Source organism: Pelophylax lessonae, assembly GCF_965119305.1.
Source record: "Pelophylax lessonae genome assembly, chromosome: 2".
Classification (NCBI taxonomy): domain Eukaryota; kingdom Metazoa; phylum Chordata; class Amphibia; order Anura; family Ranidae; genus Pelophylax; species Pelophylax lessonae.
Window position 1 is genome coordinate 49,850,946 of NC_138769.1, and position 72,089 is coordinate 49,923,034.

Consider the following 72,089-nt stretch of genomic DNA (forward strand, 5'->3'; position numbering starts at 1 on the left):
CACAGACTTCTGATGTTCTGATGTTTCAGTCAGACAAACAGTAGCTCAATGCAAGCTAGCTGAAAACCATTGCACCTTTAAAGCAATATTTAGCTTTTCTATTACAGAGGAATTCTTCCTATATTTTGGCTCCACACTAGATATCTGTCCGTCTGACATCCATCGCTCCCTTTATAATCTCACACTGGTTATTGATCGCTGTGTGTTAGGTCTGGAGGGTTTCTGTTGATCTAAGTTCCTCGGGTCCTATGTGAAATTTCTAATACGGCACAATAATCTCCCGCAGTCCTGAAACACAATTTCTCATTATAGGAGAGGATCGATTCCGGCTCTTTCTAGACGTGCAATGACAAGACATTTACAATGACTTTACTGCCAAAGAATTAAAAGCTTTAATGTTGGCTCATATTAGGCAATAAGGATTGTTATAAAGACTCCCAAATTTATCAGACTCATTTTTAAAATGTAATAAGTTTATCCAATATGGCAAAGGGGGAAAAGCTGCATCCTATAGAGCCCAGTCACCTTTCAGTGACAAAAACCAGGAAACTGTAATCTGATTTGCTGGGGTTGCTGTGGGTTAAAGCAATGGTGGCCCAGGGGCCAGATGTGGCCCTTTGCTTGTCCCCTTGCGGACAATCAGGGACTAGCACTGACACTGGTTAGGAGAGACACTAACTGACTCTAACTGACGCTATCTGACGTCACTAGTGACACTAATACAGAGATCAGTGATAATACTGTACACCAGGGGAGTCAAACTCAATTTCATTGCAGGCCTCAACAGTATTATGGTTGCCTTCAAAGTGCCGGTTGTCCCTTACATCAGATGTCAAGAGCCCCCCAACCTCCTTTACATTATAGTGCACCTCTCTTATCTTGTTCTTCTGCCGGGAAGAAGCTGGGAAAGGGACCTGGAACCAGAAAGTGCAGAGTCTGGAGGAGTGCTGGAGGTCCACTACCAGAGTCTGCTGAATGCTGAGACCAGGGGAGGTGGAGACAAGGGGGTGCTGCAGCTGCACAGAGAGGCATAGGATCTGTAGGAAGTTCTATCCTCCTCTCTGCCGACTCCTAAGATGGGGAGGAGGATGGCAGAGACAAGTCTCTCCGCGACTGCACAGAGAAGTGCAGGATCTTGCAGAGGAGTTCTGTCCTCCTCTCTGCTGCCAACTGCTGAGACAAGATGGAGCGAGACTAGGGGGGTGCCGTAGTTGCAAGAGAGGTGTGAGGGCCACATGAAATGGTCTGGCGGGCTGGATTCAGCCCACGGGCCTTGTGTTTGATGCCTGTGTTGTACACTGTCACTGTACTAATGGCACTGGCTGGGTGATAGGGATGATCAGGAGGGCAGTCAACGGGTTAACTGTGTGCCTAACAAGTGTATGTTTGCTTCTTTTGCTCACAGATCTGGCTGGCTTTTCTCCCTGTTTTTTGCTTGAACCGTAAGTGAGATCAGGGAGAAAAACCAGCCAGATCTGGCTATTTGCTAACACAAATGAAGATAGGACAATGGTTGCACACTGCAGTGAAGTCAAAATCTTGAAAGTTCTTTATTGTCACCATGCCAGACAAAAGTACAGGAACATAGTTAGTTGACGCGTTTCACACGAATCACTCATGCTTACTCTTAACATGTTATGAAAACGTGTGAAAACGTGTCACCTAACTATGTTCCTGTACTTTTGCCTGGCATGGTGATGTAGCACCCTCCTAGATAGGTGCTAGTTGGTGCAGATAGTTTGCTCCATCTGCTTATCAGAGGAGCCTGATCAGTAGCTAGGCCTGTTGCATGTGTCCATGTGTGATTCATCTGGCCTGAGGGAGTGTCCCCACTGTATCCAATAGGAGAGCCTGTTGGACAGTGGAGGAAACCCAGCCAGTGACACACAGGCTTTTATGACTATCCCAGTGGGTTGGCACAGCAGTGGTGCATCCTGGAATATGTTATAAAAGCCACGGCACATGTGACAGAGTGTCTTTGGGCGGGAAGCCAGGTCCCAGGAGGAGGGTGATGGCTGTTTCTCATGCTGTCTGTATGAAAGGTGGTCACAGGCGGTTGGCCTAGTGAGCCAGAAGTGTGGTTCTGAGCCAGGAGGTCCAGGATGCTGACAAGTGGAGCTGAAGCAGAGCAACCCAGGGAAAAACAGTGTCCGTGAGTACCGGGGAGCTTGCCAGGGGTCTTCTCCACTGGAGAGTCAGTGGACAAGGGGCTAGCATGCACGGTAAGTAAGAAAGGGGGTGCTATGTTAGGACCCTGAAGAGGAATCAATTCAGGAACATATCTTCTACTTCACTTCAGTGGCAAGGTGAAGCAGCGGACTTGCTGCACACACTACAGTCAGTTGTCCTCAAGATTTGTGCATAGTTCATAGTTGGAGTATCCCACTCATCCCTCCTACCATCCCAGTTCTAAATAAAACACAAAAAAACAAATCCCCTGGACTGTTCATTGTCTGAGCCAAGAACTTCCAAATGCTGTTTTGCCTGCTATCGGTTGCTAATGGTCAGGGCTTTTTTTCTCAGAGAAAAGGTACAGGAACCCCCCCCCCCTTTCAAGCCACCCCTTGTCTCCGCCCCCTACCAACCTCTGAGCACCATCCCTTGATTACTCCCTCTATCCACCTCCCAGTTCCACCAAGCATCATTTTGTACTAATTTTATGGAATTTTTTATTGATAAGCCATTAAATATATTCCCTGCATCCAGCAACAATACACCCACCTTTCAACAGTAGTTTTCCTCAGCAACAAAAGACCCCCCCCCCCCACAGCAAAGTACCCCCTAAGCAACAATGGATCCATCACAGCATTAATAGACCCCTCCAGCAACAATAGATCTTCTAGAAGCCAGCATCAATAGACCCTCCAGCAGCCAACAGTTGACTCCTCCCTCTATAGTAGATCCTTCCCAGCAACAAATGAACCCCAGCAACAATAGATCCTCAAGCACACCTCAACACCCCTTGCCATTTCATGCATTCAGTGCTAGAGGTGCCGGAACTGCGTTCCCCCGCGTTCCCGCTGAAAAAAAGCCCTGCTAATGGTAACCCAGGGGACCCACAAGGCGCTGGCTGAAGGATCTCTATGGCTCTAGGTAGATGCACAGACCTTGCTGCCCTCCAAAGGTAGGGGGAAACCCAATAGGAACACTGTAGAAAAAACAAATAGAGGGCACACCAACCTTGTGCATTACCCAAGTGGTGTTTGTTGGTGTAAAAAGTATACTTCTTTTCTTTTCACACAAATAAACACCACACTTGGGTAATGTGCATGGTTGGTGCGCCCTCTTTTCGTTTTTTCTACAGTTTAAGATGAAGAGGCAGCTCTGGCTGTGATACTTACCCTCTCCTTAGTATATCGTTTGTGGCACTAGATGTCCTTAGTCTTTCTAGGTTGATTGGCTATGAACCTTCTATGAGTGTAGAGCAGCCATTCTCAACCTGGGCTCAATGGAACCCTACAGTTCCTACAGAGATTCCTATCGGTTCCTTGAGCTTTGGCTGATTGACCCCTATCTGATGGTGCCTTTATATTTCTGTGGTCAACTCCACTTGGCAGAGCCAACAGGAGGACACCATTTAAATTTTGAAATGTTTGTAAGGGTGACATTCTTCCCACTGACTACCAATATGAGGGACATTCTTCCCACTGGCCATCAATGTAGGGGCATTCTTCCCAATTACTACCAATGTGAGGGACATTCTTCCCACTGGCCACCAATTTAACGGTGACATTCTTCCCACTGACTACCAATGTGAGGGACAATCCTCCCACTGGACACCAATGTAGGGGCATTCTTTCCACTGACTACCAATGTAAAGTTGACATTCTTCCCACTGACTACCAATGTAAGGGACATTCTTCCCACTGGTCACCAATGAAAGGGGCATTCTTCCCACTGACTACCAATGTAAGGGACATTCTTCGTACTGGCCACCAATGTAAGGGGCATTTTTCCCACTGACTACCATTGTAAGGGAAATTCTTCCCACTGGCCACCAATTTAAGGGGCATTTAAGGGGCATTCTTCCCACTGGCCACCAATGTAAGGGACATTCTTCCCACTGACTACCAATGTGAGGAACATTCTTCCCACTCTGCCACCAATGTAAGGGGGACATTCTTCCCGCTGATTACCAATGTGAGGGACATTCTTTCCACTGACCACCAATGTAAGGGGGGCATTCTTCCCACTGACTACCAATGTGAGGAACATTCTTCCCACTATGCCACTAATGTAAGAGGGACATTCTTCCCGCTGACTACCAATGTGAGGAACATTCTTCCCACTCTGCCACCAATGTAAGGGGGACATTCTTCCCGCTGATTACCAATGTGAGGGACATTCTTCCCACTGACCACCAATGTAAGGGGGGCATTCTTCCCGCTGACTACCAATGTGAGGAAAATTCTTCCCACTCTGCCACCAATGTAAGGGGGACATTCTTCCCGCTGACTACCAATATGAGGGACATTCTTCCCACTCTGCCACTAATGTAAGGGGGACATTCTTCCCGCTGACTACCAATATGAGGGACATTCTTCCCACTGGCCACCAATGTAAGGGGGACATTCTTCCCACTGACTACCAATGTGAGGAACATTCTTCCCACTCTGCCACCAATGTAAGGGGGACATTCTTCCCGCTGACTACCAATGTGAGGAACATTCTTCTCACTCTGCCACTAATGTAAGGGGGACATTCTTCCCGCTGACTACCAATATGAGGGACATTCTTCCCACTGGCCACCAATGTAAGGGGGACATTCTTCCCACTGACTACCAATGTGAGGAACATTCTTCCCACTCTGCCACCAATGTAAGGGGGGACATTCTTCCCGCTGACTACCAATATGAGGGACATTCTTCCCACTGGCCACCAATGTAAGGGGGACATTCTTCCCACTGACTACCAATGTGAGGAACATTCTTCCCACTCTGCCACCAATGTAAGGGGGACATTCTTCCCGCTGACTACCAATGTGAGGAACATTCTTCTCACTCTGCCACTAATGTAAGGGGGACATTCTTCCCGCTGACTACCAATATGAGGGACATTCTTCCCACTGGCCACCAATGTAAGGGGGACATTCTTCCCACTGACTACCAATATGAGGAACATTCTTCCCACTCTGCCACCAATGTAAGGGGGGACATTCTTCCCGCTGACTACCAATATGAGGGACATTCTTCCCACTGGCCACCAATGTAAGGGGGACATTCTTCCCACTGACTACCAATGTGAGGAACATTCTTCCCACTCTGCCACCAATGTAAGGGGGACATTCTTCCCGCTGACTACCAATGTGAGGGGCATTTTTTCCCACTGACCTCCAATAAAGTGGTCTTAGCAAGGGTTCCCTGAGACCTGAAAATGATTTTCGTTATGGTAAAAAGGTTGATAAAAGCTGGTGTAGACTCATTTACTAATGAGGTGTCACTATGGTGCTCTGCACTCAAATACAGTGATGCAGAGAGCAGCGCTAAAGTCATTACATCAGCACCGCTGTCTGCACTATTGAGTACCACCCACCTCCAGAGAAGGTGTAAAGAGAATTAGAACCCTGCACATCAGGTTACGAACCAGAAGACATTGTAAAAAGGTAAGTTCAAATTTAAAAAACAATATATTATTCAGTGGGTGCCCATCCTGGGCAGGAGGGGGGAAACAGGGAACCTTCCTACATTTAAAAATAAATAGGGATTTTGTACAAAAAATAAGATCTTTCGGCATACTAGGTTTAGGGCGTGCGCATGCACGCCTCCCAGGCCGATTATACACAGCGGGAGCCTGTTAGCAAGTCCCGGCCAATGATTCATGATCAGGTCTTGCCGATCAGCTGTGTACATTCACAGCCGAGAGCTCTGTGTTGACATTCAACACAGAGCTCTGTAGACAGCGAGCGATCTGTCAGTTTCTCATCCCTCAAAAGCAGAGATGAGATACTGAGAGATCATTAGTAAAAAGCTGCACACTGTACACACATTAAACATAGTTAGGCACCTATTTAACCCCTTGATCACCCTAGATTTGAACCCCTTCCAAGCCAGTGTCATTAGTACAGTGACAGTGTATATTAGCACTGATCACTGTATTAGCGTCACTGGTGATGTGAGTGGCAGTTAGTCAGTTCCTCCCCCCCCCCAGCGTTTGTTAGTGTCAGATTTCCCGCAGCACTATCTCAGTCCCATTATAAAATGTTAATCGCCGCCATAAATAGTTTAAAAAAAAAGTACATAAAATTCCAATATATATACACCGTAGTTTGTAGACGCTATAACTTTCATGCAAACCAATCATTATACACTTATTGGAAATTTTTTTTATTAAAAACATATAGCAGAATACATTTTGTATTCTGTATTTTTTTAACCACTTTACCACCGGAGGATTTTCCTGCTAAAAGACCAGGGGGTTTTTTGCGATTTTTTACTGCGTGACTTTAACGGACAATTGCGCGGTCGTGCGACTCTGTACCTAAACGAATTTCACGTCCTTTTTTTCCCACAAACAGAGCTTTCTTTTGGTGGTATTTGATCACCTGTGCGATTTTTTGATCACGCGCTATAAACAAAAAAAGAGCGTAATTTTTGCAAAAATAACAATATTTTTCACTTTTTTTTATATGAAATTCCCCCCCAAAAAAATTAAAAAATCAAAATTTTTTAACATTTTCGGCCAATTTGTTTTACGCTACCTATGTTTGGTAAAAAAAAAAAAATCGCAAAAAGCGTATTTTGATTGGTTTGCGCAAAAGTTATCGCGTTTACTAACAAAGGGAAATATTTTTGTCATTTTTGGTGTTTTTTTTTTAACGAGTAATGGCGGTGATCTGCGATTTTTTTTTCGGTACTGCGACAATGCGGCGGACAGATCGGACCCTTGACTGACATTTTTGACACTTTTGGGGGTACCAGTGACATTACTGCAGTAATCAGTGCTATATATATGCACTGTTACTGCAAAAATTACACTGGCAGGGAAGGGGTTAACTTTATTGGACAGGGAGGGGTTAAGTGTGTCCTAGGGGCGTGCTTCTAACTGTAGTGGGACATTCCTATTGGTGTAAAAAAAAAAATCAACGGTTCTACATAGTAGAACCGTCTGATCTTCATTTTTACACAGGGAGAACTGACAGGCGGATTGTTTACATAAGCCGCTCTGTCTTTCTCCCGCTGTACCGGCGATCGTAGTGTGACCGGCGGACATCGGGTCCAACGGTCACACGCCCGCACTCCTCCGTGAACGAGCCGAGGCGGGCGCGCGCCTCGGCGGGCGCGCGCTCGCCCGCTATTGGCTCTAGAAGGAGTGACAGGCAAGCGATGTAGACCTACGTCACTCTGCCTGGCCGGGGCTGACTGCCGCAGTAAATATACTGTGAGCAGTCGGCAACCGGTTAAATGTATGAAGAAATTAGATTAAAAAAAAATGTATTGGATATGTTTTATAGCAGAAAGTAGAAAATATTGTTTTTTTTCAAAATTTTTGGTCTTTTTTCATTTATATTGCAAAAAAAGAAATAACCCAGTGGTGATCAAATGCCACCAAACAAAAGCTCTATTTGCGTGAAAAAATTCTATAAATTTAGTTGGGTACAGTGTTGCATGACCGCACAATCGCCAGTTATAGTAGTGCAGTGCCGAATTGCAAGAAATGGCCTGGTCATGAAGGGGGTAAAATCTTTTGGAGCTAAATTGGTCAATCTAAGACATGTAGGTGGTGATATAACCCACATGTCATAGAGCAGTGGTTCTCAACCCTGGACCCACTAACAGGCCAGATTTTAAGTATCACCTTGGGGAGATGCAGACTAGAGTACTGCAATCGCTGAACAGCAAAATATATAACCTGTGATGTATTTCAGTTATCTTGCAAACCTGGCCTGTTAGTGGGTCCCGAGGTCCGGAGTTGAGAACCATTGTCATAGAGTGTTCTACAAACCTGTGTCCCTCAATTGTTGATAAAGAAATTAAGACTTTTGTACTTACTGTACAGTCTTTCTGTAAGAGCTCATTAAGAGACACAGGATTATAGAATAGTATATGACCCTGGAGCGCAACCAGTCTCTGACTCCCTTTTGTTTCATGTCAACAGTTTCTAACCCTCTGTTGTAATATGCCCGCAGTCTCTAGCCTCTAGCCCAGTGATGGTGAACCTTGGCACCCCAAGAGACAGCAGACACACAGGATATATACAGTACAAAGACTATAGGCTAGGGCAGTGATGGTGAACCTTGGCATCCCAGATGTTTTGGAACTACATTTCCCATGATGCTCACCTACACTGCAGACTGCATGAGCATCATGGGAAATGTAGTTCCAAAACATCTGGGATGCCAAGGTTCGCCATCACTGCCCTAGCCCATAGTCTTTGTACTGTATATATATCCTGTGTGTCTGCTGTCTCTGTGACTGAATAGTCACTTAATTGTATGTGTAGCCATTTGGTAATGTTGTGGACCACACTTCAGGCCCTCATATCAAGAAAGTAGACCACCACTGATCTATACCATGGATTATACTGCTGCCTCTATGTCATAGACTATGCTACCACCTTGTGTCCTTCAATAAATAGCAAGGAACTAATTCAGATTGCACAAGCCCAGTTGTAACCTTAAAGTAGTGGCTGTAGTATTGATCTACAACCTAAGCCAGACTTTCTCAACCTTTTCAACACAGAGGAACCTTTGAAATAACATTCCAGTCTCAGGGAATCCCTGCTAAAAATGACTGACTATATCTACAACTCCTAATACATTAATGTGATGGTCAGTAGGAAGAATACTCCTTACACTTGTGGTCATTGGGAACCCCCCCCTTACGGATAGCTAAAAACAGGGGCAGACTGGCAACGTTCGGCCCAAGGGGCAAGTACAAACCAGAGACCCATGGTGCAGCGACTCGGCCCCCCCTCCCACTTTCCCTCACCCCCCTCACTCTCCTCCTGACCCCCATTCTAAGCTGAAGCCCTGCTCCAGCTACTCTCTACTTACCGGCTGAATCTGGGTTCCTGACCTGGCCAGATGGGGGTGGTATGGGGGGAGCTGGGACAGCTCGGTTGGGGCTGGCTGGGGCAGAAGAGTCTCCAGTGGGGCATGGAACGACCTCTGCTCAGACACAGTTTACCCCATCCATTCTGGGGGGGGGGCCTGAGCTTTGTCCTTGTCTCCAACCACCCACTCAGTAGGTCAGTGGCAGGAACTTTTTACTTCTCTTCACCAGGAATCCTTTAGGCATGTCTGTGGCAGAAGTGATGCAGCCTTTTTATGGGGCATCAGAGCGGCCCAGGGGGCAATTGCCCCCCTGGCCCAGTCCTCCCCTGGCTAAAAAGATCAATGGTGTCAGTGAGAACTTATCTGAGAGATAGAAATTGGTCATTGCTCAACAACCTTTGGAGGAACCCTGGTTAAGAAACCAGAAACATAGACCAACCTATCTAAACATTTTTACTCCAAAGGAACCCCTAAAATAATTATCAGGTCTTAGGGAACTCTTACTTAAATTAATTCATTATGAATCAATAGCATAAATGTCTCTTACATTGGTGGTCAGTAGGAAAAAAGGAAACCCTTACCAGAAAGATCATTGGCGCCATGCTGCTGACTTTTCCAATTGGCAATTGTTCGGGAACTATGCAGACCCCATCAAATAGGTCACAGGGGTCTTCAAACTGTGGCCCTCCAGTTGTTCAGGAACTACAATTCCCATCATGCCTAGCCACGTCTGTGAATGTCAGAGTTTTACAATGCCTCATGGGATGTGTAGTTCCGCAACAGCTGGAGGGCCGTAGTTTGAGGATCCCGGAAATAGGAGGTCAATCAACCACAGCCCAAAGAACCACAAGCATTTTCTGGAGGAACCCTAGCATTCCAAGGACCCTGGTTGGGAATGGCTGCCTCCAATAAAATAGGATCTCCAAGTAGAAAGACTGTGATCTTTTACATTTCACATTTTATTTTATTCTGGAGCGTGCCTTACATTTTATATTTCTATCTTTCCTTACCTCTGCAAAGAGAAAACATTTGTCCCAATTTAAGGGGTGTCAGATAATTGTTGAGATATAACATCTGAAGGGAAAATATGACAGAGAAGAAAACAAAGCAGCGGAAAAAAAAAAGAGCAGGGGGACGCGTTTGGAGGGGAACAAACAAGGAACAAGATGGTGACATGACAGTAAGGACGGGGGGACGGGGGGGAGGCTTGCAACAAGCACATTCTTCAACAGAAAATAACATTCATTTGCAAGTTCTTATCATGTAAATGTGACACTGTATATTTTTAGGAAGCTTCTGAAAAAGAGATAACAATGCCTTCAAATTATACCTTTACCCCATCCTCTGGTGGCTCGGCTTTCATCTGCCGCGTTAGCAGTGGCAGGAAGGAGATGTGAAACAAAGAGGAAATATTATATTAGAGCAGAGAGGAGGGAACCCAACTTCAATGCAAAATCAGCAGCTACTGATCGAGAATTAATGCCAGAGGAATAATTTGATATCCTGCCAAGCTTTATCTGAAGCTGTACCTACAACTGTCCTGCTTTTTTTTAATGTAGCTTGAGGCAGCAAGTAAAATTATGCAGTTAACTTTGAATACAGTTACATGGCAACAATGCTAAAGTCATAAAGTCCAATTAATCCACCTCTAAACTATTTTACAGTTTATATAATAAATTGCAACCAGATTCAGTAGGCTTTTCACAGTGCCCCTAGGTGACTTAAAGCGGAGTTCCGGGCACAAAATCGATCATTTTTCTTTTTTTTTTTTTTGTGCCCCTCCGCTAGTTCTCCATCACCTGAAAGATATTGGATAGTTAGGTTTTTTTTTTTACACACCTTGTAATTGAAGATCGAAAATACTCACCTCAGGGTACTTCCTCCCTCAGCGCCGCGGCTCCGCCGTCACTTCCTGTCTCGCGATGATTCCTGGGTGCTGAACTTCATCGCTCCCAGGAATCAATGCGACGGCACCGGCCCCGCCGTCACTTCCTGTCTCGCGATGATTCCTGGGTGCTGAATGTCATCGCTCCCAGGAATCAATGCAACGGCACCGCCGTCACTTCCTGTCTCGCGATGATTCCTGGGTGCTGAACATCATCGCTCCCAGGAATCAATGCGACGGCACCGGCCCCGCTCGTCACTTCCGGGGCGACGCCGCATTCCCCTGCTAAACAGCTTCTGGGCATGCCCAGAAGCTGTGGAGTAATGTGGCGCCACACCGGAAGTGACGAGAGGGGCCGGTGCAGGCGCATTCTGGGAGAAGAGGACGCGGAAGAAGACGCAGAAGAGGACCGCGCCGGCTTCAGCTGCCCACAACAGAGATGGCAACGCTGTAGAAGAAATTTTATAAGTGAGTATTTCATCTTGCAGGTAAGTGCGAACCGGGACAGATTAGAAGCTAGCCATTGTGGAATGTGCTAGCCCTGACTGTCCCGGGGGTATGTTTATTGAAAAATGGTTTCTGTGCCCGAAACTCCGCTTTAACACCATATCCAGTATGATATCCATATTAGTTTTTACAAAATAAATTACTTAGCTCAACGCAGCCTCTGACGCTTCCAGGAGGCGAAGGTGATGTCATTGTGACTCCCGGGAAAGCTGGGTACTCAAAAAATTTTCTTGGAAAGTCTGCTAAGTTTAACCGCTTGCCGACCGCCGCAAGTAAATTTACTGCGGCGGTCAGCCCCTGCCAGGCAGAGTGACGTTAATTAATGTCACTAGCCTGGGAGGGTCTGGGGAGCAAGCGCGCGCCCGCGGAGGCGCGGTCACGGACCCCCCCGCGCGTGTGACCGGCGGACCCGATGTCCGCCGGCCACTCTGCGATCGGCGGAGGAGAGGGAGAAAGTCAGGCAGCTTGTGTAAACAAGCTGCCTGTCATTCTCCTCGGTGTAAAGACACTGATCACACGGATCTACTATGTAGATCCGTTGATCAGTGTCCTTACAGCTCAAGCCACAGCCAATCACAGTAGAAAGCATGCCCCTAGGGACACACACAGCCCCTCCCAAATAAAGTTAACCCCTTCACTACCAGTGTATTTTTACAGTAACAGTGCATATGTATAGCACTGATTACTGTAGAAATGTCACTGGTAACCCCAAAAGTGTCAAAAATGTCAGTCAAGGGTCCGATCTGTTCGCCCCAATGTCGCAGTACCGCAAAAAAAAAAATCGCAGATCGCCGCCATTACGCGTTAAAAAAAAAACAACAAAAATGACAAAAATCTTTCCCTTTGTTAGTAAACGCGATAACTTTTGCGCAAACCAATCAAAATACGCTTTTTGCGATTTTTTTTTTACCAAACATAGGTAGCATAAAACAAATTGGCCGAAAATGTTAAAAAATTTTGATTTTTACATTTTTTTGGGGGGAATTTCATATAAAAAAATGTGAAAAATATTGTTATTTTTGCAAAATTGACGCTCTTTTTTGTTTATAGCGCGTGATCAAAAAATCGCACAGGTGATCAAATACCACCAAAAGAAAGCTCTGTTTGTGGGGAAAAAAGGACGTCAAATTCGTTAAGGTACAGCGTTGCACGACCGCGCAATTGTCCGTTAAAGTCAAGCAGGGCCGAATCGCAAAATACCCCCTGGTCTTTTAGCAGGAAAATCCTCCGGGGCTTAAGTGGTTAAAGAGGACCTGTAATGTTGAAGCTGTGCCCAGAATAAGGCAGGCAGAGAAAAAATGCGTAGGTTGTGGTCTCCCTGTAGTTGACCTTTCCCTAAAACTGACTCACCATGCCATGTTCGGTTGGTTGTGTGTCTCTGTGTGGAGGTGGCCATCTAGGTTAAGATGACTAGATATTTAAAATGAAATCTGGGGACGTATTTATTTATTTTTTTGGCAAATGGCACAGTACTGCATAATACACAGCGCCGGGCACAGGACTACATAATACATAGAGCGCTGGGTACAGGACTACATAATACATAGAGCTCTGGACACAGGACTGTACAATACACAGAGTGCTGGGTACAGGACTACATAATACACAGAGCGCTGGGCACAGGACTGTACAATACACAGAGCGCTGGGCACAGGACTGCATAATACACAGAGTGCTGGGTACAGGACTGCATAATACACAGAGGGCTGGGCACAGGATTGCATAATACACAGAGCGCTGGGTACAGGACTGCATAATACACAGAGCGCTGGGCACAGGACTACATAATATACAGGAGGGTGTTAGGCATAGAGTGCAGGGTTCAGAGGTTTGCTATGCACAGAGGACACTTCTGCCCCCACATCTATAGCTCACCTCTGCACCCTTCTCTCACAGATTATCTCTGCAGCCACCTTTATGCCCTTCCCCCACAACAGCTAAACTCTCCATCTCTCCATCCATTTAGCTGCATCAGCTCTGACCCCCCCTCCCCCACTGCCCTCAGCAGCGTGCAGACAGACCCCCCCCCCCCCCCCCCCATTCTTCTCATCTCCTGTTCTCAGCCCTCCATACAGTAAATTTTTGGCGCTGCCTCTCCTCCACTGAACAGCAGCAGGAGCGACAGTGAGATCGTCCAGCAGGGGGCGTCTGCATCTGAGCCCCCAGTCTGTTTCTCAGCCAGCATGGGATGCCTTGTCTACATTAATCTGGCCCTGAATCCGGAGACAAGACCGGGGACAGACTTGGACTGGGGACAGTGTCCTCAATCTGAGGATGTCTGCTCACCTTAATCTAGGTAGAGGCAGGGCTTTGCTTCCTCATGTCAGTCTCCCACATGAACAATGATGAGCCTTCTCAGACTTTTGGCTAAGATGAAGTATAGCAGGCCTCATATTGGTTTTCAGGAGGGAGAATGCAGAGCCACTGATGGCAAGGGGGGCCTTGGCTAGTATTCGCCCAATATAATAAGGTGGGTATGGTGGGAGGTCATTTTCCTCCCAGGATCAATCTGGCCTGGGATGCCAGGCTTGTCCCTGGTTGAAGGCAGGGCTCTCCCTATGTTCTAATGCCTTTCTGATTTGAATGGGGCTATATTTTTCTGGCCTGGGGCTGGGAGGCCCAAGAAGCCCCCTGGGGGTGGCGACCCAGGGGTGCCAGAAAGACATTTTGGGGGAGATTTACTAAAACTTGTGCACACAGAATCTTGTGCAGCTGTTCATGGTAGCCAATAAGCTTATAACTTCCATTAAATGAAAAAATAAAAATAAAGTTTTGCCTATAGTTCTACTTTAACCAATTAAGGACCACCGCCGCAGTTATACTGTGGCAGGCAGCCCCTCCTGCGCAAACCGACATAGGTATTCGTCATTCGCGCGCCTTGGCCTTGGACTCGGATTCACGGGGCAGGTGGCTCCGATTGCCGCCTGACATCCGCGATCGCACCCCGCTGAGAGAGAAGAACGGTCAGCTGTTGTAAACACAGCCGACCGTTCTTCTCTTTTTGGGATGATCACAGAGCGCCTGTGATCCTTCTATGTAGGATTACAGGTCTCTGATCATTTCACAAGCCCCGCCCCCATACAGTTAGACTCACTCCCCTAGGCTCACATTTAACCAGTTGATCACCCACAGTATTAACCCCTTCCCTACCAGTGTCATTATTACAGTAACAGTGCATATTTTTAGCACTGATTACTGTAGTAATATCATTGGTCCCCCCCCCCAAAAGTGTCAAAAATGTCTGTCAGAGGTCCGATCTTTCCACCGCAATGTCGCAGTCCCGCTAAAAATCGCAGATCGCCGCCATTACTAGTAAAAAAAAAAAACAATAAAAATGACATAAATCTTTCCCGTAGTTGGTAGACGCGATAACTTTTGCGCAAACCAATCAAAATACGCTTATTGTGATTTTTATTACCAAAAATATGCAGCAGAAAACAAATTAGCCTAAAATGTTAAAGATTTATAATTTTTTTGGGAATGTTATATAACAGAAAGTGAAAAATGTTGTTTTTTCTTTTTTCCAGAATTGTCGCTCTTTTTGTTTATAGCACAAAAAAAAAAAAATTGCAGAGGTGATCAAATACCACCAAAAGAAAGCTCTATTTGTGGGAAAAAAAGGACATCAATTTTATTTGGGTACAGTATCGAACGATTGCGCAAATGTCCATTAAAGTAACGCAGTGCCGTATCACAAAAAATGGCCTGGTCATTAAGGGGGCAAATACTTCAGGTCCAGAAGTGGTTAAGGTAAAAAAAACCTTTTTATAGCTTTCTGTCATCCCCTTCCCTGCGTGGAGGGGAGAGAGGGGAGAAGAGATCCTATGCTGTGCATTGCTGCATCTCAGTCAGGCCCTTGGGTAGCAGCAGGAGTCATTGGCTCCTACTGCTGTCAATCAAACGCAGTGGAAATGAAATGGAGGGCGGGGCTAGGTCATAGACACACAAAGCTTGGGAGTGAGCACACACTAAGTGCCCCCGTAGCAAGCGGCTTACTATGGGGGCACGCGAAGGAAGAGAAGAAGCAAAGATCGCCGGTGTGGGGACCCCAGAAGAGAAGGATTGAGGCCGCTCTGTGCAATACCTTTTTTTTTTTTTTTTAACAAAAGAATATGCTTGTTATACACACCTGCTCTGTGCAATACACTGCACAGAGCAAGTGAGTATATCATGTTCTCATTTTAATTTATAAAAATGAATAATTTTACCTTAAGTAACACTTTAAAGTGGAACTAAACTGTTTCTGAGCACTAGAAGCTAAAACTCCCCCATCCATCCATGTCTCCATGCATTAGTTTGCTAAGAAATCACTTTGAAAAAAAAAACCCCTCCCCAATATTTCTAGCCACAGCCATCTTGATTAAGGGCAGATGGATTATGTAGACTTCCTGGAATCCATCTGCCCTTAGCTTAGGCACACAGACAGCAGGGGGTGCTTAGCTGAGAAAGTCCCTCCTACAGGTGAAAGAAATAAATGCCCTGAAACCTTTTAGGATATATGACCTTATTTTGGCCAAGGCCAGAAACTAGGAATCCACTGAAGAAATGTAAAAAATAAAAAAAGGAAAACAAGTAAAGATAATATACAACCCCATTTCCACAAAAAGTTTGAATGCTGTGTAAAATATATATAAACCAGAATGTAATGATTTACCAATCCCATAGACCCATATTTTATTCACAATAGAAAATAGAAAAACATATCACATTTTTTAAATATACTATTTTAAGGAAAAAAAAGGTATTTTTGAAATAGATGGCAGCAACAGGTCTCATAAAAGTTGGCACAGGGCAACAAAAAGTAAATGGTACAAAAAAGGAAGAGCTGGAAGAACATTTTGCAAAAAATTAGGTTAACCATTTGCCTACTGGGCACCTTTACCCCCTTCCTGCCCAGGCTAGTTTTCAGCTTTCAGTACTGTCACACTTTGACTGACAATTGCATGGCCATGCAACACTGTACCCAAATTACATTTTTATAATATTTTTCACACAAGTAGAGCTTTCTTTTGGTGCTATTTAATCACCGCTGGGCTTTTTATTACTAAACAAACAAAAAAAGACCGAAAATGTTATAAGAAAAAAAAAAAACATTATTCATATTTTTATATAAAAGTTTGCAAACAGGTAGTTTTTCTCCTTCACTGCAGGCTGCACTGATGGGCACTGATTGGCTGCACTGATGGGCATTGATAGGCTACACTGATGGGCACTGATGAGACGGCACTGATGAGGTGCCACTGATGAGGCTGCACTGATAGGTGGCATTGATGGGCTCTGATAGTCGGCACTGAAGGGTACTGAGAAGTGGTACTAATAGGCAGCACTGTGAGGTGCCACTGATTGGCACCAATAGGCAGCACTGATAGGCACTTGTAAGCAGCACTGGTGGGCACTAATGAGGTGCCACCGATGAGTACTGATGAGGCTGCACTGATAGGTATCACTAATAGGTGGCACTGATGGGCTCTGATAAGTGGCACTGATAGGCGGTACTAATAGGCAGCACTGAGAGGTGGCACTGATTGGCACTGATAGGTGGCACTGGTGGTCACTGATTAGCACAACTGGTGGGCACTGTTTGGACTGCACTGATAATCAGAACACTAATAACCAGTGCCCTGATTATCAGTGTTGATGTCCCTAACACAAGTTGGTTACCGGCTCTCTACTTCTCCTTCTGTCAGTGTGAGGAAAGAAAAGCCGATAATGGCTTGTGTTTACATCCTATGATCAGCTGTCATTGGCTGACAGCTGATCTTGTGGTAAAGACCCACTGTGATTGGCCCTTTACTCTGATCTGTGATCATCTGAGTCCGAAGGGGCGCTGAAGGGGGCGCGCGGGCAGCGCAGTTATGGGAGGATGCCCTTCTTCATCCTCTTGTGACAGGCAAAGCTCCATCAAGTCCTCACCCTCTCTCCTCCAATGAAAGCTGGTACTTCCAGTATAAGGCACAGTGGGTGTGACTCCAATAAATGATGTCACACATTCTGCTCTTTGCATCTCTGGAGGAGAAATTGCAGAGGCTGAATTTTGGTATTTCCAGATCAATGAATTCCCCAGATATGCACAGATGTATGTGTGCACCCCCCCCCCCCTTTTGGTGCTCTTACATCCATTATTTGCCAGTCAAGGCTGAACTGCGTGGATGGAGGAGGCAGCTCCAATGGCTGTCAGAATACCTGTCCAGCGCCTCAATCTGATTGGATGCAGGCACTGTTCTGTTGACAATGTTTCACTTGGCTCCTTCAACAAAAGTTGATCAAACAATTGACTTTTATTGAGAATTGAGATGGGTGTTGCCAAAAAGGGACACCCACGGCCTAAATTTTAGTCAATTGGGCATGAATTGGGTTAAATCCAAGTTGAGTATGGCATTCATACCTCTAAGGCTAGCTTCATACTCATGCGCCTGCATTTTTTTGTTTTTGCATGCATTTTTTTAATGCGTTTTCATGCATTTTTTTATGAGAGCTTGAGTATCAGGTGTCGGTGTATCTCAGGTAGTGTTTATTGTTTGCACACTGAGAGCCGAGTGAATTGCCAGTTTACATCATCATGCGGTGTTAGGTAACATCTTCCACTTACACGGTACAAGGAGTGACAATAAACAGTGCACATCACACATGCATACTGTCTTCTGCCAATTAACATATGGAGGAGACACGGGGCGACTGTCTGAGACAGTTACAGACATCTGTTGAGCCAGCTGTGAGCTAAACATAAATCAAAACAGGCGGAATCATAGAGAGATGAAGAGAGATTAAAGGGTGTCATTATTACCACCGCACAGGGAACATTTACTGCGCCACGAGATCAGATAGTCAAGTGGATTTCAAACTACAATTCCCGGGATGTCTACCAGTGATGTCCAAAGAAAGAAAGGGCCACTAATGCACATCATTGCTGTTCCTTGTGAGAGGCCCCTTGTCATAGCGCCACCTACAGTATTTATTCTTTGCATGCAATCTCTCTTATCATAGCACCACTTACAGTATGTGGTCTCTGCATGCGAGCTCTCTTATCATAGCGCCACCTACAGTATGTGGCCTCTGCATACAAGCCCTCTTATCATAGCGCCACCTACAGTATGTGGCCTCTGTATACAAGCCCTCTTATCATAGCGCCACCTACAGTATGTGGCCTCTGTATACAAGCCCTCTTATCATAGCGCCACCTACAGTATGTGGCCTCTGTATACAAGCCCTCTTATCATAGCGCCACCTACAGTATGTGGCCTCTGTATACAAGCCCTCTTATCATAGCGCCACCTACAGTATGTGGCCTCTGCATACAAGCCCTCTTATCATTGCGCCACCTACAGTATGTGGCCTCTGTATACAAGCCCTCTTATCATATCGCCACCTACTGCATGAGGTCTCTGTATACAAGCCCTCTTATCATAGCACCACCTACAGTATGTGGCCTCTGTATACAAGCCCTCTTATCATTGCGCCACCTACAGTATGTGGCCTCTGTATACAAGCTCTCTTATCATATCGCCACCTACTGCATGAGGTCTCTGTATACAAGCTCTCTTATCATAGCGCCACCTACTGTATGTGGCCTCTGTATACAAGCTCTCTTATCATAGCGCCATCTACAGTATGTGGCCTCTGTATACGAGCTTTCTTATCATAGCGCCACCTACTATATGAGGTCTCTGTATACAAGCTCTCTTATCCTAGCGCCACCTACTGTATCTATGAGGTCTCTGTATACAAGCTCTCTTATCATAGCGCCATCTACAGTATGTGGCCTTTGTATACAAGCTTTCTTATCATAGCGCCACCTACTGTATGTGGCCTCTTTATATCTTTATGCAAGCCCTCTTATCATAGCGCCACCTACAGTATGTGGCCTCTGTATACAAGCTCTCTTATCATAGCGCCACCTACTGTATGTGGCCTCTGTATACAAGCCCTCTTATCATAGCGCCACCTACTGTATGTGGCCTCTGTATACAAGCCCTCTTATCATAGCGCCACCTACAATATGTGGCCTCTGTATACAAGCCCTCTTATCATAGCGCCACCTACTGTATGTGGCCTCTGTATACAAGCCCTCTTATCATAGCGCCTCCTACAGTATGTGGCCTCTGTATACAAGCTCTCTTATCATAGCGCCACCTACTGTATGTGGCCTCTGTATACAAGCCCTCTTATCATAGCGCCACCTACTGTATGTGGCCTCTGTATCCAAGCTCTCTTATCATGTGCCATCTACAGTATGTGGCCTCTGTATACGAGCTGTCTTATCATAGCGCCACCTACTGTATGAGGTCTCTGTATACAAGCTCTCTTATCATAGCGCCATCTACAGTATGTGGCCTTTGTATACAAGCTTTCTTATCATAGCGCCACCTACTGTATGTGGCCTTTTTATACAAGCCCTCTTATCATAGCGCCTCCTACAGTATGTGGCCTCTGTATACCAGTTCTCTTATCATAGCGCCACCTACTGTATGTGGCCTCTGTATACAAGCCCTCTTATCATAGCGCCACCTACTGTATGTGGCCTCTGTATACAAGCTCTTTTTTCATAGCGCCACCTACTGTATGTGGCCTCTGTATACAAGCCCTCTTATCATAGCGCCACCTACTGTATGTGGCCTCTGTATACAAGCTCTCTTATCATAGCGCCACCTACTGTATGTGGCCTCTGTATACAAGCCCTCTTATCATAGCGCCTCCTACAGTATGTGGCCTCTGTATACAAGCTCTCTTATCATAGCGCCACCTACTGTATGTGGCCTCTGTATACAAGCTCTCTTATCATAGCGCCACCTACTGTATGTGGCCTCTGTATACAAGCCCTCTTATCATAGCGCCACCTACTGTATGTGGCTTCTGTATACAAGCCCTCTTATCATAGCACCACCTACAATATGTGGCCTTTGTATACAAGCCCTCTTATCATAGCGCCACCTACAGTATGTGGCCTCTGTATACAAGCCCTCTTATCTTACTGCCACCTACTGTATGTGGCCTCTGTATACAAGCTCCCTTATGATAGCGCCACCTACAGTATGTGGCCTCTGTATACAAGCCCTCTTATCATAGCGCCACCTAAAGTATGTGGCCTCTGTATACAAGCCCTCTTATCATAGCGCCACCTACTGTATGTGGCCTCTGTATACAAGCTCTCTTATGATAGCGCCACCTACAGTTTGTGGCCTCTGTATACAAGCCCTCTTATCATAGGGCCACCTACTGTATGTGGCCTCTGTATACAAGCTTTCTTATGATAGCGCCACCTACAATATGTGGCCTCTGTATACAAGCTCTCTTATGATAGCGCCACCTACAGTATGTGGTCTCTGTAAATGAGCTCTCTTTTTATAGTGCCACCTACAGTATGTAGTCTCTGCATGCAAGCCCCCTTCTTATAGCGCCACGTACAATATGTGGTCTGTGCATGTTAGCCCAACTATAATAGCACCACCTACAATATGAAGTCTCTGCATACAAGGTTTCTTTTCATAGCGCCACTTACAGTATGTGATCTCTCCATGCGAGCCCTCTATCATAGCACCACCTACAATATTTGGTCCCTGCATGCAATCCCTCTTATCATAGCGCCACCTACAGTATCTAGTCTCTGCATGTGAGCCTTCTTAACATGGCAACACCTACAGTATTTGGTCTCTGCATGCAATCCCTCTTATCATAGCACCACATACAGTATTTGGTCTCTGTAAATGAGCTTTCCTATTCTAGTGCCACCTGCAGTATGTAGTCTCTGCATGCAAGCCCCCTTCTTATAGCGCCACTTACAATATGTGGTCTCTGCATGCAAGCCCCCTTCTTATAGTGCCACTTACAATATGTGGTCTCTGCATGCAAGCCCCCTTCTTATAGTAAGAAATAAATAAAGGAAGGTGTGTGGCGCTGCCAATATACTCTTAATACTCAATACACATCTCTCAAAGGTGTCGAAGTGCAAGAAATGTAAAAAAACGTTGTAAACAAGTGTGCTGTGTATATCTTAATAATTCTAAACATGATACTAGAATAAATTAATAGGTAAAGTGATGTAGATAGCAGGTGAGGTGACTATATTATAAACGCCTTTAAAGTGCCAAAGTGCAACAATTCTATCTTGTGTATATCCTAATAATTAATATACTTGGTGATTAATGAGAATAAATAAGTGAAGTAAAATAAATAGTAAGTGGCTGTATTCAAAAAATATGCACTAGAATGTGATACCGGGTATAAAAATGTGATAGCCAAAAATGTGCAAAGTTGAACTGGTGAAATCAAATGGCAAGTATATGGTGATACCACAACTTGTCACAAATGAGTGACAGAAAAATAAATAAATAAAATCAGTAGTGGCGTATAGTATAATGCATTAAGTGGTTAAAAGGTAAATCTATCCTTGAGTGTACCGAATAAAGTCCACTAGCAGTATAGTATATCAACAGGGAACTATATATGAAACCTCACCGCAGGTATATGGAATATAAATAAGTAGAACCACCATAGATGAATGTAGCAGCAATATTCAGAACTTCAAATGAATAAATAGTCCATAAATAATCTTAAGATAGGATAATACCACAATTATAAATAGTCCATAAATAAATATTGCAATAAAATCTTCAGAAAAAAAGGTGACTTCAGTGCAGGTGCTACTAGATATTTCTTTAAGGGTGCCCGAACTCAGGTGATCACTCCGTGCTCCCCGCACCCCCAGGACCGCACTCACCAGAGTTAGTCACCCCTAAAGGGGTACCGAGCCTTGGGTAGGTAATTCTCTGGGTCCCACTCTGGTTTCCCTGGATGGTCCTATGGACACGAGTGCTGTCCGGTAACCTGCCCGGGTCCTCGTCACACTATCCTTAAGATTGGGTTTATCCACGGGTATGTATGGGGAATAAAGGGCTCACATAGGGTAGTACCGTCTGATAATTCTTTATTAAATCAAAAAAATGGTACTCACAAACATTCAGGAAACAATCGGCAGGTAAACACTATTGCGGTCGCGCACTTCCGGGACGCCGTGCGTTCCAACCAGGCGGATGTGACGCGATGACATCGCGTCACATCCGCCGGGTTGGAACGCACATCCGGTCTGTGGAACGCACGGCGTCCCGGAAGTGCGCGACCGCAATAGTGTTTACCTGCCGATTGTTTCCTGAATGTTTGTGAGTACCATTTTTTTGATTTAATAAAGAATTTTCAGACGGTACTACCCTATGTGAGCCCTTTATTCCCCATACATACCCGTGGATAAACCCAATCTTAAGGATAGGGTGACGAGGACCCGGGCAGGTTACCGGACAGCACTCGTGTCCATAGGACCATCCAGGGAAACCAGAGTGGGACCCAGAGAATTACCTACCCAAGGCTCGGTACCCCTTTAGGCGTGACTAACTCTGGTGAGTGCGGTCCTAGGGGTGCGGGGAGCACATTTTTATATCCGGTATCACATTCTAGTGCATATTTTTTGAATACAGCCACTTACTATTTATTTTACTTCACTTATTTATTCTCATTAATCACCAAGTATATTAATTATTAGGATATACACAAGATAGAATTAGAAAAATGCAAGAAATGTTGGACCCGGCGCTACCACTTTAAATAGTATTGTGCAAATATGTGCTGTAAAAGTGCATGTGTTGCAATCAACAAAGTGAAAAGTGCTACGTGCCGTTTAAAACCAACAATAGGTGTTGACCTGGGCTGTGCTTATTGTGCCATATTTAAAATGTCATATACCATACATTTATAAAAAGTGCCAAGTGCTGATAAAACCAAATGCCACGTGTTGTGATCCGTGCTAAAACAATATATGGCGCCGGCGGATGTTCCACCAAGAAAAGCACCGCTGCTTACCGCACTCTTAAGCCTTTGACTCGACACTTCTTGGTCACTACAACAAAGAATAAACCTCCATTGCGTAGCATTTGTTGTATAAAGCAAAAATATTTAGCATCCACTCACAGTTTGGGGAGTTCACGATCAGCTTGAATGGTGTTCGCCGGGTCGCTTCCGCGTTCCACTGGCTCAAAACACCAAAACCGGAAGTGACGTATTGACGTACACAAACCACGCCCTACGCGTTTCGTCATACGACGTCATCTGGAGCGTGCCATCTCTCACTACTCCCGGTCTTTTTATAGGCTGGGATGGCGCCATCTTGGTGTACCTAATTTGAGGCCGGACACGGCGGCCATCTTGGTACACCCATCCCATATCCTAAAGAATGTTTATTCATCATGTGAACTCCCTTCATGTTGTGTTTGCCGTACATAAAAACAACAATATACTTTATTAACCATAGCGTACGACTAAAAACAATTACTATGTTTAAAATACTATGTTTAAAATACATTTGTGCAAATAGTGATGTGTCTGGTTAAATCGGAATGAACTGATAACCAGTGTGTGCCGTGATTGGGAAATAAATAGATATTGATTAAAATATTTTTATTATTATGTGACAAAGTGATACGTGCCTAAAACTATACTCTATACATAAAATATAATGTATAAAAACGTGGGCCCATGTGTCTATGCAATTGGTGCTAGACTATGAAAGAAGTGCCCATACATGTAACAATTAATCAGTGAGATGAAATCGTGCTGAAAAAATATTTTTTTAAAATTTGTAAAATAGTTTATATTTTTTGTAATTGAAGTCCAAAGCCGGTTCTCACGTTTTTAGATGGAAATCAAAATTGAAAATAAATAACCATGTGTATTCATTATAAGATCCAGAAAAAAACAGAAAAAACGGGGAGGACGTTAAAGTAAGGAAACCATTGCAGTGGGACACTTGGAATATTCTTATATGGTGAGGAGAGACATTGGAACAGAAAAAATATAAGAATAAAATTCCAAAAAATATTAAAAAATTATATATAAAAATATATAAAAATCTGTAAATTGCAATTATCCATAAAGGAGAACTTTAAGGAGGACTAGATCTGCATCAGAGGAGAATGTTATCTTGCTTGAATGTATATTAAAATAAAAAATATAAAAATAAAAATAAAAGAGATAAAATTCCAAAGTCCAAGGCTCAAAAAACGGGAGTTTTTAAAACGGGAGTTCTAAAAATCAGTGATAAAACAGTTCAGATCAATATCGATATTCAAGCCTTTGGGCTGGAGGGTCTGCATTTGATATATCCACTTCGTTTCGTTTTTTGACACATCGATTTTCTTGTTGCTACCTCTCCAGTTATTTTTGATTTTATCAATGGCATAGAAAACCATTACCGTGGGGTCTTGAGAGTGGTGGAACTTGAAGTGTCGTGATAAACTATGCTTCTCAAATCCCTTACGGATGTTCTTTACATGCTCCCTTATGCGGACAAATAAGGGTCTAAGGAGAAGAAAAGAAAAACAACGTCCTTTATGGCACAAAGCACAGGAAAAACATATGAAATAAAGGAGACCATTACATGCACCAGTACTCATGTAACCTATGTGGTAGAATGCCCTTGCAAATTACAGTATGTAGGCCGCACCACCAGACCCTTATTTGTCCGCATAAGGGAGCATGTAAAGAACATCCGTAAGGGATTTGAGAAGCATAGTTTATCATGACACTTCAAGTTCCACCACTCTCAAGACCCCACGGTAATGGTTTTCTATGCCATTGATAAAATCAAAAATAACTGGAGAGGTAGCAACAAGAAAATCGATGTGTCAAAAAACGAAACGAAGTGGATATATCAAATGCAGACCCTCCAGCCCAAAGGCTTGAATATCGATATTGATCTGAACTGTTTTATCACTGATTTTTAGAACTCCCGTTTTAAAAACTCCCGTTTTAAAACTCCCGTTTTTTGAGCCTTGGACTTTGGAATTTTATCTCTTTTATTTTTATTTTTTTATTTTTATTTTTATATTTTTTATTTTAATATACATTCAAGCAAGATAACATTCTCCTCTGATGCAGATCTAGTCCTCCTTAAAGTTCTCCTTTATGGATAATTGCAATTTACAGATTTTTATATATTTTTATATATAATTTTTTAATATTTTTTGGAATTTAATTCTTATATTTTTTCTGTTCCAATGTCTCTCCTCACCATATAAGAATATTCCAAGTGTCCCACTGCAATGGTTTCCTTACTTTAACGTCCTCCCCATTTTTTCTGTTTTTTCTGTTTTTTTCTGGATCTTATAATGAATACACATGGTTATTTATTTTCAATTTTGATTTCCATCTAAAAACGTGAGAACCGGCTTTGGACTTCAATTACAAAAAATATAAACTATTTTACAAATTTTAAAAAAATATTTTTTCAGCACGATTTCATCTCACCGATTAATTGTTACATGTATGGGCACTTCTTTCATAGTCTAGCACCAATTGCATAGACACATGGGCCCACGTTTTTATACATTATATTTTATGTATAGAGTATAGTTTTAGGCACGTATCACTTTGTCACATAATAATAAAAATATTTTAATCAATATCTATTTATTTCCCAATCACGGCACACACTGGTTATCAGTTCATTCCGATTTAACCAGACACATCACTATTTGCACAAATGTATTTTAAACATAGTATTTTAAACATAGTAATTGTTTTTAGTCGTACGCTATGGTTAATAAAGTATATTGTTGTTTTTATGTACGGCAAACACAACATGAAGGGAGTTCACATGATGAATAAACATTCTTTAGGATATGGGATGGGTGCACCAAGATGGCCGCCGTGTCCGGCCTCAAATTAGGTACACCAAGATGGCGCCATCCCAGCCTATAAAAAGACCGGGAGTAGTGAGAGATGGCACGCTCCAGATGACGTCGTATGACGAAACGCGTAGGGCGTGGTTTGTGTACGTCAATACGTCACTTCCGGTTTTGGTGTTTTGAGCCAGTGGAACGCGGAAGCGACCCGGCGAACACCATTCAAGCTGATCGTGAACTCCCCAAACTGTGAGTGGATGCTAAATATTTTTGCTTTATACAACAAATGCTACGCAATGGAGGTTTATTCTTTGTTGTAGTGACCAAGAAGTGTCGAGTCAAAGGCTTAAGAGTGCGGTAAGCAGCGGTGCTTTTCTTGGTGGAACATCCGCCGGCGCCATATATTGTTTTAGCACGGATCACAACACGTGGCACTTGGTTTTATCAGCACTTGGCACTTTTTATAAATGTATGGTATATGACATTTTAAATATGGCACAATAAGCACAGCCCAGGTCAACACCTATTGTTGGTTTTAAACGGCACGTAGCACTTTTCACTTTGTTGATTGCAACACATGCACTTTTACAGCACATATTTGCACAATACTATTTAAAGTGGTAGCGCCGGGTCCAACATTTCTTGCATTTTTCTAACTCTACTACCTCAGAGGTAGGTTGGAGGCAGCTTACACCACAAAAAAAAAAAAAAATTGATTTTGTACTGAAACTCCATAGCGCTGGTATATAACCCCCCTTTTCACAAGATAGAATTGTTTCACTTGGCACTTTAAAGGCGTTTATATTACAGTCACCTGCTATCTACATCACTTTACCTATTAATTTATTCTAGTATCAATTTTTGAATTATTAAGATATACACAGCACACTTGTTTACAACGTTTTTTTACATTTCTTGCACTTCGACACCTTTGAGAGATATGTATTGAGTATTAAGAGTATATTGGCAGCGCCACACACCTTCCTTTATTTATTTCTTACTTTTACTATATATCTTCGGAATATAGTTTCAGAGGGGGGCTGCAGCCATTACCTATAGATAACCTAATATATCCTAAGCGCGGATTTCTCTACATACATTCCCCTTCTTATAGTGCCACTTACAATATGTGGTCTCTGCATGTTAGCCTTCTTATCATAGCGCCACTTACAGTATGTGGTCTCCCCATGCGAGCCCTCTTATGATAGCGCCACTTTCAATATGAGGTCTCTGCGTGCAATATTTATGATCATAGCGACACTTAGAGTATGTGATTTCGATAAGTTGATTGTATGGTCAGATTCTACCATATATGGTCAGCCTAAGAGTTCAGTAGGGGCTCCTTTCCCCTCCATATGCCCTCTTCATATCATAGATCAGTCCATCTCCAGCCCTTACATCCGTTCCCCGCCCTCCACATAACATTGTGCTACTTTGCTTTGTTTTGTTTTGTCCCTGCTGAGCTACCGTAAAATGTTTCCTGAACTGCTGGCATATAAGCCCTCATCCAAAATGGCACATGCACGGCCTGAAGAAGGAGCGCATGCTCTGCAACGCGTTGCCGTTTGTTCTACACTTTGTCTCCAGGAAGTGACGTCATGGCCCTTCTACCTGCGGACCCACGCTACCCAGCCCCCGCCGAGTGATCAGCACGTCCCCTGCCATTCCACAGGAGATTGCAGCTCATCCTCCACAGCGCCAGCTCCGCTAGGATTCTGGAAGGACCCCCTGGATGACCATCGCCTAGACTCTCCATTACCTTGTGATGCCTGTTTTTAATCATACCTTTGTGAGTAACACTCTTTTATTTGCCATTAAAGAACCTTATTGCTACACTCAGATTGGCGCTCGGTTTTCTCTTCTCTCTTCTTGGATCCATTACAGGGTTACTTCACCCTTTACCGTCAGCAACCATCGAAGTGAACTAGCAACTCCACCGGACTTTTCAATTGGAACTGACATTTCCCACCTCCCAATCTTTAGACTACCATAGCAGTTCTAATATTCCGATTGCGCCAATTTCTCCCCCCCCCCCTCCTTGCATAGCCCTATGAGAGAGGGACCCAGAAGGTTAGAAAGACATGCAGAAGACCAAGGACAGGTATCCGATTGCTGTGCTCCGTCCACCCTCATTAAACTAGAATTCCAGACATGGTATATGTTTACATAGTTACATCAGCCCAGCTTAGACCAGTGTAACTTTGTATTTATCATACCTGGCCAATGCCCCTGGAAGCTGGAAATCATTGAAGTAGAAACTACTTCGAAGATCCCTAAAGTAGAAACTACTACATTGTTCCACTATGTTTCGGGTCCTGCGTCGAGTGGCTGGCTTTTTTGCTGCCCCCCTGCAAAGTGCCGCCCTAGGTCTGGGCCTTGTCAGCCTAGGCCAAAATACAGCACTGACCTCTTCACCTTTTCTATGCTGTGTTTTGGCATGGCATCATGTAGTCCTGCAGTGAGACCATGCATAGAACCCTGACAAAGTCACTACTTCATTGGAAGGTAGTAGGAGATGTGATTGATGAACAGGAAGTGCTGTTGACATTAGGTAGCATTTTGCAAATTGATAGAGCTAACATGAAAATAGAAATGGTGTTGTAACTGAAAGGTGCATGGACAAACATATTTGTGAAATGATCTGTTTGGGTATACTATATGAAGAGGTAAGGCTGCACTGTCCAATGTTACTAGCATTGCCTCATCCTCCAACTAATCAGATGCTTGGAGGAGGTTGGAAATTTCTTAGGGCACAAAAAAAAAACCTCATTTAGTGAAACATATGCCAGGGTTTAACCTATATCCCTGTCTACGTCCCAGCCATCTCTTCACCATATGAAATATACTTCACTTCAGTATGTCTAGTGTCCGTCTCAGTATTCCTAATTCACCCAGATTAAAGGATTAAGATGCGGATTTCTATGGACATTTGTACTTTAAGACTTAAATCTTAGACTTGATGAATCAAAAAAAAAAAAAAGAAAGAAAGAGATTAGACATGTCTTAAATTTAAGTGAGTCCATGTGTGAACGTATGTTACAGAACAGGACCTCTTATAAATCCAGTATTTTTTTCGGATTAGCAGTTTAGTCATTGGTCACATTTAAAGTCCAATTAAGTCCTTATATTTTACTTCTATAAAAGTTATACATCATAAGTATTTGCAGGGCCAGGACAAGGGGTGAGCAGGAGGGGCGGCTGCCCTGGGCACTGTGGTAGGTGGGGAGTGGGGGGGGGGCACCACAAGCAGATTTGGGGAGAGAGGATTTGTGTTGGAAAGGGGGAATTCGGGGGAGAGGAGGGGCGCAGGGGTAAAAATTGTTTTAGGTGGGGAAATGTGTCTGTGATAAGAGTGGTGGTTTAGGTAGATTTGTGTCAGGAGGGGGGTTGGTAGGAATAAGATTTGTGCTGGGGCAGGGAAACGGCGGGGGGGGGGGGGGGATTATGGTGGGAGGGGGAATGCGAGTGGAGGGGATAAGATGTGTACTAGGAGGGGAAATTTTAGGGGTAGAGGATTTGTGCTAGGAGGGAGCAATTTTTTTTTTTTTGGGGGGGGGTTAAGGGACAATTGAGCTAAGGGGATTTGGGAGGTTGGGGGGGATTTGTGTTGAGAGGAGGGGGAATCTATGCTCAGGGGAAAGCATGCAGATTAGTGCTCAGATTTTTTGCTGGCACATAATGGTCATACATCTTGGGGGGGGGTTTGGGAGGTTGCAGTTTGGCATGTTCACCCTTGGCCCTAGATGTCCTTGTCCGTGGCACTCCGAGTTTTTGTGTCACCATTTTCGAGATTATTAAAGTTTAACTCCAGAAATTATGTTTATTGCATACTAATATTAGTCCAGCTTGGCACAATATAAGTATGCATATCTTGTACTAATGAACCACTGGGGAAGGTTACAATCAGGGCTGCTCTAAGAAATCACAGGGGCCCCATACAGCCTACCCCCCCCCCCCCCTCCCGCAAAGTGACTGAGGACATAGATATATCAGTCCCTCTCTCTGCAACCTCATTTGCACGGATGAATGAATGGGAAGCACTCTAAGGCTTCCTGCTCATTCACAAACTGAAGCATAATAAATATAGTTTACTATGCTTTAGTGATGATTAGACACATGAGTGATTGGTAGCGATCACTCACTGCATTTATTCAGGAAAGGAAGGGGCCAGAAAATGACATATTTACAGGCCCCTTCCCCTGCTCTCTATCCTAAAACACCCATCTGTGTGCCTTCAGCAGCTGCCGACGGGAGAGGAGGGGAGGGAAGCCGGAAGCGCTGCGGTGAAAAGGGGGCCTGGACAGATGAAAGCAGCGCATGTACTAGAACCAATCCCCCTGCAGTGCAGCCGGAGAGAGAACGAGGAGGAGAAGTTGGCAGCGCAGCAGGGGGACGCAGAAGAGGATTGGTGTCTGCAATTAGACAGTACAGCTGGCCCTCTTGCTCAGCAGGTCCCTTTTGAACTGATGGGGCCCGGGCCCAGTACAGGAGGGCTGGCTGTACTTCCTTATCAGCAGCCCTGGTTACAATCATTGTAGTCGGAGCTACTGCAGTAATAGCTGTGATCTTCTGGGTCCTGCTCAGGTTCTGTGCAATCGGCTCTTTCTCTGCACATGGGGGTCAGTCACTCAGCATTGCCACTTTCTGTAGAACGCCTTTTATTTTTTCCAGCGGAAACCCTGCACTGGTCTTGATGACGCCAGGACCATAGACCAGTAGAGTGTAGATGAGAAGACACTGCAAGGACCGGTCTAGCAGCATGGAGGAGCAGGAATTGGGTAAGTAAATTCGCTTTTCTGTGTCCCCCAGACCTAAACGAGCAGCTGACCCTTGCAGTTGCGAGCGCATCTCCCCTGAAAGGGAGACAGAGGCGTAACTAGAACCTTCAGGGCCCAGGAGCAAGAAACCATGAAGGGCCCCACGGACCCCTGTCCGGGACCCTTCTCTTCAAGCCTGGGGCTCTTCCCACTGATCTTGGGGCCCTTTACTCTCATTGCGGGGCCCTTTTCTTATGGTCCCTCAGCGGGACCCTTTCATAATTTCTGCAGTGGGCCCCCTTCCTGCCATCTTGGGGGTGGAATGCCAGGGCTAGGATGCAAGTGTGACTGTTGCAATCCTGGAAGTTCACCCACTGGTGTCGGTGGTTTTTATTTTTTGGTATTTTAATTGTATTATTTTTTATCATTTTATTTTTTTTACAATGTCACTGACTATGACTCTGTCCATTCAGAAAAGGAAGGAGCTGGTAAATTACATATTTACCGACCCCTTCCTGGTTCTCTATTGTGACACAACCCCTGCAGCAGCCAGCAGGAGAGGGAATGAAGCACAGTGGGGGGGGGGGGGCTTTTAGCACAGTGGGGGGGGGGACCAGGGGAGCACACAGGGGCCCATAGACAGCAGAACACAAGTGAACTGGGTAGGAGGAGTGGCGGGGGCAGCATACTGAGGGACCAATCTCCTCCATATTCCTCCTGCAGCTACAGGAGGAAAAAGGAGGACAGTGATTTCTCTACATGCTGCCCCCGCCGCCCCTCCTATCTAGGTATACAGGGGAGCTGCACAGGCCCCTTGGAGCATGGGGCCGGTTGCAATTGCAACCCCTGTAGTTATGCCCTGAAGGGAGAATTTTCCCAGAGTTGGGCTTTATTTTAGAATTCTTAGGTGACGCTTAGGCTGCAAAGGATGTTGGCCTTTATGATCAAAAGTCATTGTTTCTGCGGCACTGAAATCCCAACTAGCTTTGCAGCCTTATCTACTGGACTACAGAACCCCACCTGTCCTCCAACCCCTTCGGTCCCTCTCTACAAGTATACATTGATTTTTTTATCCCAGGTAAACAATGCTGCTGCCCTGAATCACAAGCACATGACCATACACTGTATGTAGGGAAAAGGCTCTTGGGAGATGTAGTTCTGGGGGCATGCCTATGTCAGTAGAAAACGACCTCTGTGTGGCTGCTCCAGCATGAATTTTACAACCCTGGTGATGATGTTACCTGGAGCAATAAAGCCTGTTTCAAATAAATGCTGGGGGAAGTTTGTGGGTAAATTTGGGTAATGCCTGAACATACCCTTTAAAAGCAAACCAAGCTACACACTGGCAGAGTGACATTCATAGATGCTTACATGGTGTGGAAGAAGAACAGCTTATGAGACAATGAACAATCCACATCTAGCCACTCACTAATTGTCTGCAGTTTCCTTACTTTGCTAATAACATCCCCTTTATACGGTCTGCAGCGTTAGGGGGAAGTCCTTCGTTATGTACAGTCTGCTAATGGGCTGAGCAGAATGTTAGTGGGAGACCTGTGCATAAGACCCTTACCATTGTGCCAAAGTGGGGAAAATGTACAGCAGCTGGAAAAAAAAAACCTCCAATTATAATTTCCACAATGTCACACGGAAAGTGACTGAAGTAAACACAGCAGTGGTTTTTTTTTTTGTTTTGTTTTTTTTCTGTAGTTTTCTAAGATTAACAAATTGAGAAGGAGCCAGCCTTTTTCTTACATTTGTTGTGAAAGTAAAAAATCTGTATTTTTTGCTAGAAAATTACTTAGAACCCCCAACCATTATATAGATTTTTAGCAGAGACCCTAGAGAATAGAATGGCAGTCGTTGCAATATTGTATGTCACACGATATTTGCGCAGCGGTCTTTCAAACGCAATTTAAAAAAATAAAATAAATACCTTAATGAATTTAAAAAACAAAACAGTAAAAATTAGCCCAATATTTTTGCACAATGTGAAAGATGTACATCGAGTAAATAGATGCCTAACATGTCATGCTTTAACCACTTAACGACCGCCTACCGCAGATTTACTGCGGCAGGCAGCCGCTCCTGGGCAAAGCGACATAGGTATACTAGGCTAGGGGGCGAGCTCGTTTGCGGGGGAAGGCGGTACGTGTGTCAGGCAGCTCCGAATGCCGCCTGGCACCCGCGATCTTTCCCCGCTGAGAGAGAAGGGCGGTCGGCTGTTGTAAACACAGCTGTTGTAGGAGAGTGTCCTGAAGATAACTTTAGTTCATCAAGTCATCTGGAAAGAGACTTAACCCTAAATCCACCTAAGTGGCAAGGTGACTCAACAGCCTGGCTGTAACAAGAGATAGATGTCTTCCAATGTTTTGTGCATAGTTAATCTGGAGTATCCCACTAATACCTTCTCCCATCCCTAATTTATAAATAAAACAACTACATACCCCTGGACTAATTGACTGAGCCAAGAAGTGAAGTAATAGACTTGCATGCCAAAGTTTCTAACAGTACCCAGTGCTGTATCTTGGCCTAGGCCAACAAGGCCCAGGCCTAGGGTGGCACTTTGCAGGGGGGCAGCAAAAAAGCTGCACCCCGCACAAAAAAAAAAAAAACAGCCTCCTTCCTGCTCCCGCACGAAAAGGGTCCCTGCCGGCTTGTGCTACACTTTTAGTATAGTGCCAGTCTTTTGGGGCGAATTGGGCCAGAGGGCAGGGTCCAGGAGGGAAATAAGTCTGGCACCCACATAAAGCACTCACACTGCTACCTGCCAGTATGATAATACCGGCGGGTGAGGACATTCGGACAGACCACAGGCCACCAACCACACTTAATACAACTGGCCCGACAGCCCTGAATGCTAATAAGTGTCGTACTGCAGTCTAATGCTCCGCCTACCCTCCTCCACCCCCAGGTATGGCAGGTATCATGTCAATAATATAATTTAATTTCTTTAAACATCCTTGTCCTTGAGCGAGCATATTGATTTGCATCATATACAATTAAGACTTTTAGTTGTATATGATGGCAATAATATTTTGGACTTGCTTACCTCTTATGTGCTATCGCAATATGTTACTGGATTAGTAAGATTACTCCTATCGTATAAGATATTTGGACTTGTGTTTTCTGCTACTAATTATTTCACTAATTTGTATACTGACTATGGACTTCCTAGTCATTATACAAATAAGTGAAATATTACTATAATTACAATCAGTGGCAGCAAACACAAGTCCAAATATCTTAGGCTGCACTAATGGGCACTGATAGGCTGCACTGGTGGCCACTGACTGGGCTGTACTGATGGCCACTGATGAGGCTACACTGATATGCTGCACTGATGAGGCTGCACTGATAGGCAGTAATGAGGCGGCACGGATAAGGCTGCACTGATGGGCACTGATGAGGCTGAACTTATGGGAACTGATGAGGCTACGCTGATGGGCACTGATACACTGTGGTTGTGGTCTGTGGTTTACAGATGACAGAACAGATAATCATCCTTGATGCTCCTAACATTAATGGAAAAGATGGAGATCTCTGCCATCATGTAAAGGAGATGAAGGGGCTAGCTAGCAGGTGGGCTGAACTTACCTCCCCTGAGGGGGGGGTGGTTCTTCCACTGCCTCTTGTGCCTGTCCGGTGTCCTGGTTCAGGCCGTTCTCCTCGAGGATGCTGTCCATCAGGTCCTGGGTGAGGTCAGTCCCTGGGGGGGCCAGATCCTTACCTTCCTGCATTTCTCCTTCGTCTTCCCCCGCAGACTCAAGGTCCTCGAGGTCCTCCACCACTGGGTCCAGTCCAGCGATGTCATGTTGCTGGGCCACGGTGGGCCGCTTGGTGGGTTCTTCAGTTGTCGGACTATCTAGGTTCCGTTTCCGGCCTTTGCTGGTGGGGGTGGGGGTGGCGGTGGGCAGGGTGGGGAAGTCCTCCATGGAGGACAGGGCGGGGGGGGGCAGGTGGGGTCACCTCCGACTCAGAGGGGGTGGGGAGGGATGGGTCGGAGGAGGTGGTAGGGGCCTGGGGAGGGGGGGACTCACCAGTGGCTTTCCGCGGTTCCTTCGCTGTCTTTTCCCCTGGCTTCTTTTTCCCAGCGCTGTCTGGAGCTTTGCCCTTGATCAGGGCTCCAGCGTAGGACCGGGATCTCTGGGGGCAGTCTCTGTAGACGTGCTCCGCCAATCCGCAGAGGTTACAGGTCTTGGACCTCGGGCAATCCTTGGTCTCATGGCCTGTAGCCCGACAGAACCTGCAAGAAGGTTCCTGACAACCCATACCTACGTGACCCTGCTTGCCGCACCTGTAACAGGTCTGGGGCATGTCTGCGTAGTACAGGAGTCCTGCGGAGGCTCCCAGAGAGAAGTAGGGCTTCAGATGCTGGAGATCCCCCGAAGGCTCTCTCCTTAACCTGCAAGAAACTGCCCACTTACCTGTTCAGAAGCCGTTGACATCGAGGATTCTGACTGGGTCTTTGGCCACGATGCAAAACCTCTGGAGGTAGGTAGCGATGTCTTTTCCTGGGGTGTGGGGATTCCTCATGGACACCGTCACCCGCCTTTCATCCCGTTGAATGGGAGTATTCGCAACAAAGTTGCGGAAAGGGGAATCCGGGCCATAATTCTTCACCGCTTCCCAGTACCTTCTACAGACCTGTAGAGACACAAAAGTTATATAAAATATACCTTTCATGAAGGTCTGCACGGACAGTGTCTCCGCCTTGCTGAACCCCTGTTCGAGGATCATCTTCTTGCCAAAGATTTCCGGGGTCATGTCAGGGACTCTTCCGTCCACCTCCTTCAGCTGCAGCACCACTGTCTGCCTCATCCAGGGTTCCAGGGTAGGAAGCCCGTCTGCGGACCTGGTTGGCCTTGCTGAGCCCGGCTTGGTGACGTTGGCCGGGGTGGGGGTGGAGGTTGAGGCGACTTCTCCCGGAGTCTTGGCAGAAGTGGCGGGGACGTGCTTTCTCTTCCCGGTGCTCTTCCCCATGACGGAGGAGTTCGTCGGTAGTCGCTTCAGGCAAACTTTGGCGGCTTCCTTCTTATTCCTCGGCGTCTTCACTCTTTCGCAGCCTTTAAAAAGGCCCTTGTGCGCCTACTGCCCGAAGGTAGTAGCGCAGAGTGGGGGGGGAGGAGGGAAAATCACAGTCTCGTTCCTTGTGGGGGCTAAGCCTCAAGCCCAATAGCAGCAAGTAGGTGAAGCCGAATTTAATCGACGATCCTACAAGGCCGAGCAGAGGGTACCCCACAAGGACCAAATGGCTTGGATAGATACAAGTGTTTCTCAACATCCTAGCTGTAAAGCAGAGACACCCCTAAGGGCTAAAGTCGATACTACACTTGATCTTAGCCAAAAGGCCGAGCAGCCTTAACCCAGGTATTTAACATCATAATCATGATGTACAAAATAAGTGAGGCGGTCGGGAAGTGGGAGTTTCATTAACACGTAACAGAGGACGCAACGCGCTCACAGAGAGCAACCCATATGTATGTCTATAGATTTCTATGTAGGATATTTGGTAGCACGTTGTTGGCATTCATGAAAGCTGACCAGAACCTGAAGATTAATTAAAGCTACCAAAATATGATCAATTTTCTGAAAGCAGAGATTATGGAGAATAAAATGGTGGTAGTTCCAATTATTTATGTCGTTCAATATTAGCACCACCGTAAAATATGAAGGATGAGGTTATGCCAAGTAAATAGATACCCAACATGTCAAGACTTAAAATGGTTGGAAAGTCATAAGTGGACATGTGCAATTTGTTTCATTACTAATTCGTTTTTGGACGAAATTCGGTATATTCGTTCATTCAGGAGCAATCAAATGAACGAAAGACTCTTTGATGAATGCGTATGAAAATGAATTGTCAGAAAGAATGAAAATGCGAAAGAACGAAAAATGATTCAACCTACGAGTTTAACGGATCCATTACATTCGGATCATTTTCGTTTTTTGTATTTTTGTTCTGTCTGATTACTCGTTATCTCTGAATATAAATAAATAAATAATGAATGCATTCGGATTTCTTTTGGATTTGTTTGAATTCATTCGATTTCTGGATGGGCGATTTTACTGATGTCATGTGTTATCTCTGACGAATGAGCTTATCCCTTATTCCCTTCTCTTTGCAGCAGTGGTCTTGTAAATTGTGGAGTGAGAGAGAAATTAATAATTTCTAATTAAGCTTTCTATTATTTCTTATTAGTAGTAAAATAGGATTTCCTGCAGTTCTAGAGTGGGTTTTATTATCTTGCTGTGTGTCTGCAGCCGTCTGCACTGCAGAATAAATTTTTTATAGATTAAAAAAAAAAAGATTTTTTTTTTCCCTACAGTTTCCTTTAGTGAGCCAGTGTGGGTTTTATTATTTTGCTGTCTATCTGCACTGCAGAATTGTTTTGTTGTTGTTGTTAGCCATCTACTAGATAATGATATTGATAGATCTTTGTTTTCATGTTAAGCCCGGCCAATTCTAAGGACTGGGCAGTAACTTATCCCTTTCTTTTCCTGATACATTTTATTTATTTATTTTTTTTTAATTATTTGTAAGAAAAAAAAAGTTATGGCCCTGTTTACATCTGAGCATTTTTCAGCTCGTAAAACGCACATCTCTGAAGTTCAAAAACGCTCAAGAAGCAAAATCCTATTAATTTCAATGGCCATTGTTCATATCTGAGTGATTCCCGCGACTTGCAATGGCACCCCAAACGCGGCGTGATTTTGTCACGATTGTCGCTCGGCGAATCGCGATATAATCGTGCAAACAGAATCGTGGGACGCCTGATGCCCAAAAGAAGTACAAGAACTTATTTTGGGTGTCAGGCGATATGTGAACAGGGCCAAAGTGTTACTAAGCCAACAACAGTACAATCAGTGTGTAAATGCAGTAGAGCTGCACGATTCTGGATAAAATGAGAATCACAACTTTTTTGCTTGGATTAACCACTTAAGGACCAGGCCTATTTTTGACACTTTTTGTTTACAAGTTAAAATCAGCGTATTTGTGTATTTGTGCAGCGGTCTTTCAAACGCCATTTTTTTGGAAAAATTGGGAAAAATCACATTTCACTGCATTTAAAAAAAACTAAATGCCCAACATGTTACGATTTAAAATTTTGCGCACCCGCGCAATGGCAACAAATTACGGTCAATAAAAATCTCCATAGGTGGCGCTTTAAAATTTTTTAACAGTTACCAGTTTAAAGTAAGAGTGTAGCTCTTTTTTTTTAATTATTGCTCACGCTCTGGCGATCGTGGCAAGACCTCACATGTGTGGTTTGGACAGCCATTTCATTTGCGGCCCGCCATCCTGTATACGTTTTCTTTCGTGCCCGAGGTCACGGCGACGGGGGCGGCTAAAATTTTTTATTTATTTTTTTCCCTATTTATTTTATTTTTTTGTTAATTTTAACGCAGGTTTTTTAAAAAAAAAAAAAAAGTCTGATCACTTTTATTGCTGTCACAAGCAATGTAAACATCCCTTGTGACAGCAATATGCAGTGACAGGTACTCTTTATGGAGGGATCGGGGGTCTAAAAGACCTCAGACCCCTCCACTGCACTTCCATGTATTCAAAACGCCGAAAACTGCATTTTTTAATACATTCACTTTTTAAAACTGCCGCCTTTAGCAGCCCAGTAACCCGGACATGACGTCATGGACGCCACCTCCGGGTTACGTCATCGGAGACCCGATCGAAGCTACATCCGGCTTAGATCGGGACTCCATCCAGCTGGCGGACGCGCCGGCTGGTTGCTCTGGTCTCCCGGTGGGACGGGAGACCCGGGCAGAGCTGTGGAAGGCGGCGGGGGGGGGACGTCCCCTCCCGCTCGCCAGGGTAAAGATAGAGCGGCTCCCGAGCCGCACCAGTCATTACCACCGGAAAGCCGACCACCGGCTCTACAAAACGGTACCAGGATGATGCCTCTAGCTTGAGGCATCTTCCCGGTACAACCACTTAAAGTCAGCCGACGTAGGTTTACGTCAGTTTGCGTTAAGTGGTTAAACATTAAAGTGTATTTTTTCCCAAAAACATGTGTTTAAAACACCGCTGCATAAATACAGTATGACATAAAATATTCCAACGATCGTCATTTTATTCTCTAGGTTTCTGCTAAAAAAAAAAAAAATATATATATATATATATATATATATATATATATATATATTGCTTTGATTTTGAAATCCTGTGGTGGTCCGGCGCATCCGATACAGTTGGGAGGTATGCATTTTTGGAAGCATCAATGGGTATTTTCTATACGTGATGAAAATATTCTTATCAAGAAAAAGAAAATTAATGCAACTATTACATACAGGGCTGCTGTTTGAAATCACGGGGCCCCATACAGCCTACCTGAAAGGGTTACCCCCCCCTGGCTGGAAGTGACTAATGACATAGATCAGTCCCTTTCTCTGCGGCCTCAGCTGCATAGAGGAATGAATTGAAGGCTTCTTGCTCGTTCACAAACTGAAGTAAAGTTTACTATGCTTGAGTGATGAATGAATACAGGAGTGATTGGTACTGATCACTCACTGTGTTTATTCAGCAAAGGAAGGGGCCAATAAATTATATATTTACTGGCCTCTTCCCCCTGCTCTCCATCCTGAAACATCATGCAAACATGCCCGCAACAGCTGTCAGCAGGAGAGGAGAGAAGGGAAGCGGGAAAGGGGCACACAGGAGGGCCCAGACAGCAGATGGTAGAACCAATTCCCCTGCAGTAAAGTTGGAGCGAGAAGGAGGAGAGTCCGGCAGCGCTGCAAGGGGAGGAAGAAGAGGATTGGTGTCTGCAATAAGACTGTACAGCTGGACCTCCTGCTCAGCAGGTCCCTGGCCCCCCTTTTGAACTGATGGGGTCCGGGCCCAGTACAGGAGGGCTGGCTGTACTGCCTTATCAGCGGCCCTGATTACATAAGGGCTGGTAAGCTGAAATACTTTGCATGTTTTTGGGTTTAGGTAGGCTTTTACCTCTGTTTTGGGCACACTGTGTGTTTAGCCCCTATCTGTCCAGCCTTGCTGCCAGCAGCCTATTAAACCCTATTAGAGGCTGACAGCTGCCGGGGCTGGATGGTGCACCCAATAGTACTTACGTTAGGATGAATGCCTGGAATGCAGACTGCTTGCGTTCTGGGGAATTCACCCTGGAGCACATACTGCCCTAAACATAAGTACCACCGTGCCTTTTTCCTTGCAGCTGCATTGGACCCCACACTAGTGCCCCACAACTCAAGCATTGCACCCAGCTGCAGGGTGCTTTCAGAGCGACCCCATTCACTTAAGGCGAGAGAGGCTTTAGTTGATGGCTGCTGCCTCTGAAGCATGGAAGGGGTAGCGTTTGAAGGGTGGTTAAACTGCAGCTCAACCACAGGGTTTTACCCCCCCCCCCAACCTAACGTGTGAACAATCCCTTTAGGTATTAACCTCATACAACGCTTCCAGAGTCCACCCTAAACCTTGGCCTGGTGCATCAACAAAGGATCTGCATTAGCAGTCCACACTACCTCCCACACCGTGCGGCCATTCATTCATTCATTATTGTCGTGTTGTTGTGCTGGGAGATTGAACCATGTGGCTGGCAGGGCTATGCCGTGTGTGTTTGGGTGGGTGGGGGGGGGGGGGGGATTTAATGACATATTCCTGTGCTGGAATATAGCAGAATCCAGTTGCTTGGTAACCTGAGGACCTCATTCATCTTTTTTTTTTTTTTTCAAAGATCACAGAAATGTCAAAAAACTGATTTTATAGAGGCGGCAGCTCAGGAAATGGAAATAGGTGTGGGAATCAGTCACTTTTTATTTTAATGAGGACAGTGAGGTTTTGTTGAAGCGCTAATCATACCTGCTAAAGATCTGCAATCACCTGCCGACCGCCAATCATCTCTAAAATGATTCCGCAGGTAACGACTTTAAAGGGGATTTCCACTCGGCCCTTTAATAAAAACCTTTAAGGGTTTGTTCACCTTGACTAAAGTTAAATATTGTCCTGGCTTTAGGTGGAGGCTGTTTACATGTCTCCTGAAGGGAAAAGTAAAAAAAAGGGGGATATAAACTGCGGTATATTAACCACTTTACCACCGGAGGATTTTGCTGTCTTACGTCTGGGCCACTTTTTGCGATTCGGCGCTGTGCAAATTTAACTGACAATTGCGCGGTCGTGCGACGCTGTACCCAAACGAAATTTACGTCCTTTTTTCCCCACAAACAGAGCTTTCTTTTGGTGGTATTTGATCACCTGTGCGATTTTTACTTTTTGCGCTATAAACAAAAAAATAGCGTTTATTTTGAAAAAATAACAATATTTTTAAAAAATTTTTATATGAAATTCCCCCCCCAAAAAAAAGTAAAAATCTAAATTTTTTTTAGTTTTTGGCCAATTTGTTTTCTTCTTCCTATGTTTGGTAAAAAAAAAATCACAATAAGCGTATTTTGATTGGTTTGCGCAAAAGTTATTGCGTTTACTAACTAAGGTAAAGATTTCTGTCATTTTTGGTGTTTTTTTTTTTAACGAGTAATGGCGGCGATCTGAGATTTTTTTTTTTTGCGGGACTGCGACATTGCGGCGGACAGATCGGACCCTTGACTGACATTTTTGACACTTTTGGGGTTACCAGTGACATTACTGCAGTAATCAGTGCTATAAATATGCACTGTTACTGTAAAAATGACACTGGCAGGGAAGGGGTTAATTTTATTGGAGAGGGAGGGGTTAATGTATGCCTGGTGCTTACTGACATGTGTGGGGGGGGGGGGGGTGACTGAGTGAGTCAGGGACAGATTGCATGTTCAGCTATGCTGAACACTCCGATCTGTCACTCCCTGTCACTTAGGAGATCCGCCTGCTCTGTTTACACAGGCGGGCGGATCTCCAAACTCGATTCCCCGACGATCGGGGAAGAGCAGTGGCGATCGTCGCCGCTCCTCCCCTGGCCCGACTCCCGCTGTGACTGAATACAGCGGGAGCGAGCCTCCGGCGGCGCGCGAGCGTCGCATACAGGGGGAGGAGTCCAGCGACGTAGTACTACGTCGCTGGACGATAACTAACCACTTTGCCGCAGTACAGTCAACGTGACTGGTCGGCAAGTGGTTAAACAAGCCGGAGCAGCAACTCAAGTGTGAGATATACACCAAAAAATGATTAACCCAAATAAAGTTGCGCCGTGTGAAAACAAAAAAAGTGCAATAACAACATCGACTATAGAAAATTGAGATATTAAAAATTGTGATAATTAAAACCAAAGATAAAGTCAATTCACACTAATATGAACACCAGTGTAAAATATATAAAGAAAATGTCCAACACAATATAAAACTCAAATCTTCCACCATCAAAAGTGATATCCTCCACCGAAACAGGATAACCTGCTTACTGGGAAAAAAAAGTCCTCAATAGGTCCTCAGCACTTTGACTTATTCCAGCCAGGGCCTTATGTCACCGAAGGAGTAGGTATACACAGGGTCGGCCCTACCATGGGTCCCTCTGGGTCCATTGAGGTATACACAGGGTCGGCCCTACCATGGGTCCCTCTGGGTCCATTGAGGTATACACAGGGTCGGCCCTACCATGGGCCCCTCTGGGTCCATTGAGGTATACACAGGGTCGGCCTTACCATGGGTCCCTCTGGGTCCATTGAGGTATACACAGGGTCGGCCTTACCATGGGTCCCTCTGGGTCCATTGAGGTATACACAGGGTCGGCCCTACCATGGGTCCCTCTGGGTCCATTGAGGTATACACAGGGTCGGCCCTACCATGGGTCCCTCTGGGTCCATTGAGGTATACACAGGGTCGGCCCTACCATGGGTCCCTCTGGGTCCATTGAGGTATACACAGGGTCGGCCCTACCATGGGCCCCTCTGGGTCCATTGAGGTATACACAGGGTCGGCCTTACCATGGGTCCCTCTGGGTCCATTGAGGTATACACAGGGTCGGCCCTACCATGGGTCCCTCTGGGTCCATTGAGGTATACACAGGGTCGGCCCTACCATGGGTCCCTCTGGGTCCATTGAGGTATACACAGGGTCGGCCCTACCATGGGTCCCTCTGGGTCCATTGAGGTATACACAGGGTCGGCCCTACCATGGGTCCCTCTGGGTCCACTGGACCCAGGTGGCACTTTGAGAGCAAATTGATACCCAATATTTTTTTTCCAGCAGTTTTGTGTGTCATCAGTTTGCGGCGTGATATGGACGGCATTTCCCCATCTCATACCGCCGCCCGTAGTGCAAACTGATGAGTATGAGGAGGCAGAGCATCTCCTCTGGGGAACGTCCCTCGTGTGATCATGGTGTGCACAATGATGTCAGATATCAGTGCACTCCATCTCAGGCAGGGCAGGCTGGATCTTCCACAGCGGACACAGGAGTGACAGGAGGACAGACAGTGGGTGTCTGGTGGACTGGTCCGGTGGTGAGGTATGAAAGAAGATAACAGTATATATAATATTTTCAAAATGTTACATTTAATAGAGTTATTACTGTTTTTTTCTTTTTGTTTATTTGTTTCTTGTCTGTATACCCCACAAAGCATCCCCTTTACCCCCCCCCCCCCCCCCACAATACAGGCCCTTAAACAATTCTGCATATAGACAAGGTGCTGTTGCATGTAAATCTGACTTCCTGATAAATTTTATTTTAATTTCATTTATAGTGAAATAAAATAATGGATGTGGGGACCTTTTGGTGGGCGTAATATTTTTTTTTTGGGTGGTGGGGCAGCATTTTATTCTTGGACCCAGGCAGCACAATTGTGATGGATTAGGTAAAATGTCTATTTTTCTATGTCTATCTTTGTACTTGTAAATATGTTTTTTTTTTATTCCTTACTCAAAATAGCCGCTAGCAGCTCCCCCTCCCATCGAGTGAAGCTCGTGTAACTAAGATGGCACCTCCATCCAGGACTACACCCAAGATGATGACACCTAGATACTGGAGGAAGTTTACCTTACATGGACATGACCAATCAGAAGCTACAAGCAATTAGATAATGCAGTGCTTATGACGCTCTTGCCCACGACACTATCGCCTCGCCTATATAACCCCACGTATCCAGTAGCAATAAAGGAAGTATCACTTACCTGAACACGTTTCAGTGTGGTTCTTCTCGTGCATGCACCAAATTATATAGACGAAATCAGGATGGGGCACATACTCACCAGACGATTGGTCTGATCCAAAACACAATGTCTCGGGCCAGCCCTGGGTATACAAGTACAGGGCAGCCATCAGAAATGTTGGGGGCCCCTTACACAGCTGTAGGCCTGGGCCCCCAGGCCTGACCACCAAGTTACATCCTCCTCCTCTGCCCGGGCCTGTGAATGCATATAATTGAATGCTAGGATGCCAGGCGGTCCTAGCAACCAATAATTTTGACAGTGGCAGCCAGCGGGAGGCTGGGAGTCAGGAGCCAGTGCAGCGTTGCCAGAGTAGGGGAAGAAAGGAAAAAAGGGGAGGCGTCAACTTGGAGTGCGGGCATCCCTCAGGAATGGGCCCCTCCGGACACCCGGGCCCCCTACATCTGTATGGGCTGTACCCCCCTGATGGCGGCCCTGTACAGGTATATCTCCTATGTAAGTCTCAAACCTCTGGTCCAGCTTCACAGCCTCTCAAAAAGTGACACTTCTTTCTCAAGATGTTCCTGTTTGTTTTAACATGTCTTTTCTCAAACTGATGTCTCCTGAAGCCTGACTGAAAAATTCCCATCCTGCCTTGTTGCTAAGACGTTCCTGTGACATTCACAGCCTTTACCGCTCCTTCTCCGAATCATAGGAGCAAGTTCTGAAACTCAGACACATGTGTGGTCCACTATCTCCTCCATCGCAGGATCGTTGAGTTCACAGTTACTGTGAGGGAGGGGGGAGAGAGCGCATGCAAGAGGGTTTGAATCAGGTGAGAGTCTTAGCAACAGGGCAGGATTGGCTGATGCCATCTCTGGGAGTTGTTTGGCCAGGCTTCAGGAGGTTTGTAAATGGCCTAGGCTTACAGTAAGGGCATTCTTTAACTTTGTTCAACACTGCACAGTTTGTGTTTATCTACCTCGACCCCTTACCTACGTAGGCAGTTTTTTGTTAAAAGTGAACTGACCCTTTAGCCTCTAAAGACGGCTACAGCAGGGCTCTATAGTTCTGGGAAGGTGTCCATGGACCTCCATCCAGAGCCCCGCCCCCTGCACGCCCCCTGGGACATAGCTGATCAGAGATCTCAGTAAAGGGCCAATAACAGTAGCCCTTTACCATGTGATCAGCTGTGTCCAATCACATAGGATTTGGGATTCATGCTAGGAAGGGAAATATGGGGGGATTAGTGCTAGGAGAGGGGATTTTGGAGGGGAGCATTCATGCTTGAAGAGGGGAATTTGGAGGTGGGGGGAGGATTTATGCTTAGACCGAAAATTTGAGGGGTAGAGGATTTGTGCTAGGAGGGGGAGGATTTGGGGAGGGAGAGGATTTGAGCTGAGAGGAGGGGAACTGTACTGGAAGAGGGGAAGTTTTTGTTTGGCTTGCAAAGGGAATTTATGCTTAGGGGGGTAAATGTAAGGATCAATGCTCAAATTTTTTTGGAGGGGATTTTTGCTGACACATAATGCTCATACATTTTGAGGGGGGGGGGGGGGACGCCATTTGGCATCTTCACCCTGGGCACTAGATGACCTTGTCCCCCACTTGGAGGTAGGGAATGACTAACTCAATAGAAAAGCAACACAGGAACCTTTTCATTGATACCACTAGAACCGTGCCCAGCCTGGCTGCCCATGTCACTGCAGCTGGATGCCCTGAGATGTCAACAAGGCCAAGCTGCTGCCATTGTCTTCCTTCTCCCCTGCCAAACTGAGACTGTCGGGCTGGGCTATGAAAGATAAAGAAGAGAAGAGTCACTGGCTGCAGCCAAGAGACTGGGTAGGCAAGCATTTCCATTGGTTGAACTGTGGTTGAAAGGTCGGCCAAATTATTGCTGGGAGCTACAGGGACTCATGGGTAGAGTAATTCCCTAAAGACAGCCAGGGGAAAAAAGAGACTGAGTGGGACTACAAGTCCCAGGAGTTAGGTGCTTCAGAGAAAGGAGGAAGGACTGGGAAGCCTGCACTGCTCTGGACAGTCACACATAGAGAAGGGAGAAGAGAGGACCTTTGTGTAGCTGTGAGTCCCCAGGGTGCGGCGCTATTTTACTGCACCTGTCAAGAGAAGGCTGCTGCCATATTAACTTCTGTGCCCATGCACAAAGGTTCATACCTACAGTATATATATATATATATATATATATATATATATATATATATATATATATACAGTATCTCACAAAAGTGAGTACACCCTCACATTTTTGTAAATATTTTATTATACCTTTTCATGTGACAACACTGAAGAAATGACACTTTGCTACAATGTAAAGTAGTGAGTGTACAGCTTGTATAACAGTGTAAATTTGCTGTTCCCTCAAATTAACTCAACACACAGCCATTAATGTCTAAAGCGCTGGCAACAAAAGTGAGTACATCATAAAGTAAAAATGTCCTCATTGGGCCCAATTATCCATTTTCCCTCCCCGGTGTCATGTGACTCGTTAGTGTTACAAGATCTCAGGTGTGAATGGGGAGCAGGTGTGTAAATTTGGTGTTATCGCTCTCACTCTCTCATACTGGTCACTGGAAGTTCAACATGGCACCTCATGGCAAAGAAGAACTCTCTGAGGATCTGAAAAAAAGAATTGTTGCTCTACATAAAGATGGCCTAGGCTATAAGAAGATTGCCAAGACCCTGAAACAGAGCTGCAGCACGGTGGCCATGACCATACAGCGGTTTAACAGGACAGGTTCCACTCAGAACAGACCTCGCCATGGTTGACCAAAGAAGTTAAAGGCACATGCTCAGCGTCATATCCAGAGGTTGTCTTTGGGAAATAGACGTATGAGTGCTGCCAGCATTGCTGCAGAGGTTGAAGGGGTGGGGGGTCAGCCTGTCAGTGCTCAGACTATACGCCGCACACTGCATCAAATTGGTCTATATGGCTGTTATTCCAGAAGGAATCCTCTTCTAAAGATGATGCACAAGAAAGCCCGCAAAAAGTTTGCTGAAGACAAGCAGACTAAGGACATGGATTACTGGAACCATGTCCTGTGGTCTGATGAGACCAAGATAAACTTATTTGGTTCAGATGGTGTCAAGCGTGTGTGGCGGCAACCAGGTGAGGGGTACAAAGACAAGTGTGTCTTGCCTACAGTCAAGCATGGTAGTGGAAGTGTTATGGTCTGGGGCTGCATGAGTGCTGCCGACACTGGGGAGCTACAGTTCATTGAGGGAACCATGAATGCCAACATGTACTGTGACATACTGAAGCAGAGCGTGATCCCCTACCTTCGGAGACTGGGCCACAGGGCAGTATTTCAACATAATGACCCCAAAGACACCTCCAAGACAACCACTGCCTTGCTAAAGAAGCTGAGGGTAAAGGCGATGGAATGGCCAAGTATGTCTCCGGACCTAAACCCTATTGAGCATCTGTGGGGCATCCTCAAACAGAAGGTGGAGGAGCACAAGGTCTCTAACATCCACCAGCTCTGTGATGTCGTCATGGAGGGGTGGAAGAGGAATCCAGTGGCAACCTGTGAAGCTCTGGTGAACTCCATGCCCAAGAGGGTTAAGGCGGTGCTGGAAAATGATGGTGGCCACACAAAAGATTGATACTTTGGGCCCAATTTGGACATTTTCACTTAGGGGTGTACTCACTTTTGTTGCCGGCGGTTTAGACATTAATGGCTGTGTGTTGAGTTATTTTGAGGGGACAGCAAATTGACACTGTTATACAAGCTGTACACTCACTACTTTACATTGTAGCAAAGTGTCATTTCTTCAGTGTTGTCACATGAAAAGATATTCACAAAAATGTGAGGGGTGTACTCACTTTTGTGAGATACTGTATATATACAAACACACACACACGTACATACACACACATATGTATATACAGTATATGATATATATAAATGAATCAATGGATCCCTTCATGGGATCCAGGCAAATTAAAAAGCCCCCACGTGGGATTTTGTAGGGTGTATAGCTGCAGGACCAGACATTTCCAGTAAAGTTCCATTTTGTAAAGCCAATCTCTTTCCCCAGTAAGTAGACCTTTGGCGACTACATTGGCTAGCTACCACCTTGCTGACGGTAAACTAAAATTACAATGCAGAATAACCCGTGAACATTAATAATAGCTCACGGCAGGTACAGATCAACAAAGGTCAAGCGGTATATATCCCGCACATAATTTCTTTTATAACCTCGGGGAATTATTTAGCATTTGGGCATCATTTCATCTCGCATTTTCTTCCACTGTCATGAGCGCAATGCTTCTGCAGAGCAAGGGGAAGGCAGGCACCTTCATCGCCGTCATACTGACCGTTCTGCATGCTATTTTACGGTTGCCAGGGCAACCCAGGCTGGTCCAGCAGCTGACACGAATACCAAGCTCCTGTGAGGGTCATTACTTGTGAGCGCCGGGGATGTGGATGCTGGAAGAAATCCAAACTGTCGTAGCAAATCTTGTTATGGATCTGTCTCCTACTTTGGTTTTATACTGTCTCCATGGGCAACATGGCACCAGGAGTATTGATATGTAGTCACCCATAGACATCAACTGTAAACCAGGTCTCATTAGTCTGGTCAAGGGGAAACCACTTAAACCAGACTTTTGATTGGCTGATGTGGATTACACCTCCAATCGGTCATTAAATTCCGGGTGTGTAACTAGGGCATACTAGAATTAGGCTTTGACAAATGACTGTTGGATACACTGGATTTTACACCTTAAGGCTTCATTAACATTTGTCATACAACTTTGGACATCAAAGTCGTATGAAAAATCGCACCCCATTCTTTTCAGTGGCACCCATACAAATCAGTGCTGCTTCAAGACTGCCCTATACGTATATCACGTGTATATATGTGATCCTGCACCTCCACCTGCAGGGGGCACATGCACACCACCAACGGTCCATTTCTGCTTTTATTCATCACATTAGAAGCTGATCTGTGGGTGCCAGCCACTGGGTGTCCTCTGGCACCCGCCGATCATCGGTAACAGGGATCTGCCTATGTAAACAAGAACCCGGGGGGGGATGGATTTTGTTTTCCTGCAGGAAATACAATCCATCACTTCCTATAGTAAAAACACCTAACACAGTAACATGGAACATATTGCTAATTACCAATTCTCCAAGGGTGTGCAAACTTTTGAACACAACTGTACGGGATTCTGCATTTCCAGCTAGGAAGCCTGCGCGCGCCGACCCGGCTGTGCTGTCACTAACAGCGGGGATGTGCCGGTTTTTGTCTCCCTGTAAAGCAGGGAATAAAAACCACCACATCCCCGAGTAAAAGCAGCACGCAGTGCACACATAAACACTGGCTAGGCACACATTTAACCCTTTGATCGCTCTAGATGTTAACTCCTTCCCAGCCAGTGTCATTATTACAGTGACAGTGCATATTTTTACTGTCACTGGTTCCAGAAAAGTGTCAGTTAGTGTCCGCATTTGCTGCCGCAATATTGCAGTCCCACTATAAGTCGCTGATTGCCCCCATTACTAGTATAAAAAAAAACATGTGGGATCCTCCTGGAAGCTGGAATCACTGTGGTAGACACCAGTGGCGGCCCGTCCATTGGGGGCGCAGGGGCGCCACCCCCCCTATCCATGCGTCCGGCCCCCTAATCTACATGCAGGGCGCCGGACGCATGGATTCCAATTTTTTTTTTTTTTTTAAGCATGTGATTAGAGCCAGAGGCTCTAATAGGCTTCAAAAAAGGGTGGGCTTGGGGCGCAGAGCACTGCGCCCTGAGCACACCCAGTTGTGTGACAATAGCGAATGAATATTTGCTATTGTCACACGGATCCTCCTCCTGGCCAATCAGGAAGCGGGTCCCGGTTTCCCAATTGGCCGAAAGGAGAAGCCATGCCATTGGCCAAGGAGGAGAAGGAGGGAGGAGACGCAGGAGACTGAGGAGAAGCCGCCACCATCGCCGCTGCTGCCTACCTGCCCTCCACATGTTCAGGGTGAGTGAGCCGGTGACCGGGGGGGGGTATGATGTGCGGGCAGGTGTGGTCGGGGGGGGTATGGTGCGGTCCGTCTGACGTCTCCCCCCCCACCCCAGCCCATGGAGCATCAGCCACCACTGGTAGACACCGCTCCTATACCGCACCTCCAGTGATCTCCACCTCATCCAGGGTCCTGTGCTGAGCAGCTTCCTTACTGCTTAGGCCCTGTTCACACCTGAACATTTTTCAGCTTGTAAAACGCTCATCACTGAAGTCTCAAAACGCCCAACAAGCAAAATCCCATTCATTTCAATGGCCCCTGTTTACATATGAGAGTTTTGCCACCTGAAGCTCAAAAAAGTGCATGAGCTTCTTTTTTTGCAGATTACAAGCGTTTTTGTTAGATGTCAATGCCTGCCTCCAAACACCTGCAAAAAACGCCTTAAAAACGCCCGAAAAAACGTCTGAAAACGATACACTCAGGTGTGAATGGAGCCTTAGTGAACATAGGAGGTTACTCGCTCGGCATAGACACCATCCAGACAGTCCAAACACAAGTGTTCTCTGATTGGACAAGGTGGAGATTGCAACATCACTGCCCCTCACTAAGGAGCAGTGAGATGGAGAGCATTACCCTGGCACAACTAGACCTCCTAACTTTGACCATCAACCTCAACAATCAGGTCAAAACAAAGTAAATAAGCCAAGGCCCCATTCACACTTTACGTATCTGGAATCGTGTGATCCTGCCCGCAATTCCAGATTGTGCTAAAATCGTGGCAAAACGCATGACGTGGGTTTGGGTCTCATTCATTCTTAATGGCACCCTAAACATGTTGCGATTTTAGCCACCAATTTTTAGCAACACCATTGCATGGAAATCACAGCAAAACGCATGTGAGAAAAAAAACCAGACCAGGGCTCATTGCCCAAAAAAGTACAGAAGCTTCAATGGGGGCTGCCCTATGCGCAATCCATTGGATATGTTTATATTTAGAAAGTTAAATATAAATATATATATATATATATATATATATATATATATATCATTTTTTTTTTTTATGTATTTTTTTCATTTTTATAGCAAAAAAAACCCAGCTTTCCTTTAAAGCATGACAATGCTGGACTCTATGGACTAACAATTATGTTTTTTCTTACTCTTATACAGGGTCTTCTTTTAGGATTTAAAAAATGATTTTGGATTATAAGGCCTCATGCACATTAGACATTTTGGATGCTGCTCTTAGGGGCCTCTAGCAATTTTTTTCTGCCTCTAAAGCAGCGAAGGGAGAAGACATGATGGAGCTACGATGGGGGACATTCTTCAACTTCAATAAAGGACTTGTCCTGTCTCTTGTTTTTTTGGAACACTACACTGCTATTTTTTTTGGTGACTGGATAGGGGTACAAAGCAACCACAGCAACCCCCCACCCATGATGAGGGCATGCAACTAGGAATAGTTTGGGGGGGGGGGCGCTCGCTCGTCCCACCCTTTCCTGACCTGCCAGGTTGCATGCCCAGAAAAGGGCCTGGTATTGACTTTGGGGGGGAGGGGGGGGGGACTCCCCCCAAATACCCTTGCATGTTAGCCTATATGTCCATACACACATAGGGGCTTAGAGGAGTTTAAAGGCAGAGAAAAAAAAACAGTGCGTCCAGGAGCAGCTGCGTTTTGGCAGAAAAAACAATTGACGCATGGGAACGCATGTTAACGCCCTTTTAGCACTTAAATGGTAATCCTTTTTACTGGCCAGAATAAATTATTATTCTGGCCAATTAAGTGAATTAAATGAATGAATTAAATGATCTAACACCCAATCGCTTGGCGCGTCAAAAGCATTACAGCTGTTTTCAAGTGCTAACCTCTTTACGACCGCCCACCGCAGATATACTGCGGCAGGCAGCCGCTCTCAGGTGAATCGCCGTACATGTGCGGCGCTCGCTTTCAGAAGGCTAGGGGGCGAACTCGCGCCACTGGCGGCAAGCTCCTGCCCCCGCTCTTCAGTGGGGAAACCGGCGCATATTTTTAGCACTGATTACTGTAGTAATGTCACTGGTCCCCCCAAAAGTGTCAAAAATGTCAGTTAGGGGTCCGATCTGTCTGCCGCAATGTCACAGTCTCGCTAAAACTTGCAGATTGCTGCCATTACTAGTAAAAAAAACAATAAAAATTATATAAATCTTTCCCGTAGTTAGTAGACGCGATAACTTTTGCGCAAACCAATCAAAATACGCTTATTGCGATTTTTGTTTTACCAAAAATATATAGCAGAAAACAAATTGGCCTAAAATGTTAAAAAATCTTGATTTTTAATTTTTTTTTTTTGAGAATGCCTTATAGCAGAATGTGAAAAATATTTTTTTTATTTTCAAAATAGTCGCTATTGTTTTGTTTATAGCGCAAAAATAAAAATCGCACAGGTGATCAAATACCACCAAAAGAAAGCTCTATTTGTGGGGAAAAAAGGACATCAATCTTATTTGGGTACAATGTCGCACAACCACGCAATTGTCCGTTAAAGTGACGCAGTGCCGTATCGCAAAATAGGGCCTGGTCAGGAAGGGGGCAAATCCTTCTGGTCTTAAAGTGGTTAAGCAACACTGCCAGGAGGAAGAGATAGCAAAACATCCAATGTGCATGAGGCCCAAGGGTGGAGTTCCTCATTAAGGCTTCAAGGGGTCAATAACCCATAAAAAGTATGCAGCCAGTAAAATCAGAAATTGAGAAGAATTTCGAAGAAAGAGGATCATCACGAGTGCCAGACTAAATTTTTTGAAGGAGGTTGGTATTGTCCTACACATTTCTACCTGGACAGGTATCCTATAATTACTCTATTTTAAGAGATAGTGAGAAAAAAATATTGATTTACTTTGTTGTGTGAATGTTTTTACATTGTTTATGCTGAAATGTGTTTTTAATTAGAATTTTGATTGCACATCGCCCTCTGCTGTTAGGAAGAAGAATTTTAGTGTTGCAGTTGTTTCATAATATTTCTGGCACGCATTCTTTGCTGAGTCAGCTCATAATTCATGTTTAAAATCAGCAGATGTTCCTGGAATAAGTTACGCATGTAGTCTGTAGAGGAATGCAGGCAGACCGGGAGCCTTGCAGCGCTGATTTTTTGGGTCCAGTAACCCTCAGAAAGATTATTTGTATGGCTTTTATATCTTCTACAGTAAAACCTTCGACTGAGAGTAACTAGAGTGTTTTGCAAGACAAGCAAAATTTTTTTTTTTAATTTTGACTTGATATACAAGCAATGTCTTGATATACAAGTAGCGTCATGTCACAACAGAGTATAAAAGAGAAGCGAGGCGCCTCTAAGTGTAGCAATATGGTTACAGTTAATGAAGGTACAATATTTAGCAACTCACATGGTTGATGAAAAAAAGAGGCACATCTAAGTATGCAGGCATCCGGGGTAAAGCTGTCCACATAGACCGTCCTCCACACCGCCATCAACGTCATCCCTTCCACACTGCACTCCACGACCCCTTTAAAGCGGAGTTCCGGGCACAAAAACAAACTTTTTTTTTTGTGCCCATCCGCTTGGTCTCCTTCACCTGAAAAAGAATTGGATAGTTAGGCATTTTTTTTTTCACTCACCTTGTAATTGTAGATAGAAAATACTCACCTATTCTCTACTTCCTCCCTCGGTGCCGCGGCTCCGCCGTCACTTCCTGTCTTGCGATGATTCCTGGGAGCTGAACGTCATCGCTCCCAGGAATCAATGCGACGGCACCGGCCCCGCTCGTCACTTCCGGGGCGACGCCGCATTCCCCGCTAAACAGCTTCTGGGCATGCCCAGAAGCTGTGGAGGAATGCGGCGCCGCACCGGAAGTAACGAGAGGGGCCAGTGCAGGCGCATTCTGGGACAAGAAGACGTGGAAGAGGATGCAGAAGAGGATCGCGCTGGCTTCAGCTGCCCACAACAGAGATGGCAACGCTGGAGAAGAAGTTTTAAAAGTGAGTATTTCTTCTTGTAGGTAAGTGCGAACCGGGACAGATCAGAGGCTAGCCATTGTGGAATGTACTAGCCCTGACTGTCCCGGGGGTATGTTTGTTGAAAAATGGTTTCTGTGCCCGTAACTCCGCTTTAAGACTCGCTTTCAGATCACTCTACTGCAGGGTAGTCTTCCAGGTCACAACTGCAGACTGACGGCGGTGAGGAGGAAAAGTTGGCAGTGCAGAAGATGGTCTATGTGGACAGCTTTACCCCAGATGCCTGCATACTTAGATGTGCCTCTTTTAATCATCAACCATGTGAGTTGCTAAATGTTGAACCTTCATTAAAAGTGCCCATATTACTGCACTTAGAGGCGCCTCTCTTCTCTTTTATACTCTGTAGCTCCTGCTGGATTTTGCTTGTAATCCCCTTCTGGAGGCGCCATTTGTGGATGGACATTTTATGGTACACAACCTATCACATTGCTATAATCTTTTTATATGGACTATAAACTGAAGGACTTATGAATAAATAGTTGTGGATCAAATCTTATGAGTTTCCATTATTTCTTATGAGGAAATTCACTTTGATATACAAGTGCTTTGGATTACAAGCATGTTTCCAGAATAAATTATGTTCACAATCCAAGGTTTTACCATACAAGCATTTGTCTGAGCATCTTCCATGTGCTTCGGTGCCACCATTAGCATAATACAAAAAGCACATTGGTAATTAAGGGTACTTGCACATGGTACTAATGTTTTACCATCAGTATACCTGGCCGAAATGTCTTGTGTTTATTTTGCACGTATTTCTGCATAATTGTGTAGATGGGTAAGAAAAATTCTAGCTCCCAGAATGCAATTTTAACCTCTTCAAATTAATCCTTTACACATTAACGTGTGTAAAATACTGACTGGCAACTGAGATTTCTGCATTATTATTTTTTTTACTCATCTATATCCAGCACATGTATGCATGGAGATACCCATAAGCCTGGGTGGGATAGTGCTGCTTGTCCTGTTAAATACTAAAATTACAATAAAGTATCTCTTAAGGACTTTTATGCAGCAAAAATTTGTCAAAAAGTAAAAGATATATATTAAATATAGTAATTTAATTGGTACAAATAATAAAGTTCAAATCCACACATGGTTTAAAATATGAGCTCTGGTATACCCCAATTACAGTAAATTATGTCCTAAAACAAAAGGCAGGTAATAAACTTTTTATAGGAATTTCCAGAACAGTACAACTGCCCAAGAAAGAACCACAACGTGTTTCGATTGCAAAATTCAGAATTTGATTTATTGGTTTTCACCGCATCCAGTTCACATGACATGCGATTGTCAATGGAGCCGGTTCAAACATGTCTGGGGCGGCTGCAGTATGGTTTCCAAAAGGTCCGTGTGCGTGTTTGGGTTCGGTTCATGTGCAAATTCAGGCAAAAATTTGGATCTGAATCGCACCTGAACCCGTGAATAGAAACACACTGGACCCCAAGCTGGAAACTGCGGCCGCACATATGTGAACCCGGCCTCCTACCTCCCCTCTTGTTCTTGGACTTGTTCTTGTTCATCTACACCAGCCATTCCAAAACCTTTTAACTCCAGAGAAACCCCTAAAAATAATGCGCAGGTCTTGAGAAACTCCAGCTAACATTAAATAATTGGGGTCCCTTACATGGGGGTCAGTAGGAAGAATGTCCCTTACATTGAGATTCAGTAGGAAGAATGTCCTTTACATTGGTGGTCAGTAGGAAGAATGTTCCTTACATTGGTGGTCAGTGGGAAGAATGTCCCTTACATTGGGGATCAGAGGTAAGAATGTCCCTTACATGGGGGTCAGTAGGAAGAATGTCCCTTACATTGAGGGTCAGTACTAAGAATGTCCTTTACATTGGTGGTCAGTAGGCAGAATGTCCCTTAAAATGGTGGTCAGTAGGAAGAATGCCCCTCACATTGGTGGTCAGTAGGAAGAATGCCCCCCTTACAGTAGTGTTCAGAATTTCACCCTTATAGACAGATAAAAAGATCATTGGCATCATGCTGTTGGTTCTGCCAAGTGGCTTTGGACCTTGATAGGGAAATTGCATATTACATATTTCCTTATTTAAAGTTGTCTTGTTGTCTCGCAAACTTTAAGAATACATCCAAGCCTTGGGTAAGGGGCAATACAAAGACAAAGTCTGGTTACCTTAGCTGACTTCATCATATAGGAATTTTATTGTAAACTGACTATATTGAAAAGCCAGCCCACTAATCATTCAGGAATGTGCTATTTTCGTTAAAAGGTAATTTTGTTTGCAGTGGGGGTAGGCCATTCCTTACACCCAAGTCCTATATAACACAGCTAGAACTTGCAATAACTGTCTTACCTCAGGGCTGCCATCAGGCATACGTCTAATCCTGATCCTCTGTGCCATGCCATATAATGGGAGGGACCCATGGCTGAAACAGCAGCTTTAATTAAAAGTAATATTGTTATATTTTCTTTATCTGTATCTGTCATTCATTTTATTAAATGTTATACTTAAAAGCATTTGTGTGACCTCTCTTTGCTCATATTGAATACATCCCCAAAAATGTAAACTATCACAGATCTGTGATGAAAAAGACCTGGAATAATGCAGGTGCCATCAGATGACAACTCAATTAGTCACTGTGCCAGGAACCCCTAACAACCTCTGGAGGAACCCGAGTTGAGAATGGCTGATCTACACATTCCATGGTGATGGAATTAGGGTGTCTGTGCTACCTCTATGGGTATAAATCCTGGAGCTATCCTGATACTGAAGGCATGAAGTGGCTTGGAGAAGCTACAAAACTTCTTCAACATTACAGAACAAGTTCATTTGAATATTACAAACTACAACCAGCCCTACATCAAAGAAGTTCTCTGCGGCAATACACAGTGAGCTACAGCTGTAAAAGCACAGTAAACAAAAAAATACACCAGTGACGGGATTGTAGAGGAAACCGGCCCTGAGCACATCTCTGTGCTTCAACCGGGCATGCCCATAAAACACAGCCCGCTTGAATATTACTGCATTACATGCAGATTAGTGTAGTGTAGCTAGGGTGTGTTCTCATCCTAGTCCGCCTGCCAGGAAACAGTCACTGTATAGGGCCAATCATCTGCAGCCGAGGCTTTCCATGCCCCACAGCCACATTTATTCACGCCTTTGTATATGTGCGGCTATGGAGCAGGGAATACCCCAGGCACAGTTGTTTGGTCCAGTACAGATAAGAGCTTCCTGCTGGGCTTGCTCCTGAGGGTTTGGACTACGAAACTACCTAACTCATCCCTAAAAGCTTGTTTACACTTGAAGTGCCCTCTTAAGAGGGATTCATGTTGGTTTGCTATTCAAAGGGCATTTGACAGGTGGTTAGGAGTTACTGTGTTGCCACCTTACTGCCTACTTTAACCCCTGAAAGGGGTTGTAAACCTTCGTTTTTTTTTTTAATAAAAATAGAAAACATGCCTATACTTACCTGCTCTCTGCAATTGTTTTTCACAGAGCAGCCCCAATCCTTTTCTTCTCAGGTGCTCCGCTGGTGCTCCGGACCCCTGCTCTTCATAGGGTGCCCCCGCAGAAAGCTGCTTTTCCTGAGGGCACCCCTTGCAGGCTCACTCTTGAGTCATGCTGCTGCGTCCATTGACACAGACAGCGGGACTGGGCCCTGCCCCCCTACTCCCACGTCACTGGATTTGATTGACAGCAGCGGGAGCCAATGGCTCCCGCTGCTATCAATCTGTCCAATGAAGAGAGAGACTGCGGTTGGAGCCGCTACGCTCGTGCACATCGCTGAACCAGATCAGGCTCAGGTAAGAAAAAGGGGAGGGGGGCTGGGGGGCATCTGCAGCACAGAAGGTTTTTTACCTTAATGCATAGAATGCATTAAGGTGAAAAGCCTTGAGGCTTTACAACCACTCGCCAAGTGCATTAGCGGGTATATTTTTGCTGAGCCACGATGCAACACTTGCAATGCAAATGTGTATGTGAACAACCCGGTCCACTGCCTTTGCATTTAAAAGGGTAAGCAGTTGGGGGGGGGGGGGGTAAAATTGCCATACAGACACTGCCATCCAGCCGCAAGTGTTAATCAGGCCTAAAAACTAGTATTAACCTGTTGCCACCCGTGTAGCATATCTTCGTCAGCAAAAGGGTGGACAACGCCCACACACCACACATATCAGTCACTGGGCAGCTTCTAGGCAGGCTAGCTATTGTTAATGCTTGTGCCACCTTTTCTTGTGTGTTTGAGGGTTTTCCTCAGAGGTCCATCCTCCTTCCTGTGTGGTATAAAGGAAAGAGTCCCAGATCCTAGGGGGGGTAACCTAGAATGAACCAGAAATGAGGGTCAGCTTGGAACGGCCAACCAAACGGAATGCTTCCAAAGACATGGGCTCCTTTGCTCGACTTGTCTCCAGTTTGGACTCTTCCCAAAGATGCTACACCTGTGAAGGTACTTTGGCAGCCCCCTTAAGAGCTGCTGGTTTTTCACACTTTTGGATTCCCCTGGGTTACCCGTAGCAACTGCATGCGGAATATTAGCACTTTACTTTCTTGGCTCAGTCAATGAACAGTATAGGGGTTGTTGTTTTTGTGGTTTTATTTAAGGTTGGGATGGGAGAAGAGATGAGTCGGATACTCCAAAAGTTGAACTATTCACAATACTGAGAACTTCTAACTGAGAATGCGGCAAGGCCACAGCTTCATCCTGCCACTAGATGAATCTGAGGTAATGTTCCTTTTGGTAATTATCTTCAGGGCACACACCTAGTACCCAATTTCCTATCCACCAGCTGATACCACTGACTACACTACTCTGGAGTGGCCCCCTTCCTGGTCAGGCCCTTAGGCACGATCCCCTGTACTCACGATACTGCTTTTCAGATTCTCCAGTGCCTCAACTCCTTCAGTCAGCTCTTCTGGACCTCTGGGTTCACCTCCACACTTCTGGCTCACCAGGCCGACTACCTTTGACCATTCACCAACTACTGCAGAAGAGGAGGCAGCCGCCACCCTCCTTCTGGGACTCTGCTCACCAGCCAAAGACATTGAGCACATGTCCCCCTGGCTTTATATACTACACCCCACAATGCACCAAGCCCGCAGTCTGCGCCAATTGCAGGGGCTTTATCAAAGTCTGTGTCCTCATTGGCCAGGTTTCCTCCACTATCCAATGTGCCTCCCCACTGGGCACAGTGGGGACACTCCCTCAGACCATATGAATCACACACTGAGTACACTGAGCAGACCTAACTCACAGATTCTGCTCTATGTTAAGCAGAGAGAATATAGGATTTACCTGCTGCTCCTCTGATAGGCAGACAGAGCCAAAAACTATTCTCACTCTCTAGCACCTACCTAGGAGGGTGCTACATGCATATTATACATGTTCTGCCAAAAGTTCAGTAAAGTTGTTACAACTGCTTGAGGCCTGGTCTGAAGTTACTCAAGATGTGCATGTGGGGTCCCGACACCTCTCTACGGAACTAGGGTCTGAAATAGCACATTGGGGTATGTGAAACATCATTACAATGCAAGGTTAACCTGCAGGGTTAAGGAGAGAAGGAATGTGCTATGGGTAACCACAGAAGGAAACAGCAACCAGTCATTGATAGGTGACATGTTCTCCGGTAGCGAGGGGGTTTGGTGTTCAGCTCCCTTCCTTGCTGTCCATCTCGGTCGGTCACCAGGAGGGGACTAGCGTTATGGAGCTCTATGGCCTGGTCATGAGGTACAGCAAGAGAAGAGTTAAGTGAAAGCACACATGAGGTCCATGCTATGTGCTCGGCTGGACCCCCTTCTGTTACTGGGAGTGAGGTAACAGAGGTACGCTGATTGGTGGAGTGGGCATAGGCTCAGCCTGTCCCTCCTAATGTAACACATACTGTACACTTGTACAAGTGTGTAGGACAAGAGACAACATTATCTGGAGGAACTCAGTATACAACCATACGCATAAGGTTTGAAAACATAAAAAATCGACGCTAATTCATATAAAATCTTATTCCAAAGGAGATAAAAAAAACACGATATAAAAATATAAAAAATCAATATTCCTAAAAATCAGTGCAGGTGGACAAATCTGTGCAGTAGGATGTGAAGTAAAAAAAGGTGTATCTTCTCAATATTAAATCTAATATAAGAAGATTAAAAAACAATAAAAATAAAAAATTCAATATTTCTAAAATCGGTGCAGGTGGATATATCTGTGCAGTAGGATGTGAAGTAAGTAGTATCCTCTCAATACTAGGTCTGATATGAGAAGATTGAAAATAAAATAATTCTTGATTTTCCTAATGATCCTAATATGGGTGGACGGTACAGATGGACAAATATGGTGCTAATATCACAAAAGTAATTAAAAAAATAAATACATAAATCGATCGTGCTTCAACCAGTGATAAATTCAAATGATGCCAATGTGGAATCAATCAATCCAATAATACAAATGTCCCAATAAATAAATAAATAAATATAACCAGTGATGAATTCAAATAATGCTAATGTGAAATCAATCAATCCGATGATGTAAATGTCCCAATTAAATAAATAAATACATAAAATCAATTGTGCTACAAAATAAATGTCCAAATCAATCCAATAGGATGAAAAGCCGTGTAGAAAGACGTGCACTCCTATGTGCATAAAATAATTTCCACAATAGTGTCCAAAATCAGGTGTGATCAAGTAGAAATATAATACCAGATAATAATCCAAATCTTGATGCTCTAAAGTGTGTAGTGGCCGCTTACCTCAAACACACAGGGGAAACGCTTGTGTGCAATCCAATAATAAAGGTTGTTTGTCCAAAAACGCTCCACAGACAGCCCTTGATGGATGGATGGATGGATGGCGGGATCTCTGTAGTCCGTAATCAGCAATTCACATGTAATGGTATGGGTCCTCCGTTACACAATCATATATCATAGGCACCAGTTTAACTGTGTCCGTAGCTTGTTACAGTCCTTGTCCCAAGGTAAGTGTCCTTTACAGAGCAAACATTTTGTATCCCTGTTCAGAGATAAGCAGTCAAGCTCCCAGTTGCTTCCTCACTTGGAGTTGGAGACATCCACACTCTCCTAAGAGTGTATACGCATAAGGTGCTCATCTCTGAATTGGGGGACTGCCTTAATGCTTGATTCTTTACATGACTGTGGCCCTCGCTAGGTCCTGGGCATTAGTGAGCACACCTTTAGGCAAAGTGTTATCCCTATGATAGTATCAGTGACCCCTGTTCACTGCCTGGCGTAGCCCAAAGAACCCATACCAGGGGGTGGGCCTCCTGTGTGTCTCACACTTGGCACCTAACAAGGAGCGGAACTTAAAGGAGGTATCACCCCACCTACCCTACAAGCTACAAGCTGATGTTTCTGTGCTGACGGTGCTCTTATTGCACACTCCCAGCACACTGAGCTGGCAAAGAGAGCTCACGGTCCCCATTAGCTTCTAGTCATGTGACCACTGTGGCAGCCAATCACAATGGTCACATGATAGCCAATCCATTTTGCCCCTCGGGCGTACAGACCCAATTAATGGGTCACCAGGGTTGGGCAGGAAAGTGGTTAAACTGAGGGTTAGAAAAAGAAGGTATCCAAACAGAGTGACAAGAATACCATTAACAAATCTTACATTTGTCCACTAGGTGGAGATACAGTGTAACTATGACACAGGCAAAAGAGTAACTGGCAAACAAACTTAAAGTGGATCTCCACCCAAAAGGAAAAGCTCTGCTTGTTTGTCTCCTCCCCCACCTTCGCTGCCAAATTTGGCACCTTTGAGGAGGGAGCAGGTACCTGGTTTTGAAGCTCCCACTTCCAGCCAGGGCCGGTGCTACCACTAGGCAAAGTAGGCAGCCGCCTAGGGCGCATTGCCACCTAGGGGCGCAGCCACGAGTTGGCACTCTCCTTTATTAATGATCCCTGTGAGCTGAGGGGAGGGGCAGCAGTGGGGGAGGAAGAAGGGACAGAGGAAGATGCTAGGTGTCTGGGGCAGTGGCGGAACTACCAAGCCTTGGCTTTCCACCAATGTTGGGGGGGCCCCAAGAGGCAGGAAGGGAGCCCACCGGAGTGCTGCCTGCATGATGATCCTCCTTGGCTGGAGCTGTGGTGAGCACTGTGGTCCAGGAGATGAGTGTCCTAGGAAAAGGAATCACATTGAAGGAGGACAGAGCGCGGGCCACTCTCTTCATACCGCTCAGTAAGCGTCCCCAGAACAGGGGATCGGGGCCCCTGGGTGTGACATGGAGGATCCCTGGTGTGAAAGGGAATCGGAGTCACCAGGTGTGACATGGGGGATAGGGGTCACCGGGTGTAACAGGGATTCGGGGTCACCTGGTGTGCCATGAGGAATTGGGGTTCCTGGGTGTGCCATGGGGGATCGAGGTCCCCAGGTGTGACATGGAGGAACATCAGGGTGCCCAGGTGTGACATGGAGGAACATCAGGGTGCCCAGGTGTGACATGGAGGAACATCAGGGTCCCCAGGTGTGACATGGAGGAACATCAGGGTATCTCCGGGTATGACATAGGGAACATCAGGGACCCCTGGTGTGACATATAGGAACATTGGGGTCACTGGGTATGACAGCATGACATGGAGGAACACGGGGTTCCCTGGGTGTGACATGGAGGAACATCGGGGTCAGTGGATATGACAGCAAGACATGAAGGAAAATTGGGGTCCCAGAATGTGACATGGAAAAACATCAGGGTCCCTGGGTGTGACATAAAATGACATCAGGGTATGGAAGCTTGTGATATTATCAGGAGAATTGTGGGAATGGGGGTCAGGAATTAGAGAGGATAAGATGTTATAATTCTCTGTCGTTTTAAATGTTTTGTAAAACTGAATGAAATTAATAAAAATTATAATGTGAAAAAAAAAAAAAAACTATCCTTGAACAGCAGTCAGATGACCTTGCCTAGGCTGAAATGATGGCATCAGTCTACTGCAAACAGGAATAAGCATTTCCCCAGTCTCCTATCCCTAAGTGATCGTGCGCCAGAAAACGCTTCTGCCAGAGAGGAGCAGCGCAGGGTGGACTTTCCCTAAAAGCAAGACAACGCTGTTCTCAGGGGGTTTTTTCAGGGGGAATGTGGGGGAAACGCAATTCCGGCACCTCCAGCACTAAAGGTATGTAATGCCTAGGGGTGCTAGGGTAGACTGGAGGGATTATTGATGCTGGCTGCTGGGGGATCTATTGTTCCTGGGCGTCTGTTGTTGCTGGGGATCTATAGTTGCTGGGGGTCGCCTTTTTGTTGCTGGAAGTCATCTATTGTAGCTAGGAGGGATCTATTGTTGTTGGGGGGTCTATAATTGCTGTGAAGGTCTATTATTGCTAGGGGGTTTTGCTGTTGCTGGGTGGGATTTATTGTTGCTGAGGGGATTGTATGTTGTTGTGGTGTCAATTGTTGATGAGAGAGCTCTACTGTTGAGGGGGGGGGGGGTATATTGTTGCTGGCTGCTGGGAAATCTATTGTTGCTGGTGGGTCTGTTGTTGCTGGGGGGTCTATTTTGGCTGGGGAAATCTATAGTTGCTGGGGGATCTATAGTTGCTGGGAGGGATAAATTGTTGCCAGGGGGGCCTATGGTTGCTGGGAGGGATGTATTGTAGCTGGCGGGCATCTATTGTTGCTGGGGGTCTGTTGTTGCTGGGGATCTATAGTTGCTGGGGGATCTATTGTTAATGGGGGTGGCCTTTTTGTTGCTGGGAGGCATCTATTGTAGCTAGGAGGGATCTATTTTTGTTGGGGGGTCTATAATTGCTGGGAAGGTCTATTATTGCTGGTGGGTTTTGCTGTTGCTGGGTGGGATCTATTGTTGCTGAGGGGATCTATTGTTGTAAGCTGCTGGCGATCTATTTTACAGCCTTTCATGGGCAAATTTCATACAAATTACTTAGCACCCAAAAATGATACCTGGTTCTGTATTCTCTAAAAGAGGCGCTGTTGGGAGGCAGGTAGGAGGTGAAACCAAGGGACATTGCTCGCAGTTGGGTAGGGGGGAGGAGAAAAGGGGTGACTTTTAAAGGGGGGGGGGTACCTGCATCTATTCTCTGAGAAAAAAGCTCTAGTTTTTCCATAACGAGGACTGTGTTTACCCGCATAGAGATACACAGGTGTTACATGCATCCTCATACAGGTAGTCCTATTCATGCCATTTGGGAGGTAGCAGCTGCATGGATACAGACAGTGTGCGTTCGGGGACCCTCACCTGCACAGATATCAAGTTGGGTTCAACAGCTGTGTCCATGCAGCTGCTGCATGAATGGGACTGCCTGCATGACGATGCATGGAACACCCAAAAGGGGAAGTTCACTTTTCCCACCTCCCTCCCTCTACCACCTTCGGACCTTTTTTTGGGGGAGTGGGTACCTGATGTACCCGCATTTACTTCCACTTGGCTATGCAGTCCAAGCAGAAGTTCTGCCCCCCTTTGCCCGCAGGCTTCTGGGACACGTCACAGGACCCAGAAGCCTGTAGGACCACGCAAGTGCATGCGTAGAGGGAAGCCGGCTGTGAACCTGCAAAGAGTCACAGCCGGCTTCCCGTTATAAATGTGCCGGGGACCTGAAGACTGGTGAAGAACCGGCCCGTGTGAAGACAGTCCCTGATCCCAGGACAGGTAAGTGTCCTTTTATTAAAAGTCAGCAGCTACAGAATTTGTGGCTGCGGGCTTTTATTATTTTTTTTCATACAGCCTGAAGATCCTCTTTAACCACTTTCTGCCCACCCTCAACTGACGACTGGACGGGACAACTTATTGTGTACAATTGTGTTGCTAGCTGTGATTGTGGTACAGATAGGGCTAGTCACAGCCCATCTGTACCATGTGATTACCTGTGGCCAATCACAGCTAATTCCAGCAATACACACTCAATAAATTAGTTTCATTCAATAAAAATGGTTGCTTATACCAATAAAATTCACTGGTATAAGCAATCATAATGGGTAAAAAAAAAAAATAATCCTGATCACTGTAAACCCCAATTACTATGGTAACACTGTATTGTTTACAGTGTGTTAAAAAAAAAATAAAACAGGAAAAATATATAAATTTTTCTTTTTTTACATACAGTCACCAGTCAGTGTCCCTGTCAAAACCAGTTATATGATGATGATAATGTACGCCACTGGTAGCAGTATGTAAAAAAAAAAAAAAAAATGTATAAAAAAACTTTTTTATTTATTTTTTCCAAAAAATTGTGACAAGAATTTAAACTTAAACAACTTAAAAAAAACTGGCCATGCCTCTTACTAAATACCTTGGACTGTCTATGTAGCACACCCCTGTAGGCAGTGCCGGGAAAAGGTCACCCAGCGCCCTGGTCAAGGACGCCAAACTGCGACCCCCCATCCCTTAGGGTTAGGGTCATGGCACCCCCCTATTCCTGCAATAAACCATTGTTCCCAGGGCAACTGTCCCTCCTGTCCACCCCTTGTCCCGGCCCTGCCTGTAGAGACTGCTGATCAACTTGGTTCCCCCACTCAGGGCAGCCATCAGAAATTTTGGGGCCCCTTACACAGCTTTAGGCTTGGGCCCCTCTGGGCCTGACCACCAACATTCCAAAGGGCCCGCCCTCTGGCCGTCCCACTGAATCGCCTACTGACCATCCCACCAAGTCCTTCAGTGCACCCACTTCTATTTTAACACTCTTATAACTTAATAAATTCAAATGAATCCAATCCATCAAAGAGACATCCCCATATATTCAGCAAAGGGACATCCCAATCCAAAAAAGAGACGGCCTCATATATTTAGCAAAGAGACATCCCAATCAAGTAAAGAGACGGCCTCATATATTCAGCAAAGAGACATCCCTATCCAGCAAAAAAACAGCCTCATATATTCAGCAAAGAGACATCCTAATCAAGTAAAGAGATGGCCTCATAAATTCAGCTAAGAGATATCCCAATCCAGCAAAGTATCAGCCTCCTATTTTCAGCAAAGAGACATCCCTTCAGCTGCATCGGCTTACTCTTCAGCCGCTATGTTTCAGCAATTGCTAGTTACTACAGCTGCAACTACTCAGTCTCCTTGGTTGGGGCCTGGGCAGCTGGGCCCCTTGGAACGCCTGGGCCCCTTACATGTGTATGGGCTGTCCCCCCCTGATGGCTGCCCTGCCCCCACTCCTCCACAGCCAAGCACACCAAATTTTCACAAGAATCCAGAGTGAGGGACCAGTCTGCGACTTTGTTTTTTTTGTTTTTTTTATTAGAGGGTCAGTAACTCGGATAGGGATGGGAGGTTATGGGATGCCCACTTGACATCAGCAAAACATCAAGGTCAACTTCCTGTATACACCTATATACAGTCTCCTTCACTCTCCTCCTCCACATTCACTTGCCTACTCCAGCAGAATCACTCTGTGATGATCTGAGAGGCTCCCAGTCAGATTAGAAATGGCCCATTACAGGCAGGAACTCTCAGCCCCTTTTTGTGTAGCACAGTTCTAGCGAAACAGCTTGTCACCTCTCCTCTGTGGCCACTGATCCCAGCAACACCTATTCAGGCACTGCCAACCCACCTGGCTGCAGCTGCCCCTTTCACCAGCCCACCTGGCTGTCTCAATTTTCACTAGCCCACCCCGCTGACTCCCAGGAGATCTCTAGGGAAAGGCTGACGACTTATGGGAGTTGTAAAGTCAGAAGGTTTTTTATCCTAATGCATTCTATGCATTAAGATAAAAAGCCTTCTGTGTGCAGCAACCCCCCTCAGCCCCCCTAATACTTACCTGAGCCCCATCTCTATCCAGCGATGTCCACGAATGCCTCGGCCGTCCTGGGACTCTCCCTCCTGATTGGCTGAGACACAGCAGCAGCTCTAATGGCTCCTGCTGCTGTCAATCAAAGTCAGTCAGCCCATGAGGAGAGAAAGGGGGTGGGGCTGGGCCGCAGCTCCGTGTCTGAATGGAAACATGGAGCTGCAGCTCATGTCAGGTGCACCCATAGCAAGCTGCTTGTTGTGGGGACACTCACATTAAGCACAGTTGCTCTGAGTGAAATGCGTCTACCTGAACTGGTTGGTGTTTTTTTTTGTGCCATCTGGGATATCTTAATGAATGCATTTGGAACTCCAGTGATGTGCGGCCATTTTTCTTATCTTGGGACACTCACCAGAAGGGAGGGGCCAGGTGGGCAGAGGGGGGGACCCGAGAAGAGGAGGATCAGGGCTATTCTGTGCAAAACCCTTACACAGGACAAGGAAGTATACCATGTTTGTTATTTTTTTTTAATAAATTAGACTTTACAATCACTTTAAACACACCACTGTCTTTAGGGAAGACTGGCTACATGTGGCAGTCTCCCCCCTTTGTTAGTCCCCACAGTGTTGCTCCACTCACTCTGTCCTTTCTCTTTCTCCTGTGCTTCCAGGAAAGACTTTTTCTCGTGTTATGGCAGGATCCTTCCAGCACCCGAGCCCTGACCCAAGGCAGACATCCTCCTTAGTACTGTATCTCCATCTTTCGCCCGACTACCCCTGCTGGCGTGGCCCATGTCTATTTATGGAGTGGTTCCAGCCCCCTGACAGCCTACCTCTGAGGCTTGACTAGGGCTCCATAAAAATTCAAGGTAGCTCCTCCTATTCTCCACCCTCTAATTCCAGAAGATTCTCCAACCATCTAAGATTCTTCAACCAGCTCAGAGAGCTGCCAGAATGAGTCACCCAGCCTTGAATCTTAAAGAGAAGTATGGACTTTTTTTTCCCCAATCATACTTACCGAGGTGTTTGCAGCATTGGTCTGATGCTGCATCTGTCCCCCAGTGCCTCTAACACTGAGAAGCGAGTGATCCAACACCGCATATTGCTCTGTTCTCACAGCTCCCTGGCAGTCAGAAGCTCTCTGCTCTGAAACCCCCCGGTCACTGGATCGTTGGGCTGCTGGGAGGGGGCAGAAGCTGCTGCTGGCTCAGGCTCTCAGCGGCTCCCTGAGAGGCTGAGCTGGTGCCGGGTTCAGGCATGTGGGCGGATCCCGACTCCATTGTCACTATCTTTCCTGAGCTCTGTGACGTTAGACAGCGGACTTCAGCCTGCTGTCTGCTGAAAAGGGTCACAGGAGTGCAGAACGAACTGCACTCCTGTGATCCACAGGAGAAGTACAGCCAAACAAGTAAACCCTGATTCAGATTCCATAGCTCATGCTTAGCCCTCAGATAAACTATGTTTTTCCTACTCTAACGTCTAGCACACACTAGAGGGTGCTTCATCTACATTCCAAAAAAGGGTAATTTGGGGGATTTTTATACTGTCCTGGTGTTTTTGGGCCTCAAGAAATGATAGGCCATCGGTACATCAGGACTGATCAATTTTCAGATACAGTGCCTTGCGAAAGTATGCGGCCCCCTTGAACTTTCGACCTTTTGCCACATTTCAGGCTTCAAACATAAAGATATGAAACTGAAATTTTTTGTGAAGAATCAACAACAAGTGGGACACAATCATGAAGTGGAACGAAATTTATTGGATATTTCAAACTTTTTTAACAAATAAAAAACTGAAAAATTGGGCGTGCAAAATTATTCAGCCCCCTTAAGTTAATACTTTGTAGCGCCACCTTTTGCTGCGATTACAGCTGTAAGTCGCTTTGGGTATGTCTCCATCAGTTTTGCACATCAAGTGACTGAAATTTTTGCCCATTCCTCCTTGCAAAACAACTCAAGCTAAGTGAGGTTGAATGGAGAGCATTTGTGAACAGCAGTTTTCAGTTCTTTCCACAGATTCTCGATTGGATTCAGGTCTGGACTTTGACTTGGCCATTCTAACACCTGGATATGTTTATTTGTGAACCATTCCATTGTAGATTTTGCTTTATGTTTTGGATCATTGTCTTGTTGGAAGACAAATCTCCGTCCCAGTCTCAGGTCTTTTGCAGACTCCATCAGGTTTTCTTTCAGAATGGTCCTGTATTTGGCTCCATCCATCTTCCCATCAATTTTAACCATCTTCCCTGTCCCTGCTGAAGAAAAGCAGGCCCAAACCTTGATGCTGCCACCACCATGTTTGACAGTGGGGATGGTGTGTTCAGGGTGATGAGCTGTGATGCTTTTACGCCAAACATAACGTTTTGCATTGTTGCCAAAAAGTTTGATTTTGGTTTCATCTGACCAGAGCACCTTCTTCCACATGTTTGGTGTGTCTCCCAGGTGGCTTGTGGCAAACTTTAAACGACACTTTTTATGGATATCTTTAAGAAATGTCTTTCTTCTTGCCACTCTTCCATAAAGGCCAGATTTGTGCAGTATACGACTGATTGTTGTCCTATGGACAGAGTCTCCCACCTCAGCTGTAGATCTCTGCAGTTCATCCAGAGTGATCATGGGCCTCTTGGCTGCATCTCTGATCAGTCTTCTCCTTGTATGAGCTGAAAGTTTAGAGGGACGGCCAGGTCTTCGTAGATTTGCAGTGGTCTGATACTCCTTCCATTTCAATATTATCGCTTGCACAGTGCTCCTTGGGATGTTTAAAGCTTGGGAAATCTTTTTGTATCCAAATCTGGCTTTAAACTTCTCCACAACAGTATCTCGGACCTATAGTTCATATTCCTATCGCACACCTTCCTGGTTTGTAGGCTCGTGTATGTTGGGTGCTGAAGCGATCACCAGTTGGCAACTGGATTAGTTATAAGTAAATACATATTCGCCAGCACACCAAGGCTCTTGCAAAAGCAGTCCAAAACTTTATTGAAGTTACGATCACATCAAAAATAGTGCAACGTTTCGAAGCCGCACAGGACCCCTTTGTCAGGCATGTGATGACGAAGGGGGACATCACATGCCTGACGAAGGGGTCCTGTGCGGCTCCGAAACGTTGCACTATTTTTGATGTGATCGTAACTTCAATAAAGTTTTGGACTGCTTTTATAAGAGCCTTGGTGTGCTGGCGAATATGTATTTACTAGTATCTCGGACCTGCCTGGTGTGTTCCTTGTTCTTCATGATGATCTCTGTGCTTTAAACGGACCTCTGAGACTATCACAGTGCAGGTGCATTTATACGGAGACTTGATTACACACAGGTGGATTCTATTTATCATCATTAGTCATTTCGGTCAACATTGGATCATTCAGAGATCCTCACTGAACTTCTGGAGAGAGTTTGCTGCACTGAAAGTAAAGGGGCTGAATAATTTTGCACGCCCAATTTTTCCGTTTTTTATTTGTTAACAAAGTTTGAAATATCCAATAAAGTTTGTTCCACTTCGTGATTGTGTCCCACTTGTTGTTGATTCTTCACCAAAAATTACAGTTTTATATCTTTATGTTTGAAGCCTGAAATGTGGCAAAAGGTCGCAAAGTTCAAGGGGGCCGAATACTTTCGCAAGGCACTGTATATACCATAGTTTGTTGACTCTATAACTTTCCTACAGGCTAAATTATATACACTGATCTGGGGTATTTTCCCCAAAGAAATGTAGAAATATATAGTTTGGCCTAAATGTATGAAGAAAGATTATTTATTTGCAAAACAGAAACAGTTTTCTTCAAAATGTTCAGTTTTTTTATCATTTAATTATTTTTTTTTATTTAGAAAATTATCACCAAAAGAAAGCTCTATTTGTGTGAAAAAAATAACATTTTTATATGAGTACAGTGTTGCATGTCAGCGCAATTGTCATTCAAAGTGCAGCAGTGCTGAAAATTGGTCTGGGCAGGAAGGGGGTGCCCAGTATTGAAGTGGTTATATATGCCCGTGTAAATGGGGCCCGAAGGGTGGAGTTCCCCTTTAAGTGATCATCATTTCAATGGCAGGATAACATGGGCTACTCTACAAAGTAAAGAGGATGCAAGCCGGCTGGTGCTTGATGGGAATGATGGATGTCAGGTCTTCTTTGATAAGCCCATATTCCTGCGGACACGGAGACAAGAAAGGAGACGCTTCCCTTTGAAGATGGCAGAACGCGGCGGCGCAGCGCGGAGGAGAAGATAATTAGGAGCGTTGTGTTGGTTTCTGGAGGTCAGTTCAGTCCTGGAGCTCCTCCAAAGAGAGGAACAATCAAACTATGCAAAATATCCGGCCAACTCTTACCAGCCACCAGCCTCCTATCCTGCCGGCCTGGAAAATTGTCATGACACCAACAGAAGGTCCAAGAAAACCGACATTGTTTTCCGAAAACAACTGAAAAAGGAAATTCACAGCAGAAAAATTATTTCAAATTTATCAGTTAGGAGGTCATAAAATAACTTTTATATTCTGCATTTAAATTCTGAACTTAATCACTTAAGCCCCGGAGGATTCTTCTGCTCAAAGACCAGGGCCTATTTTGCGATTCGGCACAGCGTGATTTTAACGGACAATTGCGCAGTTGTGCGACACTGTACCCAATTGAAATTGACGTCCTTTTTTTCCCACAAACAGAACTTTCTTTTGGTGGTATTTGATCACCTGTGCGATTTTTATTTTTTGCGCTATAAACAAAAAAAGAGTGTCAATTGTGAAAAAAATAACATTATTTTTCACATTTTTTATATGAAACTCCCAAAAAAAAATGTAAAAATCTAAATCATTTAACATTTTAGGCCAATTTGTTTTCTGCTACATATTTTTGGTAAAAAAAAATCGCAATAAGTGTATTTTGATTGGTTTGCGCAAAAGTTATCGCGTTTACTAAGGGAAAGATTTATGTCATTTTTATTGTTTGTTTTTTTTAACTAGTAATGGCGGCGATCTGCGATTTTTTTTTTTTGCGGGGCTGTGACATTGCGGCGGATAGATCGGACCTCTGACTGACATTTTTGACACTTTTGGGGTTACCAGTGACATTTCTACAGTAATCAGTGCTATACATATGCACTGTTACTGTAAAAATGACACTGGCAGGGAAGGGGTTAACTTTATTAGTGATCAAGGGGTTAAGTGTGTCCCTAGAGGCGTGATTCTAACTGTAAAGTGGCTTGTGATGTAAACACAGAGACATACGATCCTACATAGCAGGACCGTATGATCTCTGCAGTTACACCAGGGAGAATGACAGGCAGCTTTGTTTACATCAGCCGCCTGCCTTTCTCCCTCTCCACTGGGAGATCGCGAGTGACCGGCGGACATCGGAGCCGCCGGTCACTTGCGCGGGGATGTCCCTGAACGAGTGGGGGCGGGAGCGCGCCCCCGGCAGCGCGCGCTCGCCCCCTGCAGGCTCCTGGGCGAGCGACGTAGTACTACGTCGCTTTGCCCAGGAGGGTCTGACTGCCGCAGTAAATATACTGTGGGCGGTCGGCAAGCGGTTAAAGTCAGACCTAAAATACAATATATCTTCATGTTAATCACCTTATATGCTTAGGCCATTTTAAAACATCCTAAACTTGAGGCGG

The 72,089-nt window shown here is 45.2% G+C and overlaps 1 pseudogene across 1 annotated transcript; it reads right to left on the minus strand.

Annotated features, from left to right (window-relative positions):
• Positions 1-30,670: 30,670 nt before the first annotated feature.
• On the minus strand, positions 30,671-39,950 carry LOC309547949 (annotated as a pseudogene). The gene is made up of 3 exons: positions 39,889-39,950; positions 34,845-35,659; positions 30,671-30,903 (listed from the first exon to the last, which is right to left on the minus strand). The product of its transcript is annotated as an uncharacterized misc_RNA (transcript).
• Positions 39,951-72,089: the final 32,139 nt, after the last annotated feature.